Source organism: Phlebotomus papatasi, chromosome 1 (assembly GCF_024763615.1).
Source record: "Phlebotomus papatasi isolate M1 chromosome 1, Ppap_2.1, whole genome shotgun sequence".
Lineage (NCBI taxonomy): Eukaryota > Metazoa > Arthropoda > Insecta > Diptera > Psychodidae > Phlebotomus > Phlebotomus papatasi.
Window position 1 is genome coordinate 5,006,374 of NC_077222.1, and position 71,929 is coordinate 5,078,302.

Consider the following 71,929-nt stretch of genomic DNA (forward strand, 5'->3'; position numbering starts at 1 on the left):
ATAAACCCTGATAAGCTTATGATACATTTGATTCTCCGCAAACAACTTGAGTTACCTGCAAAGAATTTCAAAGACCATATACTTTATCAAGCCTTATCGATTATCTCCAGTTTCTTTTTTTTTCATTCTGTAAGAATTTTTCTTTGGTTTCTATTTTTTCACATTTTGTTTCTTTTGCTTATTTCTTTTTCTTCTTATTTTTTTTGATTTTCTGTGTTATTGTCGTTTCTGCGTGCTTACAATCATTTCGAGATGTGATATATCAAATAATTTGTACAAACTATCTCTATTATTTATTTCTTTTCTTTTTTTTCTTGTTTAATAGAAAAAATGACAAATATACCTTTTTTTTATAAATACGTCCTATTTACTGGGAAATTTTTTCTCATCATTTTTCTTTTTGTCTTCTAAGTCAGCAAGTGTTATTCTAAGTAGTTTAAAATTTTTATCAACTGCCATTCAAAGAAATAAAAAATATCTTTTTTATACAACAATTCATTAATCATGCTTTAAATTGTGTTTGCACAATTTTTCTTATATTCCTAAAAAGACGAAACATTTCTTTAAAAAAAACCAAGTTTTTTTTTCTTTAAAAAAAAACTCCTAATCTCCTACAAAAAAAAAATCATACGAAAAAAAAACATTTTGTACATTATATTACAAATTTAAAAATTATCTTTTAAATCTTTCATTTTTTTATCATCTTTATCAAAGATCCTAATATATATCAAATATATATAAATTATATTTTCCTTCTCTCCTTTCTTTATTTTTTTTTTACTGTTGAGGACCTAAGAAAAATCCTAAATTACTTTTAAGGAAGCCGGAAATTGGAAAAGAAATTGTTAAACTCACCATTTAGATCACTCATCTTCATCTTGGATGGATTTCGATAGACTGGGATAGCAATTGATGAACTCTGGAGTCGTCTTACTTTAGCATCAGATGGCTTAAAGACATTCTGGTGCTGTTGGAAATTCTGCTGGCCACCTAAAAAGAATCCCATGAAGATTTCCATACCACATCCACACACTCATACAGAAAAAAAATAACGCGCTAAAAAAACTATTAATTTGTTAAAAGAAATTTGCGAAAGAAGAGCGCCTCCTCTCTCTCTCATGGGAAATCAACCATTGAAAATACTACTTCTGAGTCTCGCCTCGAATTCCTGTTGCGCATGATGTCCCAGCGGAGTCTCCAGGCCATCCACAAGGGGCGAAATCACCGAGTCCGGCTCGGAACTCGACACACACTGCACCTGAAACAGTAATTTAGATATCTAGGTATCGCACTTTTGAAATAGAATCGACACTGTGAAATCAATTACATGTTTGTAAGGCCGGCTTCAGACCTAAGGTTTAGCCCGGTTCCCGATGATCTCGAAATTCAAAATTGTAATCAATTTTATTGCTTTTTCAAAATTTAATGGATCACTTGCCTATGTTGTCCAATCTTAAGTTATAATTTCCCAAAAAAATCTTTGTTGATAAGAAATTAAAAAAGTTAAGCCATATGGCTAAGCCTCAGGTCTGAAGCCCGTATAATATCCCACTAGAGGGCAGGGTGCCCTGGGTAAGGGATGTCATACTTCAATTAAATTTCTTATGCCTTCGGCACAACTTTTAGATCGGTAGAATTTCATGAAAGCTAAATTCGCGTCCCTATTTTTCTCAAAATATTTGCATAAGTATGTCCCACTCTTTCGGGTTCGAAATTGGACTGAACTAAATTTAATTTGGTATAATTTTCAAAAGAAGAAGAAGAGTGCAAAAGAGAAGGATAGACATATGCTAAACTTTTATGAATGAAAAGGATGTGAATTTCGATTTTATGAAATTTTCCTGATCTAAAAGGTGTGCCGGAGCCATTAACGGATAGAAATTACCAAAACTTTCAAAATTACCAATTCACAATTTTTCTAAATTTGATTAAACCGCTTCTAAATTAAAAGAGAGATAATTTTTTATAAGGGAAATGTACCAGCGATCGTTAGTGTACATTGAATCGGAAGGTCGATGTACACGAATCTTAGATTTTTAATATTTTTTTACAAAAAAAACCGACACATCTTTGTAATTTTCAAATGCTTTTGTTTTAAAAAAAATAATTTTTGAAGAACTAGGAACTTATTTTCTTGAGAATAATACAAGAGGCCAGCGCCTCTTGTGGGATAAAACAGCGCCGAATCTATCAGCCAATTCTTGGCAATTTATTTTGCAGTGAAAATGTATTTTCATAGGATTGCACTATTTAACGCATCTAAAGAAAGTTCATCTCCTTGATTTTCTTGTGCTAGGGTGGAGTAACCACTTATCGTCACTTTTAGGAAAAAGTGAAATTAACTGTATTATAACTTTTGACCCCTTGTTATCAGATAACTCAAATTTGACAAAAAGTTACTTAGATATATTGGTCCTACATTCGTCAAAACAAAAGTCCTACAATACAACGCGGGAGTACATAAAAAACCGATTTTTTACCACTTTTCGCCAGTTTTGTAACCACTTCTCGCCACCCACTTGGAAAGGTTCAAACTCGATTATTTTCGACAATGTTATGAAAAATACACATTCAGCATTTCTTTTTCCTCATGATCAGCTTATTATTATTCACAATAAATGATTTTTCTTCACTTTTATTTGAGAAATCAAATTATTAGACTATTGCAGAAAGTAAACAAAGCAGATTTGACAACTGAGAATCTATAAAGTGAAGTTAGCGTCGCCTGTTGAAAAGCAATGGCGACAAGTGGTGAATAAATTTTATAATATTACCACTTTCCGCCATGGCTCATTTTTACACAAAAATAATATAAAATGAAACATTAACTAATTAAATACACTTTTTATGTATTCGCCGAATGTAATTAATTGCTCAATAGATAAATTATTTATTCAAAATCGTAAATTTTGTCCGATAAAAGTTTCATGACACTTACTATATTTGGTAAGAAATATTGGATTCGATGCACTTGCTTAAAATATTCCCCTAAAAAATGTTTAAACAATTAATTTAAAAACAAAAAATTAGTGTTTTTCGACTCTATAAGTAACAGCAGTAGAGATACAAATAATCTTACGGCTTATTTATTTCACAAATAATGGAAAAATTGCGATTTCAATACAAGTGGCGAAAAGTGGGGCACTGGCGAGAAGTGGTGATTCCACCCTATTGCTGCCGTAAGTGTTCTACCAAACACTTTTCAAAATCATAGTGACTAGGCAATTCTTTTCACCTCGTGAAACATCGGTATTCTTCGTTTTTTTTTTTGTCAAATTTTACCATTTTTACCCTAAATATTTGAAAAATGTTTGGGGGAAATTGGGCATCTTTAAATTAGAGCACCTTCCAAATGGGACTTTTACTCCCTCCTATTTTTAAATAGAACTGGACTTTATATCACTTAGCTACATAAATCTATTGTGGAGCTATATTGCAATATAATATTAAAGCAAATATAAATAAATTGAATAAATAAATCTATCAGTCGAGCAAGGGCACTTTACCTTAATAAGGCTCAGTTCCATTTAAAAATAGGAAAAATGTCCTATTTTAAAGATATTTTAATTCAAAGGTGTTTCAGTTCCCTCCACTCCAGATGGTTATTTTTAATAAAACTAATGCTGGAGGAAAATTACTTTGGAAAAACTCGCCAACGGACAAAAGATTTGTGTTCAGCGGGTCCAAATTGTCAAGAAAAATTGCTTTTTTTTAAGAAATCGTCTGCACTCGTTGTAGGGAACGTCAAAATTCTGTCAAAAATGCATTTTTTGACGAAAATTGCTCTCATTGTTTAGATGTCCTAATGCATAAATTTTTGAAAATAAGTCGATGAAAATTGATATCTCCCGAAGGGCAAATATTTTAAAAACAGAACTCATATTCCATTTTTTTCTGTATTTCTTGATTAAATTCCATAAAATCTTGAACGTTTAACGTTCTGGCAAATTTTGCCCCAGTCTCCACTATATCAGAAAATCAAGTTGTGCATTTTCTATTGCAACTGTGCGATATGTTACATTATTTGTATAACTCAACATTTTCTTCCACAATTTATTTTATTAAAATTCTTTTCAAATAAAATTATCCTGAATATCAGGGACATTTCCAACGATATCCCCTGTATCCCGTGTATATTTTATCAGAATTTAGCTAGTAGGATTCCTCCCCTCCCCTCCCCCAAAAAAAACATTAAAAAGCTCTATAGATAAACCATAAAACGCCACCCAGAGCAGATTGAATCAATAAATGAGTCATGAATGACATTCGAAGAAATATAAATATGAAATTTGACTGTATATACTTTATCTACATTCCATTTGAATTAACAATTATCTAATCGAATTTGTATGCAGAGCGCCCCATTTGAATTCCATTGAAAATCAATTTTTCATGTGCAATTATTTCAGTAGAGTAATGGTGCTATTCCAATGAAAAATGAACATGTTTTTTAGCACTTTACTATTCCCGAGTGCTTTGTGTATTACCGACTTTTTTCTGTGGTTTGAGAACAGTAGACTTGAGAACAGTAAAGTGCTAAAAAAAATCATGTACGTTCTTTCCAAAAATAACAAAGGGAAATCAGTTTTTAGCACTTTACTGTTCTCAAGTGCTTCTCTATTATCGCCTTTTCTGTGTAGGTTGCTGTCACGACTGCTTGGAAGTTTTAGAATACGACACCAGGGAAAAAAGTCAAGACGGGAACCAACAAAAAGAACGTCGATAATGCAGAAGCACTTGAGAGCAGTAAAGTACTAAAAAAAAATCATGTCCATTTCTTCCAAAATGATAAAGGGAAATAGTTTTTTAGCACTTTACTCTTTACTGTTCTCAAGTGCTTTTGCATTATCGACTTTTATTTGTATCACGATTGATTGGAAGTTTTAGAACACGACACTAGGGAAAACAGTCAAGACAGGAACCAACAAAAAAAAGTTGATAATGAAATAGCACTTGAGAACAGTAAAGTATTAAAAAAAAATTATGTCCATTTTTTTACAAAATGATAAAGGGAAATCGTTTTTTGCACTTTATTGTTCTCGAATGCCTCTGTATTATCGCCTTTTCTGCGTTGGGTCCCTCCCGTCACGATTGCTTGGAAGTTTTAGAACACGACACCATGGGGTAAATTCTCTAATTTTCGTGAGTTAGTCACCAGGGACAGACTTACGAAAAACTTGGACCACTTTGTTCTCACTTTCTCATATTTTGTGATTCTGTATGCTTGAGTGAGAAGCTAGTGACACTTTTTCGCGCGAATTCTTGACAGCAGTGTAGAGCAACCTTTTAGTACTGATTTAGTACTCAATTTGCTTCTAATTGTAAAAGAACCCGCACACAAAGAGGAAACTCTTCTGAGTTGTATATGAATACATAGTGTCAATAATAGTTCTTTTCTTTTTAGTCTAGTGTTTCATAAGTTCGCGAGTGAATAAAAATGAAATTTGACAGTGAGTTTCATGTTCATACTGAAATGATTTCACCCGTCTGAAAAATAATTGGATTGAGAGCTCAAGCCCATTAGGGTGAAAAATACGAATTTTTCTTTTAATTGTCATGCCTGTTGGTTTTAAAACCTCTTCCTGAATCTAAAATTTTCACAATTTTTCCCAGAATTATTTTTGAGTCACCGAACCTTCATTCTGTGAGAAGTGTCACGAAAATATCGAGACAAGTATCACAAAAATGGGCTTAGAGAATCACATTTAGTGACAACTTTCGGTACTTTCTCACTTTTAGCACTTCTCACGTTCTCACAAAGTTAGAAAATTTACCCCCAGGGAAAAGTCAAAACGGGAACCAACAGAAAGTTACTTCGGAAATGCAGAAGCACTTGAGGACTGTAAAGTCCTAAAAAAAAATCATGTCCATTTTTTTCAAAATTTTAAGGGAAATTGTGTTTTAGCACTTTACTGTTCTCAAGTGTTTCTGTATTATCGACTGCTCTTTGTGTAAGTTCTTGTCACGACTGCTTGGAAGTTTTAGAACACGACACTAGAGAAAACAGTCTAGACAAGAACCAACAAAAGAAAATTCGATAATACAAAAGCACTTGAGAACAGCAAACTTATAAAAAGCATGTCCATTTTTTATTGGAGAACCACCTTAATTGTGCTATTTAAATGAAAAAAGATGAAGGGAAATCTTTCTCCTCAACTTTTTTTCAGCAGTTTACTGTTCTCAAGTGCTTCTGCATTATCGATTCTTCTTTGTGTTGGTTCTTGTCGATATATCGACTGTTCTTTCTGTTGGTTCCTATCTTGACTGTTTTATCTAGTGTCGTGTTCTAAAACCTCCAAGCAGTCGTAATAGGAACCAACACAAAGAAGATCCGATAATGCAGAAGCACTTGAGAACAGTAAACTGCTAAAAAAAAAGTTGAGAAAAATTTCTCTTTATCATTTTTAGCACGGTGGTATTCCAATAAAAAGTGGACATGTTTCTTTTAGCACTTAACTGTTCTCAAGTGTTTCTGCATTATCGACTGTTCTTTGTGTAGGTTTCTGTCACGACTGTTTGGAGGTTTTAAAACATGACTTTATCCTGAAAAATCTTTTTCCTAAACAGGTTTTTTTTAGCAAATGACTGTCGATAGTGCAGAAGCACTTGAGAACACTAAACTGCGATAAAAAATTTGAAAAAAAAATTCCCTTTATCATTTTTTATCATTTTCAGCACCATTAAAGTGGTATTCCAATAAAAAGTTGACATGTTGTTATTTTAGCACTTAACTGTTCTCAAGCGTTTCTGCATTATCGACTGTTCTCTGTGTAGGTTCCTGTCTTAACTGTTTTCTCTAGGGTTGTGTTCTAAAACCACGAAATAGTCGTGACAAGAACCAAGACGAAGAAGAGTCGATAATGCAGATGCACTTAAGATCGTAATAAAATTTTAGTAATATTTTGAGAACACTCACCATATTGCTGTCACTGTCCACACTCCTCTCGCTGGCCGGTCGATCTGGACTCTGTGGACTGTAAGTTGTGGTGTCTGGTGGTGACGAAGTGCCCTGGATGCCCTGATGCTGCTCCTCAATGTCCATTGATTGCTTCTGAGCCCCATTCTGCGAACCCAGCAGAGTCGTCTGTTGCTGGACAATTGTTGTGTTTTGCTGCACAAAAGTCTGATTTTGACTTGTCTGTGGCACCATTAGGCCCACAGTGCCACCCCCTGGAGTACTATAGATCTGTCCCAGGGGGCTCACTTGACCATTTCCCGACACAATAAATTGCTGTCCTGCCGAATTGGGACTCAGGAAGGCCGTTTTGTTCTGCGGACTCGGAGCTCTCAGGACCATTTGTTGGGTCTGAGTCAGGAGATTCTGAGAGACATTCTGGATCTGCAGAAGGGTCTCTGTTGGTGCTGGGGTCACCACCAGGCCAGCAGGGACGAGCAGTTGTTGCCCTATGAGATTCACTGGCTGAAGGATTGTCTGTCCATTTTGATGGACAATTATTTGCTGCTGGGGCGCTTGAGTTGAGCTCGTGGGAGCCTTTCCGGCTGGGACAATTGTCAACTGTGATAGTTGACTACCGAGATATGGAGCCTGGGGGGTGGTATAGTGAGGGGCTTGACCGATAGTCGATGCTCCGACCATTTGAAGCTGCGGGGAAATTTGGGGGGAAACATTCTGAGGACTGCACATGCTTTTTCTCTTCTTCACCTTCCGTTTGACCTCTGACGGGGACAGCAGAACTGTCCTCTGCTGCCATGCTCCCCCGGAAGTGTCTACAACGCCCCCATCGTGCAGTGCAAAATTCCCCTGAGGTTGCTGAACGACAAAACCACTTGGAAGTGTATTGAGGACCATTGTGCCATTGTTTATCAATTGATTGACACTACCACCATTCTGGATGACCTTCCCTGTGGCCGGTGACAATCCACCGGTATTCATCATATTTGAATTATTGAGAATCACCGATTGAACCTGTCCGGCATTTCCGGAATTCACAATAAATGAATTTCCGGCATTTGAAATGATATTCTGGCCAGTTGGCAAGAGATTCTGTCCACCCTGTATCACTCTCGATGCTTGAGTGACATCCTGCCCATTGACAATTTCAATGTTTCCGGACAGTAAACTGCCTCCATTGAGAATCTGTGGATGGGCATTATTTATCACTAGAGTATTTCCAGGATTTATCATTTGACCAGTCGCCGTGGACACTTTGGGAGCCGTTTGAGCACCCTGACTCGCCGGCATTACCAAAAATTGCCCCGATGATGTCATAATCAATTGATTTGTAGCTTGAATTTGGCCCCCGGCATACCCTTGGGGCTGCTGCATGGCCTGTCCGGGAGCTGAACTAATAAACTGAGGAGCAGTCGTGCACGTTGTCGTGGCAGCTTTTCCAGCCAAAACTGAAGTTATTGTATTTTTAGCCACTGTATGACCCGATGCCACAGCTCTCGGATACAATTCCGGCGAAGAACTACTCGGCATATCATTGCTCGTAGTGATCATTCCAGCCTGAACTGGCTGCCTCAATTCACTCGGTGAATTTTCAGCCCCATAAAATGCCGTACTGGACGATACTGGACTCTCCTGACTTGCTGCACAGATCAACTTGGAAGTCTTCCCAAGACCACCATCTCCCGGATTCTGATGAATCTGTACCATTCCATTGGGCAAATGAGTCACCGTTTGCCCCGGAATTTGCTCACTTATTACAATCTTCTGCCCCGGAATAGTCATCATTTGACCGTCTCCAATCAAATGAGGCACCTGCTGCCTCACAATTCCCTGCCCTCTCACTTTCATCTGTGTACTCTGGGGCTCAGGAACTTCCTCCTGGTCAAACTGACTCAAATCCGGACTGTGCACATTCAAAATCGAACTATGCAAAATAGCTGTTTGATGATCCAAATATCCCGTTGGATCATCCTTAAAATTGGGCCTTTTCTTTGTGCTCGTCGACCCACCACCAGCAACACTTCTCGTGCGCTGCAATCTCTTCTCTTCCTGCCACGGCGGTTGACTATCCCTTTGGGGATGCAACGGAGGTACACGTTCAAATTCCTGCCCAACACTCTTTCGCCACGGTGGCGCTCTCGACAGTGTCAAATTGGACAGTTTACTGTCACCAAATCCCATTCCCCCCTGATAGCTCTTCACATCCACCTCCTGGCGCAATCGTGCCTGATGGAGGCATGCACCGGGTACCCGGGGTACAGTGTCCAATTGACATTGGGATTTGGGGTCAAAGTTAAAATAGAGATCGGGGCGCAAGGGGCAAGGGAGGCCACATTTGCACGTGCCTGGACGCAAGAGATACTCCTTTACTTGCTCAAGCGATTTCAGAGCTTCACCGCTCGGACTGCAAACAAAATTAGATCCATCAGGAATTTGATGGAAGAACATTGCAGGGCAATACACTCGACTCTTCGTTATCCGGCTGACTGGGGGACAAAATGACATTTACAGTAGACTCTCTCAAATTCGGGCATATAGGACCGAAATGTCAGCCGAATTAGACAGAAATTCGGGCGACATGTGCATATAGATATTGAATTTACACACTGATATATATTGTAAATTGCATGAAAATCCCTCAATAATGCAAAATCACATCAAAACTAAGACAAACCATGCCAAATTTGAGCATATTTGATTCATTTGATAATCATAATCAAACTTGAAAAATGACAACAAACTTTTTTCAAATGTAACCGCTGCCCGAATTAAAAAGTAACCCGATATTAAAAGAGCCGAATTTGCGAGAGTCTACTGTAGTTTTTTTTTTGAATGATCAACGGTTTTTCTATTTTGTGCAGTGTGAATTTATTTTCTGTCTGACAAAGAACAAGAGAATATTTTCTTCATGGTGTGCTTATGTTTCATTTTTTATCACAATTATATGTATAAAAAACTTCGATACAAAGATAAAATACTTTAATTCACACTAGATAAACTTCATGTTTAGTAAAAATAATTTTGAATATATCAACCGCCAGTGTTTGGCAGCTGTCATCCGGATAACGAAGTGCCGGATAACGAAGAGCTGAGTGTATAAAATTCCTGATGCATTTTTTTTAAATACCTTTTCCCTTGAAAATTATTTGTTTTCCGAACTAGATTCTCTTTGGAAGCTATTCAAATTTAATCAGTAATCTAATAAGAAAAGAATGGAAGATTCCGAAAATAAATAGAAATTTAGCAATGATCTTTACCAATTATCTCGTACGCCATACCATTTTTCCATAAGCCGAGACACCTTCCCGCCTTCTAAAGAGTAAAGCAATTTTTTATAATTGCTCTTACGAATTTTAACCCAAATGTAAAAATACTTTTCTAACACGGCTTATAATCTTCTTATAAGAAGCTAATAACGTATACCATAAGAAAAAAATCAAAAACTTATTAGGAATGAGGAAAATACTGTGAGGCTTTCTTCTTTGTAAAAAATACTCCTCAAAAATTTATATTTAAATAAAAATATTAAATAGGGTAAGTGTGCCAAATATCAGCATAGTTGCATGCAAGCACCCAAGTCTCAAGTTTGAAATGTAATATTTTTAAAACAAATTGATTTTTTTATTCCTTCTTGGAAAGAAGTAGTGTTGCTTGTAACATTGTAGACATTTTATCGTCTATATTTACTCCAAAATCATTGTTAATACATTTTAAAATTAATACCATTTTTTGTTATTCATTTTTATTCTATTTTTGTTGTAAGGTAAAGTATCTTATGTCGACCACTTAAGGATAGATTTTGTGAGAAAACTTATGAAAAACAGTTGTAATTTGTGTTTTTTGATAGGGTTTTTACCTAAAACTATAGACTAGATCCTTATCTATCTAATTGTGAACTTCATTTAGTCATAATATAATTTTAAATTATAAAAAAATGAAAATGTTTCAAAAATTCGAAGTGTTCCTCTACTCGACCACTTCAATATCAGTGTCCCTCTTCTCGACCGCCTGGGATTCCTCTATTCGACCACCCATTTTTTCTTAAAATTAAACAAATCACAAAACTATAAAGTCACGAATTTACCTTTGGCTTGTTTAACACATCATGAATAGCACTTAAAATTTAGTTAATCATTAAAATAAATAGGGAAATTCACTGAAAAAGCTTCACTTGCTATGATTCGTCGACCGGTCGAATTGAGGAATAATCTATCTGAAGTGCACTTAAATTTTAATACATAAAATTAATCTTTTACTTAGTCATGGTATTAAAATTTTTGCACAAGTAATAAAGATTAGGCCCTCAACTTGCGATTAAACTCAAAATTTGAATTTTCAAGTAATCTCTGAGGGAAATAATTCCTTAAGAAAAAAGTCAAGAATATCAAAAAATATGCCATAATTTAATGAAAAATTTCGAATTTTTATTTAAGAAATACCTTAACGCTCCGTCTTTTTATGATTTTTTCAGGGTTTAATGGTCAATTTCTATGATATTTTGGCTTATTTGAATTAATTATGAATTAATTGACCCTATAATGTTAAACCATTCGCTAAATATTATTGTAAATGTAAATAAATTGAATAAATATTTTAATCGGTCAACTTGAGGGACCCAGGGTGGTCGACTCGACGAGAGGCGGACGACTCGAGGATACCTTACCTTATATTATTTTTTATTATTTTTGTTCTACATTTTTTGTTATTCTTTTTCATTGTATAATCTCTAGGTTTAGAATATGTAAAAACAAAAAATACATGGAAATTCGAGGAACAAAAAAGGTGATTGGAATTGCAAGCTGGCCGGAATTTGGAACACTTACCCTATATAATTTTTTGATATATTATAAAACAATAATTTTTAAAAATCAGTAGGGGAAACCGCGGTACCTTCAGACGACTCAAGCTTTGGAAAACTGAATTTTTTCCATGTTCCCTAATCGATTTTCTCATGGGTCTTTTAAGGAATTTTGAAGCACTTTAAAAGTACAATTTTTAAAATATAAAAGTTTAAAAAAGATTTTATGATTCTTATCAAATTAGTTTAACGTCAAAAATGTATTACAATTACTTTTATAAATATTTTGAATATATTTCAAGTAAGGTAATGAATATTTTAAAGAAAAAAATATCAATAAATGTTCTTAAAAATTTGGAACAATAAAATAATACAAAAATTTCACTTTTTTTTCTTCGAAACTATTTTTGTTAACATTTTTTTAATTCTCATGTTTTTTGATATTTTACAAAATTTTAAAACAAAAATATTTTGATGTTTACTTTATTTACATATTATTTTTATTTATTTTATTTTAAATTTTAATAATCCTTCTCAGACAATTTTAAAATTTTCGCAAAAATCTTACTTTTTGAGAAATTACAGCATTTAAGCCATATAGCTTAGCATTAGGTCTGAAGCTCGTATAACTCAAAAACCTAAATAATAAATAACAAGCAATTTTATCCGTTAGAATTTAGCCCATGACTAAAGCGGTCTTCAGACTAGAGGTTTACCCCAGTACTCGAAGGTTTTAAAACATTAAATAGCGAACAATTTTATTGCTTTTTGAGAACCTAGGTTATTTATTTTTGATAATCCAATCCTAAGTTAATTTTTTATACAAAAAATCGTGATTGATAAGAAATGAGAGCGGTTAAGCCATATGGCTAAACCTTAGGTCGGAAGCCCGTATAACCCTTTGATCTGGTGTCCGTATTAGGCCTTAACGGAGGCAACCAAAATCCCGAACGCCAAAATCCCGGAGGGATGAAATTATATGGAGGATAATTAATAATTGTTGGCTTTATAATGTGTAGAATAATTTTCCAAGACACAGAAAATTTCCCTTTGCCTCCAACAAGCACGGGTGCTTGTTCGTGGGAGTAGCTATGACACTTTTAGAAATTCGGGATTTTGGCGTTTGGGATTTTGATTTTCCGGATTTTGGCGTTCGGGATTTTTGGTGTTCCGGATTTTGGCTTTCCGGATTTTGGCGTTCGGGATTTTGGTTCATTCGAGATTTTGGCGTTCGGGATTTTGGTTTTCCGGATTTTGGCTTCCCGGATTTTGGCTTTCGGGATTTTTGCGTTCAGGATTTTGGCATTCGGGATTTGGCTTTCAGGATTTTGGCTTTCCGGATTATGGCTTTCCGGATTTTGGCTTTCCGGGTTTGACTTTCGGGATTTCGGCTTTCCGGATTTTGGCGTTCGGGATTTTGGTTCATTCGGGATTTTGGCGTTCGGGATTTTGGCTTTCGGGATTTTGGTTCATTCGGGATCTTGGCTTTCTGGATTTTGGCTTCCGGGATTTTGGCGTTCAAGTTTGTTTCATTCGGGATTTTGGCTTTCAGGATTTTGACCGGAACCTAGCCTTAAAATCGATTTCAAACTAGAGGTTTGACCCAGTTCTTCCATCCCTCCTCCGTTTGAGTGCTAACTCATTCTTTTTGATTTTTAAACAGCGGGGAATCTTGGTCCCGACAGCCCACTCGAGCCAGCTCCCGCGGACTCTTTTTGTCAGTTGCCTTTTCCTTTCCTTTTTTGTTTTTTACTTTAATTATTCTTCCCTAAAACCTTGTCCGATAGGAGCTTAGAAATGTCAAGCCATATGGCTAAACCTTAATTCTAATGTTTCTCTTCTTTGAACATTTTCTAGACTAGAAAATAATGAATATTTCACACGAGAAATTCTTTATTATAATTAGCATCTAGTTCGAAACTTCTCTCTAATTCTAATTTATGTCTAAAGACTCTCAAGCCCACATCCTTTAATTTTTTGTCTATGCTTCCAGGGCAGTAAAAAATTCGAAATGGGATTTCTTTTGTGGGGAATTCCTCTGGCTTTTTAAGAGCTCTGACTTTCTATTGAGGATTTATGATGTTCCCTTTTGCGCAATGAACAAAAGGGACAACATCTGTAAATCACCAAGCAGGTAGAAAGAAGGGCTCTCTGGGCGCATTATTTTTGGGCAAAATGCATCAGGGGGAGATCCAAGGGGGAAAGTTGGAATGCCCTTACCTCACATAGATGATGTCGCCGTTTGTGATGAGACGCACCCAAGTTGGCGAGGGATCCTGGGCCTGGGAATGGCAGATCTGACGCTGCAGCAGCTGACCCTTTCCCGAACCACTTCCTCCACTCGCCAGCTGAACTCCTTGGCTCTTCGCCCCTGCGCTAGCTGCAGCCATTCCTGGTCAATGTTCAGGTTTATCTGGGGGGGGCAATTTGGATTGGATTGAGGTACAAATTGAGCAATTTGGAGGATTGTTTTGGGTGTGAAGACCACACAGAGTGGTGGGATAGATTTTATGAGGTCAAAAAACATCCCTGAGGGTCAAACACAAAACTCTCACTTTGACCACAAAACCAATTACGTACGGATGGCCCTTTCTTCGGGTTCCCATCGTAAAGCCATAAAGGCATAAAAATTCCTCATTAGCGCCGAAGAATAAAAACGATAAACAAGGGGATGGTTGGCAATTTTTGCGTGAAGAAAGAAAGGAGAGGCAAAAAAGGAGCAAAAATACCAACCTGCCCGATTCGATGACATAGCGCGTTAGGAAAACATTTTTTCACCCTCAATCACCACAAAAATGAGCATAACTGGAGATTTTTTTGCACTGCACTACACTTTGTCAAACACCAAACTTGCCAATTACACTGGAAAATTGGGAGAAATATTGTGGAAAATCCAGGAAAATCACAATAAACTGGGACAATAACTTTGCAAAACTCTCAAACTCCGTACGGCTGCCATATTGAGTGAAGTTGGCGGTGTTGGTGGGAAAATATGTGTCTGCAGATTCCATTTGGGTGGAATTTAGTGATTTTTTGCTATTTGGCCCAAGAAAAAATGTCACCCAAATCACCCGAATGGCCAGCCCGATGAAATCCGAGTGCGTAAATTGAACATGGCGACGTCTTCTTTGTTGTTGTTGGTGTGAAGGTGGATTTTTCGCTTGAAAATCACCAAAAAACCGTGCAAAAATTACTCAAAGTGCCACCTAAAGTGCCCCCATGTGCACCCCAAAGTGCTACAAGTGATTTAGCATTGGGCATCTATGCCAAAATTGTCCTCCAAAGTGATCTATTTCTTTTTGTCGCACGGAGAAGGGGACCCCACGGAGGTTTCTTAACTATTTTTCACCACATAGAGAATTCCTTAGCCAGAGAGAGGGCTTTTTTTTCCGAGGAGCTTTGCCACTGAGAAAGTGCATGGTATCCAACCTGGAATTTGTGGCCAGGGATCATGGTTGGCCATTGTGAACAAATTCCACGGATTTTGCTGTGAGGCCTGAAAAAAAATGAGGAGAAAAAGTGATTTGTGACGGAAAGAGTGTCAATTTTTTTCACTCAAAGAGATTTTTGATGTTTTCTCAAAGAAAATTGTACAATATTGAGGAATTTCCATGATAAACACGTGGATTGTGTGATTAGGTGTGAATTGATAGTGAATTCAGTGGATAATTGTTTGTGGATTTGGCTGAAAATCCACCATTTGGAATTCTTAACCTTCTTTCGTGACGTTTCTTCCGGACCCATATCGGAGAAGTCTCACGGATTGGTGAATTCGTCAGCAAAATCTTCTTGGGGCAAAATCCCCTCAATCTAGAAAGAGGCTCCTAAGGAATAACATTGGGGCTCAAAGTGAAAAAGTGCAAGAAAAAGAAAATTTTTCAGTGAATCTTTTTTTTTTAAATCAACAAGGCGAAATTTTTGCACAGTCGAGGTGCCTAATTTTAGAATATTCTCTTGTGGAGTAGTGTGTGGTGTTGTGAGGAGGAGCCGAGGGACAGGCAACAAGTGAGGAAGCTCATCCAGGGACAATTGAAGCATCCATACGGTTCAGCTGAAATGGATGGATATTCCAATAAGATTCCTGTGACACAAGGTGACAAGGTTAGTGGCTTTTCCAGAATTTCCCATTCTCTTGGCACAATCTCCTCTCGAAAAACTATGTGGAATGTGTCAAGAAGGAGCATATTTTAATTTATCATCCATCCACCAACAAAAGATTATCTCTTTTGCAAGAGAGTGAGAGGGAATCTCTTTTAAAAACCATTCTCTTTTTTTCTCAACTTCTGCGCTTTTTTTATACTTTAAATCTTCTTTCAAAAAAAAAAAAAAGATTACAAGACAACCCAGTCAATACCAACAAATCTCTGTGACTGTGGACTCTTTCACTGTGAAAAAAAGACAAATAAATGCGACAAAAAGTCTGCGAAAATGTCAAACATGCACAAAATTATTTTATATCAACACTCTCTCATCAAGAAGAAAACCCATTGAGGATAAGGACAAGGGATATCAACAGACAGATGTTCTAGAATCCTTGACTTTCAACGGCAATGATTGATTAATTGACTATTTAGCATGAGTCAGAGGCTCAGATGACTTTCCATGAAATTCTCAATTAGGTATTCTTAAATTAGCAGAATATTGGGTTGTTTATGTAATTAGATTCATATCGAAATGGAAAATATTTGTGACGACACAATTTTTCAGAAGATTGTCATGGAGGTATTATTGTGATTCAAATTATAATCGGATTACAGGGTGCTACTGCTAAATTTACAATTTTGAACTAAAACTCGAGGCATTAAGGTGCCTCATAACATGAGAACGAGGGAATTTCGAAAAAACGTAATCTCTGAATCGAGAAACCTTCCACTTTGGTTCGTTCCTGAGATAAATTTTCTCTACGCATTGCTATAATCCCCCCAAGAGTGTCTTGGCTAAAAAAGAAAATAATTTTTGAAGTAAAAAAATAAATAAATTTAAATATTGATAATATTCTTAACCCTCTAACGGTGTTTTCTTTAATATGCGAAAAAAGCTCTGAAACTATGTTTCCTAGGATAATTATGATCCAATAAAGTCGAAAAAACCATACATTCTTCATTATCTTTTTTAGTTTAGGCGCTAGGTGAGAAAATATAAAAATTTTTTGAAACTCTTATTACTTCTAAAATTCACATTTTTAGTTTTTTCAATTTTTTTAAATAAAATATACAAAGTAGAATGACATATCTTTCAGTAAAACATAAATTTATTTTAGTCAGATAACTTTAAATCGGTAATTTTATGGAAATTAGAAATGAGTTTTTTTGCATAAATATTTTTTGTTGCTTTTTCTCTGACCTGTCACACAAAACTGGGAATAGCAACAAAACGAAGAATCAAAATAAGTTCAAACTTTCAAGAGATGTTTATAATACTATTACCGAGGACACTATAGCATTTTTAAATAAATAAAAACTTTATTGTCGCTGTAAATGTGATTTTTGTGAAGACCGCCTGGAGGCGGTCTTACCCGTTAGAGGGTTAACGATAACCTGAAACAGATTAGGAGATGGAGAACTTATCCTTTATAAGGTAAATCAATTGCGATCAAAATCAAAAAATAAGGCATTTTAGAGGTATCGGAGCAGGATGTCTTCTATGGCAAAAATGTAGTCTTAAGTCTGCAAGAGAGTACATTAATATTTAGTTTATATGATTTTTCAAAGTTGCTTTCTTAGGCTATTTTTGAGAAATTTTAGTTAGATTTTGTTTTTCTGACCCTAAGGATTTTTTACATAATATTCAAGTTGAAGCACAACTTCTTACCTTTCCAACGGATGTCCACTTATTAAGTTCTGTACATTAGAACCGGAGAAATAATTTATAATATGAGACAAAACAGCAAAAACAAAAAAAATTAATTAAAGAAAATTGTGACGTATAGGAGCAAAACCAAAAACAGATTCTTGATCAGGAGACTCGACTCTACCAAACGTAAGGGAAAGTACTCTCCCTTCGAACGTTCATGCCTTCGAATAATGTGAATTTTCTTTAAGTTTTCCTAAGAAACTTAAACATTTTTATGAAATATTAGTTAGCTTATTATCAATTATTGATAACTATGTGATAATCATGTATAAATCTCTTAAGAAAAGTAGAAAAAATTCACATTATTTAAAGGCATGAAAGTTCGAAGGGAGAGTACTTTCTCCTACCATGTGAGATCCGTGTGCCAAAAAAAAGTTGTCAATCTGTTGCATAGTGTAATAGTTCTAGATTTTGAGTATTGACGACACTTGTCACCGATTGAGCATGATAGATTAGATCCATTAGATCGGTGAAGACCATCCTTGAGGTAGAGTACTCGGTCTATGATGCAAGTGTCCCGGGTTCGAATCCCCTTTAGGTCACCAGGAATTTTTTTCTGGCGTTAAAGGTGTTCGGATTGCATCCACTGAGCTTTACTGCATTTGATTCCACGGGGCATGGACTAACAACCCCATCCCTGTATATGAGAAAATAATAATGGATGTCTCGAAACTTCCCTTGTAGGAAGGCCTAGTTCCTCTATGGAACGTTGTACCACCATTATTATTATTATTTGACGCTTGTCACCGATTGAGCATGGTAGATTAGATCGGTGAAGATCATCCTTAACTCTTTCGTCTCTTTTGGGACTGTAGTACCCAAAGCAGCATAAGAATGTTCTGTGAAAAGCAATGTTTTTTTAATTATTCAAAACTGATAAAAATCCTATTCTTGTCGATGATTACAAACAATAAGGATGTCCAAATGTAAAATATTTTTTGTAGGACCTCAATTAATTCCTGAGCTTAGATATTTTTGATTAAAAAATGGTGAAACTGGATTGCAGCTTATGCTGCGGTCCGGAAAGAGTTAAGATCAGGGGTTGGGTTTCGAAATCACCTGCTCCTACGATATTAATTTTTATATGAAAAATGCCATAACTTGACAACACTTTCCTGAATAGAAATAGCATACATATAGGTATATAGTAGAGTAGTCTAATGTCTAGCGCATAATAACTTTTGTTTTGTAAAAATGTTTTCGAAATTGCCTATAAGAGTAAATGAGATGACTAAATAGATCTCACTCACTCTCACTGGAAGCTCCAAAAACAACAAATGAAGCTTGTTCTTACAATTATTTCATTTATATCCACAATTGTTTTGTCTATCCAAATTATATCATTTTAAAACCCTTTTCCTTTAGAAATATGTGAAAAAATCGTATAACAATGTAGCCCCACCCACAGCTCAAAGTAGCCCCACCTCCTCCTAATGTCTTTATTAAAAACATTAAGAAATATTCTGTGTTCTCAATAGAAGTTGTGACAAGTTCCCATTTAGAGCAGATTCTTAATCAGTTTTTTTATCCTAATTAAATAAATTTTGATATTCAATTAACACGTGAGGTATTTTTTAGTAAAATATGGAACACCTAATGATATTCTGAGTAGTTTCTGTGTCGACATATTCGAACGTACTTACGTAGACAAAACCGCGAACTGCAACCTTCTACGCGCCGAAAGATAGACTAAGCCACATCAGAGTAAAGCTTAGTGAATGACTTTAATTTCTAAATGATAGTTTATTAGAATCTCCCCGCTTAAATGATCTCTGAAAATCTCTTCGTTTATTTAATTTAAATTAGTAAAAACGTAAGCAAAAAATCCTGAGGTGAAATGCTTTCAGTTGATACACTCACCTTTTCGGTCTTAGAGTCTCATCACAATAACTTTTGTTATGTATACATGTTTTCGAATATGCCAAGGAGAGTGAATGAGATGACTAGATTTAGATCTTTTTCACTCATTCTTAATGTTCAATAATATGTTTACATAACAAAATTTGTTGTGCACTGGGCATCAATCGCATCAATCTCAATAAATATAAAAAAGCAATTTAATAAGCTTGCTTTGTTTCTAAAATTGTTATTGTTGTTCCAGATATAAAATTCTTAAACATTTTACTATGAAAGCGTTTTATCTTTTTCTTATCCTTACCGTTCTTTCATTTACTGTCTCTCTTAAGGAATAATATTTTCTGATAATAATAATAATAAATAATATCGAAGCTCGTATTCTTATTTCGCTTCATTTATTCAGTTTCAACAAAGTAATACAGGAGGAAGAATCTTATAATTTTGAATATGATAAAGTCGGTTATATATTTTAACAAACATTTATCTGAAATTTTAGGAATGCGAATGATTTCGAAGAAAAAACGCATGATGGCTAATTTGACTCAACGTTGCAAATTTTATTATACCCACTGGCACTGAAATAAAATGTTATGACTTTTTAACAACATTTTAATCCCTTATAATCACAAGATTAAAAAATAATCTGAGCAAAAAGTTGTATATGAACAAAAATGTAGCTAATAAAATTCTCTATCAAACCCATAAATCAGATTGTTAAGGACAGTTTTAGTTTTCGAGATATTCTTGATCAAAGTTGCTACAAATTTCGATTTTTACATGTTTTCTGACATTTATGGGACTACAGCGCCCCTGGTGTCGGTTGTACGAACTTCATCTGCTCAGAGGATTTATCGGGCATCTAAAGGAGAACAACTTATTCCTTAGTGAGAAATAAATCGGTTCAGCAGATTCGGAGATATCGGCACCCAAGTATCAAAAAACGGAAAAAACCGTTTCTCGTAAATACCAGGCGCAAAATCCAAATGAAATCAAAATGATAAGTATTTTCGTAAATCATTTGACCCTAGCAATAGAAAAAATAGCATGAGAACCCAGGGACAAAATCATCGTTGCACAGTGTAATTAATTACAAAATAGATAGCGGCTTCGTATTCAAAGAATCCGAATAATTTAAGAAACTATCACCTGTGCGTAAATTTTGAAAAATAGGTAACAATTGATATATTCTTCAAGGAAAATATTTTGAAAATAGGGCTAAAAATTTCGATATTTTTTATTTTCTAAATTTCATGTTTGAATTCTAAGAAACTTACGACATTAAAGAAGGTCTATGGAGGCTATCTATGGAAAAAAATTTTAAGCCGCTATTTATCTTGGAAGATATTGAATTTTGAAATTTTCCATTTATGACTTCTTGCCCCAGTCTCCCCTATACTTCAGTCTAAATTTATTAAATTCAGCAACAGATGTATAATTTAATGGACTAGCTAATTCTTCCTATACTATTCTATACAAAATATGACAAAGTCTTTGTGAAAAAGGTTAAAGAAGAAATTTGTGAGCAAATTAAATTTTATTTGGTTATTTAAATCATAAATGCAAAATATTTTCGAAGAGACAGATTTTCTTTAAAAAAAAAAACCACATAAAATTGTGTGTTGAAATTAGAAGCACTAAATCATCATCTCTGCATGGAATAAATACCATCGATGAACCATAAAAGCTCTGAGAGAGTTGTAAAATTTCGTGACACTTCCTTGGTTGCTCTCTGTTCCATCTGATTGCAATTCTGTGGTCGTGCATTGTAAAATTTTGGGAGGATCTTTTCTTGGGTTTCCAAAAAGACAAAACACACGATACTCGTGCTGAAACCAGACGGAGAAGTGAGAAAAATTCCACACTTTTTTTTGTGATTTATGATGAAACATTTAAAAAAAATTATTTTATCGACATTGTAGCACAGTTTTTTTTTCCTTCTTCTTTTAAACATCTACACTGTCAAAGAAGAACCATCTGCAGCAGAGGCAAAAAGAAGGAAGAAAAAAAAAGTCGCAAGAATAGAAAATAAATAAACAGAAACAGTGGGCAATTTGCAAACAAACAAATCATCTTAATAAATAAATATAGCAAAAGATGGGAGAATCTTTTCGGGGGTTGCAAACTGATATGGGATTATTTAACATAATGCTACGTTTTTTTTTATCTGCTGGTAAATATTTTAGGAATTTCACATAGAGCATTTTTTTTGTTGCTCATTGGCTATCATTGCGAATGTGTAATTTTTCAACACAATTTTTTTCTTCTTCTGTTTACTCGCACATTGTGTGGATAATTTTGTGCAAATTTTTTCTCGTGGTGTTTGCACGAAAAGGAACACAGAAAAAAAAAATAATAAAAAAAAAGAAAAATGTGTGTATAAAAGTTAGCAAAATATATAAATGTAAAATTTATTGAAAATGTGAGAGAGTGAGAGAAATTCCTCGGGATTTTTTGGCAAAATCACAAAGAAAAGAATTTTTCTCACATATTTCTTCAACCTCACACATTTTCTTTTTTTTCTTTTTTTTGAGTTAATGAAGAGATGAAAAATCCTCTAAAATTTCACCTCTCTCATGGAATTTTTTTTTGCGGTTCACCCCGCGAAATTCTTTGCCGGAAAGATAATTTTGAAAAGGCGAGAAAAATACACTGAGAAAAAAATAAGTTTGGCGGAAAGGAGGGAAAAAGCATGTATGACAATGTATGAGAAATATGCTAAAAATTTCTCTCTTATTGAATACACTTTTTCTCTTTTTAGTCGACTTTGTAGAATAGTGGGTGAATGAGAAGGCAATAGGCGAATAATTCCTAAAATATTTCACACACACATTATTCATTCACACACTATTTTTTTTCTGTATTCGCGGTTTTGCCATCTTACTTGATTTTAATCACTATTGATTCTTTTTTATGTTCTTTTTCTTAATTGACAAAATACAAGTAAATGATTTTTTTGTCCACAGAAAAAAAACAGAAAGAAATATTTTGAATTTAAAAAGTAGTAGGGGAAGGCTTTCAGGCTTCGGACAGACTCTGGCTTCGAACACTTCGTGTTTATCCCATATTCCTTTAATGCAGGGGTGAGCAAGAACCGGTTTAAACCGAATAAACGTCAAAATAACGTCAAAGGTAGCGTTTTGACCATTGACGTACAGTTTTCATTTGACGTTTGTTCGGTTTCAAACGGACCTTGCTCACCTCTGCTTTAATGAGTCTGATCTAATAGCAATATATTTGAATAGCCAGTCTTAAGTCACACATTTCCTGAAACTTTATGTCGGATTCATTAAAAAAAACATGGGGAAAAATGTAACGGTCGAAACCTGAATCCTAAATACCTTCCCCTATAACAAAAACGTGACACAATTCAAACTTGAAAAAAAAAATCATTTCTTTGGTTCTATGGAACTGATTTTAGTATACACAAAGGACTCAAAGCAAAACTAAACGGCCTTTAACTCTTTAACACTAAACCTACCAAGACTCGGTCAAATTAACCGGTTTAAAATTAGCACATAAGGTAAATGTTCCAGCGATCGTCAGTGTTCCTCGGATCGGAAGGCTGTCCCGCGTATCGGATCCCCAAAATAAAATGAATTTTTGAAAATTATTCGCTGCATTATAGCAATTATCTTTAGCAAGATGCATTACGTTAGGTCATATTTAATTTACAAAACTAAATTTCTCTTCGAGTTTCCAAGAAAATTGTTATTATTTGCCTCATTTATTAAATATCTGTGTCAGAGTCTTAGCCAGTTTACCACCATTCACTACTTTCTTAAAATTTTACAGGAGAATTTGGCAGTCAGAATATTAGGAATTATACTTTATTAAAGTAATTTAGAAACCTGTGTAGATCATAAAATTAGACCTCAGTCATTATAATTTCATAATCAATGAATTTTATTAATTATCTCAGCAGAAAATATTGAAAATAAATTATTTTTTCGCTACAAGTACACTTTCTTCCCTCTGTTCCTCGTATCGACGCATTTTTTTTCCTGGAAATTGCGCTCAGCGAGCTCAAATGTCATTCGCACGACTATTTTTGGTTATGTTTTTGCCGTGAGAGAATCCTAGTGAGTTTCAAAAGATCCAATAATTTTAGAAGTTTCTTGTGAATACAAAGTGAAAAAATGCCAAAAAAGTTACAATATTCAAAGGAAGCTTTGCGGAAAGCATTGGATGCAATGAAGGCAGGGGAATCCGCATCGAAAGTGTCTGCCCATTACGGAGTGCCCAGAAGCACTTTGAGCGATAAGTTTTCCGGCAAACAGCCAGAAGAAAAATACGCTGGTGCACCTGTATTGAGTAAAGACGAGGAATCTAAGCTGGCACAGTGGATTATAAAACGAGCTGAAACCGGGTTTCCGGTCGTCAAATCAGAGCTGCAAGATACAGTTAGCATCTGGGTGAAAAACAAAAATCTTCAGACGCCATTCAGTAACAACCTTCCTGGAAGGAAGTGGTTTAATGGTTTTTTAAGGAGAAACCCAGAAGTGTCTGTGCGAATTGTACAGAATTTGAGTGAAAGACGAGCAAAAATCACAAGAGAGAACTTGGATTCATGGTTTATGGAGGTCCAGGAATATCTTACGGAGAGGGGGCTCTTGGACATTGGACCTAATCGCATTTTTAATTGCGATGAGACGGGTTTTGAAATGTCCCCAAAGGGAGTGAAAGGCTTGGCGAAGAAAGGAGCCAAATCAGTCCACTCGGTGTCATATGCAAACGATCATGAAAATATCACATGTTTGTTTATGGTATCCGCTGATGGAGATATGGCGCCCCCCCTGGTGATTTTCGCATACAAAAGAGTGCCTGGACATCTGGCAAAGACGGTTCCAAACGGTTGGGCGATTGGCCGCTCAGACAAAGGGTGGATGACGGGAGAGTGCTTCTTCGAATACGTCGCCAACACCTTTTACCCATGGTTAGTCAAAAACGAAGTCCCGCTTCCCGTGATTTTGTATGTGGATGGACACAAATCTCATCTCACTCTCCCACTGAGTGAGTTTTGCTCCAGTCATGGAATTGAGGTGAATTCTAAAGTTTTTATTAATTTTAAATCAAATTTTTACCAAACTAAAATTATTGTTTTTTAGATTATTGTGCTGTACCCCAATTCCACACATATTATTCAACCCCTGGATGCTGGGTACTTCTCCCCGTTGAAGGCGGCATGGGCCAAAGAACGTGGGCGATGGCAATTGTCTCACCCGAGGGAGAGATTCAGCCGTCAAAATTTCACTCCGACTTTGGAGAAAGCTATTAGATCTCTTAGAAATAGGGAAATTCTAAGAAATGGTTTCCGCCATTGCGGCCTATTTCCCTTCAATCATCAAGCAATTGACACAGATAAAATTGTAGCAGGACCTTCCACGGTCAAACAAAGAATCATTGAATCTCCTGCCAAAAATCTTGAAACAATTTGTCCGATTTTAAGAGCTCTGAAGGAACTCATTCCAGAGGACGTTTTGAAGCAATTCCAAGAATATGAATTTGAGGAATGGAAAGGAGCACCTGAATACAGGTATTTATTTTCGGAATGGCAGAAGTTCAAGTATGAACTGGAATCAGTTCCTAAGATCGGAAACTCTCTGAATGTGGCGGAAACTCAAATTAATCAGAACGACGAATTCTCACATTCAGTGGAAGCTTCCTTGGAGCCGGTGCAAGGTGTCCTAGAACCGGTGGAAAGCGTCCTTATTGAGCCAGTGGAAATTATCATACAGCCAGTGGAAAGTGTCCCGGACACAATGGAAGAAGTCATGGTGCCAGTGGAAGGTGTCTTGGATCCGTTGGAAGTCGTCCTGGAGCCGACAGAAGGCTTCCTAGAGCCGTCGGAGTGCTTCGTTCAGCCCGCAGAAACCCTCGTGGAGCCGTCAGAAGGAGTCCTGAAGCCGGTAGAAGGCGTGCTGGATCGGGCAGAAGATGTTCTGCAATCGGGGGAAGTTGCTTTGGAGCCGACGGAAATATTTCAACATTCGATTGAAATCCAACCCATTAAAATTGAGAACGTTTTCGATGATGTTTTATTTTGGCCAAAGCCAATAATCGATAAAAGCAAGGATGGAAAGACCAGGAAAAAGGAAAAACTTCCTATATCAGTGACGTCTGAAAAGTGGCAGGAGTATCATAGGCGAAAAGAAACAGAAAAACTAATATTAGAAGAAGAAAAACAAAAAAAGCGAGAGGAAAGGCTAAGAAAGAAGTTTGAAAAAGAACTGGGTGAAAAAGACAAGAAACAAAAACAGGAAGAAAGAAAATTGAAGAGGAAGCTGGAGGCCGATAAAAAAATAAACTCGAAAAAAAATCGCAAAATTTGAAGTTCAAAAAATATTGTACTAAACTAATTAAACTCGAAAATATAGAGAAATGAAATAAATAGCAAAATTTATTTAAAAAAAATAAGACCAAATTCATTTAAAATTGTCAATATTTTTTGTCTGCCGATCCGTGGTACACCCCCTTCCGATCCGTGGAACACTGGATTAAGTCCCTTCCGATCCGTGGAACACAATGCATTCTCGCAATTACACCTATCTTTTTTTAATTCTAGTAAATGGTCAAACTGCAAATAGTCAGATATAGTTAAATGGAATACTAATACACCAATTGGCACATACAAGAATATCAAATAGTCTTTTGAGGCTTATATTTTCAACTAAATATGGAACACCTCTTTTAACATTCCGATCCGTGGTACACTTCCCTTATTTAAACGGTACAATGTCACTATCAAACTTTATGAGTTCTTTAAATATGCATGTAATAGGGTAAGTGTGCCAAATTTCGGCATAAGTTGCATATAAGCACCGAAGTCCTAAGTTTGAAATGCAATGTTTTTAATTCATATTGATATTTTTTGTTACTTCCTTTTCGGGAGGGTTGTGTGGAACCTTGAAAACTAGTTTATCATCTTTGTTTTCTTTAAATCACTTTAGAAACACAAGTGATCTGTCACATTTTTTGTAAGACTCTTTCCACACTGAGTTTCTACAACGTAGGGTAAGTGTGCCAAATTCCGGCCAGTTTGCAATTTCAGCCACCTTTTTTGTTCCTCGAATTTCCGAGTTTTTGCAACGCAATTTAAATTCAAATTATACCTAAAATTTAACGGTCTTTGTGTTAATACATCCTAAAATTAATAAATATTTAAAAGCAAAATGAATTCATTGACCCCAATAGGGATAAGCGGTTGAAAATGAATGAATGAATGAATGAATTCATTGACTATTCGAAGATTACATACATAATTTTAATTGATTTATTTGCATGGCCGAAATTACACTCAAAGTGGTCTAAATTAGAAGGTGGCCGAAATTTGGCACACTTCCCCTATAATTTTTCATTGTTTAAAATTTAATCTTTTGCTCTTTTCCAATACAAATTTGTTGAGTATCCTACCCTAACACGGTCCGGTTTTACCGAAAAACGACCGAAAACGACCAAAAACGGTCGGTAGGTTTAGTGTTAAGGACGATTGGGTCACCCGTGACCAATAGAGAAAACAATTTTTCCTGACTATCTGAAGTTATTTCTTTCTAATGTTTGCATGTTATCGTAGAGTAGTAGAATATTACAATAGTTGTGAATATGAGAGAATCACCCCTAACCAAACAAGCGGTGGAAACAAGTAGATGAAAGTTTCAGCTAGGCAGTGATGTGCATATTTTTGTGTCCAGTGTAATGTTTTCTGGGAAAATGAAGCCTACATAGGTGTGCAAAATGTTGTACGCAGCTGAGCAAACCAGGGCAGCTTCGTAATAATCGACACTAAATTTTCATTTTCGTGTAGAGGAAAATCCAAGGATTTCCAGGAATTTTGTGAGGCGAGATTATGAATTTAATAAGAGATTTTTTTGACATAGTACTTTAACTGATTTGGTTTGTGTGGTATTCAGTAAAAAAATCTTAAATCTTGGACATAATTTCCGTACAAAGCAGCACAACCTACCCCAACGTAATATCTTTCATTAGAGATAAAATTATGATTCATTGGTATTGGCAGAAAAATTACTTAAACTTTTGAGCTATTTTTGTCCCTAGGGGGAAGTGGGACACCTTTGAAATTGGGATTTTTTCCTATGTTTAAATGGAACTGAGCCATATCATAATGTAATTTAGCTTCTCAATCTGTTTGTGCACCTAAATTATATCACGATAAGGCTCAATTTTATTTAAGAATAGGTGAAAAATCCCAATTTCAAAGGTGCCCCACATTCAAAGGTGCCCCACTTCCCCCTATCGTTTATAGAGGTACAAAATACACCATATCAGATTCTATTGGTTTTTTCAAGGTTTCAAATTCGGGATTTGGTTATCGGGATTATGGTTTTCCGGATTTTGGTTTTCGGGATTTTGACCGGGACCCATCAATAATACCTCTTGCCATTGAATCTCTAGTTCAGTAGAGGAAAATGGGGCACCTTTGAATTAGAGTACTTTTGAAATTGAATATTTTTCTTCTGTTTTTGAAAAGAATCGAAGTCTATAATGTAAATTAGCTTCAACATTGATTTGTCTAGCTAAATTATATTATGATAAAATCCAGTTCTCTTTAAAAATACTTGAAAAAAAGTCTTATTTCAAAGGTGTCCCAATTCAAAAGTGCTCTACTTCTCTCTATCTTGAGTTTGAGTAAGCTAATTGATCGTTATTAAATAGACTTTTCATAGAATTTAGGGGAAAACCTTATTTCCGATATTATCAATTTAGAATAGTAAACAATGAATTGATATAAATAGTTATAGACAACTAAATAGCTAATTTGTATTGTCCTTGTTAAAATCCTAACTCGGAAAGTTAGTCTTGCGTAAGATTTTTAAATTTTTAGATCCTTTTATTTTTGGATTTTTGGTTGACATTTGGGTTCTAGTTTTTCTGTATTTTACAAATCTTTGGACTACACCTTGTATTAAATTCTTAAAGTGTAAAAGGGTAGTTTTAAACAGTGTCATAGGGGTAGTTTCTTTTTAAAAATATTTTGTTTTTAACTTCTTGTATAATATTATATTATGAATTGTAAAGTGAGATAGTAAGTATTCAAGTAAATTTTAATTAAAAACAATTTTTTTAGTAAAAAAAATAATAAAAAATTATCTAGTTCGAAAAAATTCAATAGATGATCTTTTTTTGCATGTCTAATTGACGTGTGCGAATGAATAAGATAGATAAGCGATATGTTTGTGTGGGAATGAAATGGTGAGAGGATTAAAGAAACATTAAAATATTTTGTGTGATCAAAGGAAAAGCGTGTAAGAAAGAGTGAAAGAGAAAGATATGGGGAATTGGGGAGATGGTTTTGAGGTAAGGTGAAGATCTTTAATGTAAAAAAGTCTCGTGCGCACATTTTGTCTCACTTTCTCATTGGAATCTCTTTTGGTATTTCACCTCTCACGCATTTGGCATTCCAAATGGAATTTTGAAAATTTCACCAACTATCTCTCTTACACCTTTACGATCATCTACATTCCTATTTGATCCAAATGTGTCTTTCTCTCTCTCACTCCCCCTCACACTTTTATACACAAACACATTGACATATGCATGGACAATAATATTAAAAAAAATACCACAAATACATTGTTGAAGAAACACACGCAAATAAATATAATATAAATTCCATCGCTTTAAGGTCTTTCCTTCATATTTTTTTTCGTTTTATTTGCAACACTATCCATCTCATTCTGTCAAATTCTTTTAATTCTCGTTTTTTTTTCTATCTCATCTTTTCCTTCAACACTATTTCTTGTGACTCCTTTTGAGATTTATTGAAATATTTTCGGTGTGAATATACATTTTTTTTCTAATCTAGTCGTGACTCACACTCAAAGGAAAAGCCGAAAAATAAACATACACACATGTAAGGTGTGAGAGAGATGGCAAACTTCTCAATAATCAATATTTTAAAATGGAAAATTGCTACAGAAACTGGATTTTCTTTCTCATGCAAACACTTTTCACTATGCATGCCCTCTAAAATAGTGCTTTTCTCTCTCTCTCTCACTCTGTGAAAAATTTTCTCCCTCGCGTGCTGACATATGGCAAACACATGGTCTCGATGGTGTTCAAATATTTGATGGAATTTCATGCTGCACACACACGAAAAAAAAACAACAAAGACTCGCATTTTCAATTGAGGAAAATCTACTCTAAATGATTAGCGAGAAATGCGTAGAGTCGGGAGAGAGAGAGTGATTCAGTGTGTGGAATTTCACGGTGATCTCCCAGCTTATAGAGAAAATGCACGGAAAAGTGCTATTTGGATTATTTAATACAAAAATTGTAATAAAATAATAATAAAAAAATACATTTTTGCCCAATAGAGCACATCAATCGAAAACTGGCAATAAAATAAGCAAAATAAGACTACTTTTTCAAAAGCATGCGTTTCATGTTTTCAGAAAACTTGAGAGATTTCAAATAAACGCATTATTTTAGGGAATTTACCGTTCAAGAACTTAGTTGAAAATCACTTTCCTCTATCTCAAAGGGAAATGTATTTTAACTGCTCGAATTTCACAGAGAGAGCAGTATTTAGACATATACAGTAGGTGCCAAAAGTTTGTTGCCTCATGTACGGAAAAGTACTCTCCCTTCGAACGTTCATGCCTTCGAATAATATCAATTTCTTTTGTTTGTCGTAAGAGATTTACACTAAATTATCACGGAATTATCAAAAATTGATGATAAGCCAACTAATTCTAATAGAAATGTCCAAGTCTCTTAGGAAAACTAAAAGAAAATTCACATCATTCAAAGGCGTGAATGTTCGAAGGGAGAGTACTTTCCCCTATGTTCGGGAGACCAGGTGGAAAAAAGCAATAGAAAAAAATACTTTTTAATTTTTTTTTTGCAAATTACTAGCCTGTAATCTGCAGATCCTACTTGTGTATTTCAATATAAATAATTCATTTTACTTTATATAAAAAAAATTGTTTTCCTAAAGTTGTTCATTTTTCATGTGTCAAAAGTTTGTTGCCTCATATGAAAAGTTACTCAAAATGGTCCAATATGTGCAAAAAGCATCATGTCATCCAGTTATATTTTGAATTTAAATCATTTGAGAGACAAATGGTAGAATTTTGTTTGTTTTGAATTTGTGAATTTGTTTTGAAATACATAGATAAGGGCTACGCATTACAGACTACTGATTTGCAAAAAGAAAAATTTTGAAAAGTAATTTTTTCTATTGTTCGTTTCACCTGAGGGCAAATTTTTGAAACTCTTACTCGCACCCATTAGCTTTTTAGTGGCCGAGAGAAGTCGACTCGCATACCCCGCAGATTCTTGAGTACGTGTAACGATTACTTTATGTTATAAAGAATTCGTTACAGAAGGATTTGAATCTGCGGAGTGAGTGAGTGAGTGGATTTCTCTCGGCCACTAAAGAGCTGACGGGTGCGAGGACGAGTGATAAAAATTGGCCCTCTGGTTTCCCGAACATACATGAGGCAACAAACTTTTGACACCGACTGTATATATGCCCTCGATCCAGGGGGTTGTATTTTGGTAGAATTTTGGAAATCTGAAGTTTCGAGTCTTTTGGCGTCACACTGTTCATCTGTCCATCCAGCTGTTGCCACCTTTAGGGACCAAACGGTTAGAGATAGCGACATGGGACCTTCCGGACCCCCTATAAGTCAACCCAAGAATCGGTAACATGCCCTTCCCCATCTCCCACCCTACCCCTCAAAAACCTTGTTTTTCGGATTGCTCGAAAACCCGTGGTGTGATTTTTTTTATTTTTGGATATATTTAGATTATAAAGAGATTATTCTGGCAAACATTTCGTCCTTTTACGAAAATACCGTAGAGCCATACCTGATAACTGTTTTTCAATGTCAAAGGTTAAAAACGCTCAAGAAAGCGTATTTCTCTTCCGGATGGTATCATGTTTGGACTCGTTTGTAAAGGTCTTGGAATTTCCGATAAAATTGAACTGGTTCCAATCAGTTTTGAACCGGTTTATTACAGTTATTAATAATTTTTATTCGATATTAGTCTTAAGGTGTATTTTGGGAAATGTTTTGAGTGATTTATATATCGGTTCAAATCGGTTGTTAACTGTTAATGAACCGGTTATTAGCCGTAAAGTAATTTTCGTCAACAAATATTAATTCTTTTTCTCTTAAAACAATTTGGGAGGGCTTTTGAGTTATTTATGAATCGGTTTACATCATAGGACAACCGGTAAACAGTAAAGATGGGAATGTATTTTCGAGGTATAGTTATAGTTTTGTATAAGTTTACAAAACTCAAGCACCATGGGACGTTCATCACATGAAACTCCCATACTCTGAAGATATCAGATGATCTTCTGTCCTCCTGAGTAACTTAATAATGAACGATCTTGTATAGTTCGAAGTTACAAAAATTAGATTTACGTGAAATATCTGCTAGCTTCTATATAAAGGCCGTACATTTTTGCAAAGTTCACTTGTGTAGCTAATATTTTAAATTCTCTTTTGATTATTTTGATGTTTTTTATATTTATTTACAAACTTTTATTTATTTTATTTCCAATATATATTTTTGTTTATAGTTTTTGTTGCATATCTTTTACTTATTTTTGTTTCAACATCCATTGCCTTCGCTTTCATTTCTGAAGATCTGAACAGGATTTATAGTACATAGTAATATTACTCATTTTTTTATTCGCTATTGTAAACAATATAAAAGGGACAGATAATCCTAACCGGCTTATGTAGGTGAGATTCTTAACGTGAGCTAACTCGGAGTGCATGCAAATTCGATTTGGAGCTGAAGTTGGGAGACGCCATTCAGTTATCTTGAATCAAATTCGTGAAATTATACAAATTTTGTATTTAAACCAAAATATCAAGGATTTGGATGAACTGACAGAAAAGTGTTATATGGGTGAAATGTAGACCAGAATGTTCTCTATAATTTTGCCGTAGAACTTGAACTCATCGATTACTCAGAAGCCAAGATAAGCGAGGTTTTTTGTTTCTTAACTCGTTTTTTCGACCAGATCGCCCCAAGTGTTCATTTGGTGAACTTCAACTATATCAAAGAATTGTTGTATTTTGCGGGACTTTCCATTTAAAACCATATTTTAAGTGTCTTGGTGGAGTAGATGCAGTCAAATTGGCATCTGAGTGATTTCAAAGCGTTATTATTGGAAAAATCAATTTTTTCACACTTAAACGGCAAAATCGGAGTGATAGCGTAGTCTGAGTGGAAAATGATGTATGGACGAAATGTAGAGACAAATGTGCTCTACAATTATGTTGAAGTAATCATCAAAATCGGTTCAGCGACAGTCGAGATAATTGAGGTTATGTGATATTGAAATTGGTTTTTTGACTGTGGCGCCCCTGGAGTTGGTCCCACGAAGTTCAAATATTCTAGAAAGTTGTAGCATTTGGTGAGATCTTTCGTTTAAGCCCTCATTCATCAAAATCGGTCACATAGAACCGGAGAAATGATTTTTTGAATTTCGTGAACTTTGACCCCTCATATCTCCGGTTCTATTGAAACCACAGCGCACATACGCACCATTTTGGAAACGTCCTAGACTGGACTACAACATACTAAAATTTCATTAACTTGCACAATGCCGTTTTTGAGAAAAGTGACTTTGAATTTCGATGAATTTTGACGCTATTACAGCGCCACCTGTGGTGACTTTTTGAACTTCCATCTGAAAGTGCTCATTAAGACGAAACCAAAAAGGTAAAATTTAGGTCGCTATGTTAATTAGAACCGGAGATAGAGGCCGGTCAATGTTCGAACTTTGACCCCTTATAGCTCGGGTCAGGGGTTATGGATCGACTTAAGGTTTTTTTTGTTTGATAGGTATAATCAACGGCTACAACATACTAAAATTTCAGCCCGATGCACAATGGAATTTTTGAGTTATTTAACTTATAAGATTTAAAAATTTTCTTTTTAATAATAGCGCCCCTAGCGGTGGTTTTATGAACTTGTGATGTTAGAAGGGGAAGTGGCATTTCACGAGAGCTTTCCAAAAAGCCCTCACTTTTTAAAATCTGACAATTAGAACCGAAGTTATGGCCATTTTAAGAAATTTTTTTTGGACCCTTATAGCTCGGGTCAGGGGGGTCGGGGGACCTTGAGTTTGGTATTGATGGAAAGCTCTAAGGCCCAGCTATAACATACTAAAATTTGAGCCCGCTCGATGCCATAGGGGCGGAGCTATTGAGAAAACAAAAAAAGGGGGGTCTTCAAAATGGCGGAAGGAGGGGAGGGGGGTGGGGGGTCAATGCACCAAGTTGCAATTTTCACCCGATATATAACCTTTACCGAAAACCGCAAGTCGATATCTTTTTTAGTTTAGGAGCTATTAAGCTCCAAAGAGCGGCCGGCCGGCCGGCCGGGAACGTAAATTAGCCACATATATATTCGTGATCAGGAAGTGCTGAAACACGTTTTGGCCAAGTTTGAGGTCGATCGGACGACATGAAATTTTGTTAGGATTATAGTAGGTGAGATTGTTAAGAATCTCACCTAATATATAATAAGATGGGAAAGTAGCGACTTTTTATCGGAAAATTGTCAGAAAAATTAGTTTTAGGAATTCTCTAAAAACAGAAGCATACGAGGCATATTTTGAAATTTAAGAATGTAGGAAAATAAATTGGTTTATTGGTTGTTAAGACATAGAAGACGATGAAAATATACAAGAAGAGTGCGAGAAGTAATAAATATTAAAAAATAGGGTGGATGCAAAGAAAAAAAAAGAGAAGGAAGACAGGTGCAGGAATTCCATTACAAAACAATTTTACTAATGTCTCTCCTAGTATATTATTTTTTTTCTCCTTCTTCTCTGAAATTTTGTATATCTGTTTTTCTCTATATCTCATTTTCTCCCTCTTTTTCTTTCTTGCAGTTCCCATTGAGACAACGAAGAAGACGATCAACTTGGCCTCCGGGTGATTACTGAAGGATTCTCCTCTGTCTCTCTCAAAAGACGAAGGAAAAAAAAAGTGGCTCATTTGGAATTTGAGCAATTTGCATCGCGAGGGAAGATTTTAATGTGGAATTTTTTGATAAGGAAACGGTGCAGAAAATATTTGAGATATTTGTGTGTGTTTAATACTTTCTCAATTAATTTAATTAAACCAGTGATTAGTGGACATTTTTGTTGTTAGTATAAGAAGGTTCGAAAAGGAAGTTATTTTAAACAATTATATTTCTCAAAGTGCCTTTGGAATTAATACAACATTTTTTTTTTGTACAATAATATTAATTGGTAAAAGTGTTGGGTGAAAAGGGGAAAAAATTGAAAGAAAAGTCCCAAGTAGGATATCTTTTTTGTGATATGATATGACAAACTACAACAATAGGAATGAATTCATCCGGCGGAAAGACACCGTCATCGGCGCGATTGTCGGAATATGCGACAAATGCACTGGAGCAAATAAGGAAAGATCTATGCAAATTTGTGCATATCACCAATGGATCGCAGGTAAGAACATTGAAGAACTTAAAAAAAATATATAATCTTTTTCAGTTAAATCTATAGATACCTATTTAAGATTTTCGAAAAGCTCTTGTAATTTGACTAACTTTTAATAGATAAATTCGCTTAGAGTCAATCCTAATTCTTTTTCAAAATCAAAAGAAATAGCAATGCATCCAAATTTTGGGGAATTTTTGCATTCACGAGATAGAGCTCCTCGTGAAATATCTTTTTCCAAGATCTTTCAATGTACACCGGTTTATTACCGATTAAATTGATTCAGAAAGCATAAAACTATTCTGAAATAGTACAAAATTGGTTAAGAAATGTGCTCGAAGGAAAATGAATATTCAAGAAAAAAGTCAATTACGGTTACTATTTGGTTACTATCAGTATTTGGAACAGATACAATCGGGTAAGAAGTTTCAAGACCTTTCCAAAAAACTCAAATTTAAATAAATCAGTTGAAAAATGAGACCTCCAGAGTGTATGAATTTCGCAATTTAATAATTCAAAATGGCGTATTTTGCAGTCATAGACGAAATGTTTGCTTGGGGCTGGGCTACCTTCAGATCATATGCGAAATTAATTAAAAAAGATCGGGCCAATGTTGAGCAAAGACAAAAAGCATGGTTTTGGAGAGGATGGAGAAGAGTAGGGGAAGAGAAAAAACTTCTAGAGATGTTTTTTTTATTAGGGTACACAGTAGATCGGAAGTTGATATCTCTTATCGTTTAAGCTCCAGAGCGGTGATAAGTTGAAAAAAAAGCGAATTGTACCTACTGCTCTCTCGTTGAGTTCGAGCAGTAAAGTTTGTAAAAATCTGAAGAACGTATTTCTTAACCGATTAAGAAAAGCTTAGAAAGATTGAAAAGGGCTTTAAATCTCTGTATAGATAAAGTCTGAATCGGTTCTAAATAGTTATAGAACGATAATAAGTTGCCAATTTTTGGCAAATTTTAGAATCCTTAATGGATTATAAAATTCAAAATTTTAAATTCTAAATGGAAAGGACAAATAACTTTTCCCTCTTTACACTTAGAAGACAAGTCAAGAAAAATCAAGAAGATAAGACTTCTTAAATAAATTGAATTGAATTATAAAGCTTGCGATCGTAAAAAGCATGGGTACTTTCTCCTAAACTTAATATTTTCAAGTGTTTTTGAATTTGATATTATTTGGAAAAAAAAGTAAGATATCGAAAATAATCTAACCCGAAACAAGAAATGCCGTAGATGACGTCCCGAAACCGTTTTAAAAATTGAGCTGTGCGTGATTTTTAGCGCATTTACCGTTTTGTGATGGAGCTGTGCGTGATTTTAAGCGCATTCACCGTTTTATGATTGAACTGTGCGTGTTTTCAGCGCAATCCTAACCGTTTTATACTTCATCTGTGCGTATTTTGACCAGAATTTTAACGAAATTAATTTAATTTTAATGACATAACATTCTGAATTTGAAGAAAAATATGAGTATTGGTCGATTTATATAGCCAGATATTAGTGGACTATACAATAGCTAGTCTACTTTCATATATTTATCAGTGAATCAAATTTTTAATTAAATAAAACTCAGTTTTTCTAATAATTTTGAAGATATTTTTAGACAAGAGTAAATTTGAGATTATTTTTATGAGAAAATGTTTCAAGAATATATTTAACGAATTATACTCCTGAACAAGTCTAAGAATTCATAATACAAAATAATATTGTCGCTTTATTAAATTTCAGAAAATATAGTTTTGGTAGAAGTCTTATCGTGGTTAAAAAGGAATTCGAAAAATTATCTTGCTATCTTTATCCCGAGAATAAGCGTATTTTCGCGCCAGAAAAAATTTAGGGAAATGACGTTATGCACCTAGAGGTGATTGCGTTTGATTAAGTCTAAAAAGTCTAAAATTTATAAAAAGGACTTTTTGGTTTTTACCCGGAGTTCTTCAGGAAATTGTCAGAATATTCAAAAATTTTACCTCAAAGAAATTTAAGTTTTTTTTTAATAAACATATTGTTCTTCAATTTTGCGCTTCACAAAACAGTATATTCTAATGTGTAATTCAACAATGGTTTCACAAAATGATATCCAATATTAGGCAAACATGCATAATTGTATGAGCATAATAGCATAATCCCGTAAGGTGCGTAATTCTTGGATCTAGTATAAATATTATTTGTCTTTGTCTTATTAAGGGGATATGAGAAAAATATGAAGTGTTCGAAGCTAGAGTATGTGCGAAGTATGAAAGACTTCCCTTAATGTGAAATCAATTTTGAGAGCATGACATGGAAACTCCAAGTTCCAGCATTTTGCAAAGTCTGGGACTCATTGCCACCCTTTTTTTTGCTTATATACTTATTTCATGTACCAACTTCTCTTGGTCGTACTTGTGAATTTATGAAAGAGAAATATAATCTGGAGTTACAGAAAAGTATAATCTCCAAGATCAGAATCATTAGTGTAAGAGAGAAAGAGAGAAATTTAAATAATTGCACATTTCTTGCTACTGTAAAAGGTGTTTTTGCCATAAGAAAGATGATAGAGAAGAGATGAGAGGAGGATAAAAAAAAACGAACAGAGATTCTTTCCACAGATTAAAAGCCATTATATCCCTCAAGTCTCATTTCAAAGTATCAATAAGACGAAGATAAAATGTAATCAATTGACATTGAGAGATCATATATGAAGATCGCGATCTGTTTTTTTGTTGTCGTTGTTATTTTGTGCCTGTTACTGTGGAAAAATATTGATGATTATGTTCTTGGATCTTTTATGGATAGCTTTCATTTTTGCTCTCTTTGGTCGCTCTAGATGACAACAGATGGATCAGCTACACCGCAATTGGGCCAACAGGTGGCAAATCATCAAAATTTGGCCGAACGAGAAAGAGACATTCTCATGTGTCAACAATTGACTAATTTAATTAATGCCGGCTACAGTGAGGTGAGTGTACTTTGCGCAATTTATGCAGATTTTTTGGGGAATTACAAACTTTTTCCACATGCCTTTTCTTTTGACATTTGCAACAAAAGTTTCAAGTGATTTCTGTCAATATTATACAAAAACCCCAATTAAAAAAAAAGAAAGAAAGAATTTTTGTTGAGTATTTACGTCCGATTAAAAAAGTTAACTCGAAGACCTCTTGCTGACTGGCTTCTGGAGTCTTACTCTCTTTGATACTTTAGATTGTTTGTTGGTATGGAATGTGAAATGGCGCCATGGACTATCAACTTTTCTACCTTGACAACTACCTATAATATTTACAGATATAATAATATGCTTTACATGCGACACTGCTCACCATCGGATGTGTGATCAGGAGGATAGGTTTTAATAGAAGAAGAAGAAGAAGAAAAAATAAAAGGGAAGGTATTTTAATATCCAAGTCAACGGTGAGATGACAAGAGAATAAAAAATAAAAGACACAGGCTTTAAATAAATAATTTTCTTCAATACGATCATGCGAAACCTTCAAGAGTGAGATAAATGCGTGCTTTTTCACAGTTCAGGTGGAATATGCACGGATATTAGGTGAAATTCTCAATATTCTCAACTCTTGCGATCGTGAAGAAATTCCATTTCCTCCGATTGGGCTTAAAATTTACCAAAGGGATTCTCGCAAATCCTTTACGAGCCAAAATTAGTGAATCTAGAACTCGACAAAAAGGATTTTATAAAGTGATTCGTGCTACCGAGACAGATGTCTAAAAATACCCTAAAGCCAATGTCCGCGGCAACTCCACTGGATTTCCAGCAGTCTTTTCTACCATGTCCGCGGATTTTACCGCTAAAAAGCCCAGTGGGCTTCCGAAGAGGAATTTTACTCTAAATTTCTGTATAGGACCGTCTAATAAGAAATGTCCTCGAGTTTCCATGGACTTTTCCGACGAATGTTTTCACGTCTTTTCCTGTGGATTATTAGCGGTATAATCGACAGTCAGTCCCTTTAAAAATTCGGAAAATGCTATTTATTTCCACGAAATTCTCTGCGGAATTTTCCATGCAACAGCCTTAATGGCTTCCATGGTTTAATATTGCGGAATTCCATAACTTTTCCAGTGGATTTTTTTCATATTTTTCTTCAAAATAATTCCTAAAATTGATTAAAAATGGCGTGGAATTTTCATAGAAAATTTCTACAAAGAAAAAAATAACCAGAAATAAATGGAGCAAAAGTGTCAATTAGCATCTTGGAACTTGGAGAGTATTCATCTATCAAACAAACATTCAGTTGTTCTACTTTTGAGTTGAAAGTATAGCTACCATATCGTATACTTGAGTATGTCTAGCTTGCAAGAATTATAGCGTTAGGGTGAAAAACAAGTGCGGAATTTTAGCGTTTACTTCCATGGATTCTTAGTGGGAAATGGAGAGTAAGTTATAGGGTAAGTGTGCCAAATTTCAGCATAGTTGCATGCAAGCATCAAAGTCTCAAGTTTGAAATGTAATATTTTAAATACAAATTGATTTTTTTAAATTCTTTCTTCTGAAAGAGTGTTGCTTGGAACCTTGTAAAGAGCCTACCGTCTTTATTTACTCTAAAATCATCCTCAAGTTCCTTGCCATTCATCAAGTTCCTTGCCCTTCGAGAATTCTTTTAATGTCTTTTTCACGTCATTTCGTTTGTCGAAGCTACATTTTTTGTTATTCTTTTGCATTGTATAATCTCTAGAGTATGTAAAGTCTAAAAGTTCATGGAAATTCGAGGAACAAAAAAGGTGGCCGAAATTGCAAGCTGGCCGGAATTTGGCACACTTACCCTACTCAGAATATTCAAAGGAAATTTTGAATCAATTTCCAGGGAATGCTCTTAGATATGTTGCAAGAAAATACCTCAGATTTTTTTTAAGGAAATCCACGCGAAAAAAACATAACTTCGCAAAATTCCAAGCGGAATATTAGCATTTATTTCCAAGGAAACTCACGAGGAAAAATAGACGATAAATTCCATGGATTTTTCTGTTGCTGTGAAACTTCGCGGCCTATCGGCTACAGGGTATCTGTAACAAGAGTAGATTGCCGAGTTTAAACATTACACCCGTATCTATATAAAAATTCAAGTATTGCTCACGTGAATTATATGCTAAAAGCGAAAAATTGTATTTTTCTTAAGAATTCCAGAGCAAGAGCTAGATGGAAGATTTCACAGAATATGGGATACTATTAACAGAATATTGCATAAATTTTGAAACTACAAGGTGTTGGGATTGAAGGGGGGCTAGAATTAAACGTACCAAATCAAAATGTTAATAAAAATCTTCAATTAGTCTACGTAAATTTTAATAAACCTCACTTCTAATAGATTTATCATTATAAGTATAAAAATCTTTATGAATGAAAACTCACACTTGATACCATTTTAAGGTTGTTTTCTGACATGTCAGATTGATTTATCTCTTTTTCTCCAATGATTGATACGCATCCGTCATATTTTCTTTTCTAATTTTAACTTTAAGGACAATTACAATTAAAGACTTAATAAGTACTTGTTCAGAACTTATTTTATGCACTTGGGCAAAACATAGGCAATGCCTTTCCACTCTTTTCTGCTAGATGTCACTCATTTCGTCCAAAAAATTCCTTTATTATGGACTTTTTAAGCACTTATTAAGGACGTAATTTATGCACTTGCTCAGAGCTCTTAATTAAGAATACAGGCAATGCTCTTATTATAGCATTGCACTAGTAACAGATTCCCCTGATTCCCTTGTGTTAACTGGAAGTTGCATATGTGTTGCTCACAAGAATTATAACCTTAAGATGAAAAATCATCTTATCCTGTCAAATGAAACATAATATCACTGAAATATGTAATATCTCGTCTTCTAATGCATCAATTTCGATTAGCTTTTTGTATAATAATAATAATAATAATAATAATAATAATGTTGGCACAACATTCCATGAAGGAACAAGGCCTTCCCGCAAGGGGATTTCTAGACACGCATTATTATTTTTTCTTGTACGGGATGAGGTTGTCAATCACATGCCCGTGGAATCAAGTGCAGTGAAGCTCACTGGATGCAATCCGAACACCTTCTACGCCAGAAAAAAATCATGGTGACCTAAGGGGGATTCGAACCCGGGACACTTGGATCATAGAGCAAGTGCTGTACCACTTGACCCATTGAGTGCTTTTTGTATAATAGGGAAGTATAATTAGGCCTTCATTTTGTGCTCTAAGAAAACTTTTAATTAGCTTGTAAATTATACTTCATATCGCTGAAAAGGATTGAAGAGATGGTACGAAACTTCCATCATACGAAATACGAAGTACAAAACCTTTCTCCATAAAAATTTGACTTGTCATAAGTCAATCTTTCTTATAATTCCTCCGCTTTGTGATGCATCGCGAGACGAAAAGAAGAAGTGATCGTCATTGAAAGGACAAGAGAGAAATTTTGCAATGGTATTTTTTCTTTCTTTTTTGGTGAGCGAAAGAAAAATACAGAAGAAAAGAAGCTCACAAAATGCGAAAAGACAATAAACAAATGAGCCAAGACGGTCAATCCCTTGTTCTGTGGTCCACCACAAGATCAACTTCGTCCTTCACATAAGTAAAGGCCTCTCTTTCAAAGTGTGTCTCCCGTGTGATCTTGCAATTCTTCACGCGAAAACAGAAAATAAAGAAGAAAACAAAAAAAAAGTTACAGAAAAATGTGCGCGCAATTCCATAATGGTAAGGGGCCGGGTGAGGATTGGGATGAGGAAGGGTGGAGGTAGAGCCAGAGCGTAAGAATTTATAAAATAATGCAACAAAAATAGTTTGTGGTGGAAGAAGGGAAGGAATAAAAGAGAGTGAGAGAGAAAAAGACAAGATAAAAAAGAACCAAGGTGAAATAGTGAAATAAAAGGCAAAAGAGATGAGAAAACACAAGGAGAGGAGAAAAAGGCACACATTGAGCCACATTATAAAATGCTGAATGAAAGGAGGAAGGGGCGAGGAAAGGTGCGAGGATGGAGAGAATTTCTTCAATGTGTCGGGCAAGAGAGAACCGAGAGAAGTTCTTGCTGGGACGACGATCCCAAATGGATATGAAACTCTTAGGAGGATTGTGAGGAATTCTCTCTTGGTTGAGAAAACTGGTTGGATCCCGCGCGAGTAACGATGGCACAGAGAACCATGTTCAAGAAGGGTAAAAAAAAAGAATTTAAAAAAAAAGTAGATGAAAAAAGAGCGCGCGCAAAAGATTCTTGTAAGAGAGACCTCAGTTTGTTGTCTGTGTTGTATAGGGTAAGTGTGCCAAATTCCGGCCAGCTTGCAATTTCGGCCACCTTTTTTGTTCCTCGAATTTCCATGAACTTTTAGATTTTACGTACTCTAGAGATTATACAATGCAAAAGAATAACAAAAAATGTAGCTTCGACAAACGAAATGACGTGAAAAAGACATTGAAAGAATTCCCGAAGGGCAAGGAACTATGTGAATGAAGGTGGCCGAAATAGGGCACCAAAGCTATGTCTATATTTTTATTCATTTTAAAATGTATTAAGAATGATTTTAGAGTAAATCAAGACGGTAAACTCTTTACAAGGTTCCAAGCAACACTCTTTCAGAAGAAAGAATAAAAAACATCAATTTGAATTTAAAATATTACATTTCAAACTTGAGACTTCGACGCTTGCATGCAACTGTGCCGAAATTGGACACACTTACCCTACTTCTTTTTTTTATTGCTTTGGGTGTGAGATTGCACTAAAAGGCATCTCAAAGGCAATTATACTGGAGCGTCTCTCTGGGGAGATACTTCATCCTTCTCCAGAGAGTAAGAGAGAGTTCCATGCAGAATCTTCGTGAGGGGGAGGGAAATCATGAGAAGGTGGAAAAAAAATACGTCTTAATAGCGCGCAAATAGAGAAAACATGATGAAGATCACAAGAGAAACGCCTGAGGGGAATTGAAGGGAAGTTGTGAAGAATTTCAAGAATTCACATTCTTCACACTACATTCGTCCAGGGAAGAAATATCACAAAAGTGTTGTGGGTTTGTGCAGAAAATCCTTGGGAGCTTAGGCGTTGATCACAGTAATCAAGTCTTCGTCCTTCAAAGGGTATGAAAAGAGTAGATTGTGCATATTTACAATTATTTCCAGAACCTTTAACTTTGACACAACTCAGATTGCACATTAAGTACTTATTAAGTACTTAAATAAGTACTTAACTCAATGACTTAGTTTTAAGGAGTTGTAGAACATCCAACTATTAACTTAAAAAATATATGAAAATGAGACTAACGTCAGCGTTTTCTGGAGAACAGCGAAAATAATATGGCATGACTCAGCCTTAACCCTAGAACCAAGGAATACTAAGTACTTAATTAAGTCCTTTCAACTAATCACTTTTTAAGGCGTTACCTTCCCCATTCAAATATTTTCCATTTATCCTCTGGATGCGTCCATACATTCAGAGGGCGATTCAAGATCGCGATATGGCTTACAGGGAGTGGAGGAGCTCCGGTCAGCCTTCTCACTGGTCAGATTTTAAAGTTCTTCGTAACAAAGTGAATACTTTCATTCGTGATGCGAAGACTAATTACTATCACTGTCAGATGAACCCATCTCAGGAACCTGCGGTGTTATGGCGTAACTTGGGCCGTTTTGGTCTAAAAAGGACTCCACATTCAGCTGATGCTGATCGAAATACGCTCAACTCACTTTTCTGTTCAACCACTCCGTGTCAAGATTGCCCGTCCTCTTTTTAAAAGTTACTCCTTCTGACTCCGCTTCTTTTTGAACCGATTCTAATCTTCTGCGGTTGGGGTTGATGGAATCTCTCTCGATTTCAACTATTTGCTTCTTCCAGTCATACTTCCATGTCTGACGGATCTTTTTAATTTTGCCATCACATCTTCTTCTTTCCCACTTTCCTGGAAGAGAGCTGTGGTGGTACCCATCCCTAAGGTGTCTGCGCCCACTACTGTTTGTGACTTTAGGCCAATTAGTATCCTGCCCGCGCTGTCGAAGCCTCCCGAGATTATCCTTTTGGATCAGATGACTGCACATCTGGAGCGTAATAACCTCCTGTGTGAATTTCAGTCTGGTTTTCGAAGAATCACAGTGCGAGTGACCTTCAATATTGAAGCCAATTTCTTACTTTCACATACAAATGCGTATGGGAATTTTTCTGCACTCGTGACCGTTACACGATATATGTCAAAATTAAGGTGAGCCTTGTGTACAAGACTCTGAGCCTTGTAAAGAGGAATAAATATACTATATGTCTGTCTAAATGCGGTCTTGTTCTGAGAAGTGTAAGCTGAGTTTCTGATCAATTTGTGAATTGGCTTCAAACAGCTCCATATAAAAAAAAAACACTTCGCCGGGGGTTAGTCTAGTCTCTTTGGACTTCTCTAAGGCTTTTGACAGTATTTCACATTCTCTGCTCTCTGTAATAAACTTCGGGGACTCTTCGGTTTCTCTACAGTATCCGTCCGTCTTATACAATCCTACCGTGCATCTCGATCTCGAATTGTAAGGTCTAATAATAATAATAATATAATAATGCTGGCACAACATTCGATGAAGGAACAAGGCCTTCCCCCAAGGGGATTTCTAGACATGCATTATTATTTTTTCTTGTACGGGATGAGGTTGTCAGTCCCATGCCCGTGGAATTAAGTGCAGTGAAGCTCACTGGATGCAATCCGAACACCTTTAACGCCAGAAAAATTCCTGGTGACCTAAAGGGGATTCGAACCCGGGACACTTGCATCATAGAGCGAGTGCTCTACCACTTGACCCATTGAGTGCCCAATTGTAAGGTCTGCAGGGGAATTTTGTAACGATATGAAAATGTCATATGACAAATTTTCGTTGCAAGGATCTCTATGAAGCTCTTAGCAAGTGGTATGAATCTGATTTTCAATTAATTTTCCGTATTTCCACGTAAAGTTCTCAAATATATCATATGACATTGTCACACTGTTACAGAATTCCCCTGCTTGATCAATCAATCTCATATGCCATTTATCTTACTCACGGAGTCCCCCAAGGAACCATTTTGGCATGTATCCTTTTCTCTCTTTTCATAAATGATCTTCCGGGGGTTCTCAGATATTGTGGGTACCATTTGTATGCAGACGATCTTCAGATTTATTGCTCTGGAGATCCGTTAAATTCATTTGACGCGTTCAATGCTGTGAATGGTGATTTGGAGAAGATCTCTCAGTGGGCCGACAACAATGGTCTGGTCCTGAATGCCAGAAAGTCGCAAGCACTACTAGTGCACTCGAGATGAAGAAACCCAATCTCCTTTCTACTTTTCTTTTCGGATGATGAAATTCCACTCTCTTCCCCAAGGTGAAAAATCTAGGTGTCATCTTTAATGATACACTTACTTTGTTGGATCACGTAGGTGATATTTGCCGTAAGGTTTTCCTTACGTTGCAAACTTTGCGACGATACCAAACTTTTACGCCCCGAGAAACCAGATTGCTTTTGGTTAGAGCACTTATTGTGCTATTTTTCACCAATGCGTGTGAGTTCTTCAGAATACATGCTGAGGTCCAAAGTCGTCTGAGACTTGTATTTAATTCATGTTTGCGCTATGTCTTCGAACTTTGCAAATATGATCACGTGTCCGGATATGTTGATTCCATTCTAGGTTTCCACTGCCCGGTTATCTAGGATTCTTTCAACTGGTAAGCCGCGGTACGTCGCAGAGCTTATGAATCATCTTCCAGGTCTTCGTATCTCCGTGTGCCTGGTTCACGAAGTCGTAGTTTGTACAACTCCATATATTTGTGGATAGTGTCATTCTTTGGAACGCTTCGCCAAGGGAGCGAAAGAGGGAGATTACCTTGAGTCATCTGGCTTTCATTAACAACTCGTCCTTACTTATTGTATAGGGCCAACATTTGTTCAGAGGACAGTTTGTCCTAAACATTACAAAATAAATTGAATTGAATTTTCACACTATTCACCATGAACTGTGATTCTTGCCACATACCAAAATACTCCTGGAAGCAGTATTTTAAAAACTCCTCTCCCTATTGGTATTCATGTCTTACTAACGCATATGCATAGCCCTCCTGAAGTATAGTGCTTAAGTGTAAAAATGACATTTAAGGCAATATTCTGCAACTTTCGACACAAAACGAATAGTTTTGACTATAGGAGGCCCAAGGGCGTATTGTGGTGTATTTAAAAGAGAAACGAGGTCATAAAATTGTAGTGATCGAAAAGGAAATCGAACCTGTGACCCCTGCATCATAGAGCAGGTACTCTACTACTTGAGTTCTACTTAAGTATTCCTCTTGCTATTCCTTCTTATTTTTGTTTCTTATGCTATCAAGAATGAACTTGGGACATTCAAGAGAAAACAGAGGAAAAACATGTCGTCGTCGAGGAAGGGTTCCTAAAATTGAAAAATGCGTATGACTGATTTGCATGCCTTTCTTTTTACCTAGGAACAAGCTCTGAATGCTCTGAAGCAGGCTTCTGGACGTCCAGATGGACTATTGTTTGCTGCCACGAAGCCAACATCGTCCCCGGAGTCCCCTATTAATGGCCACAGTGCACCAGCACCGTCCAAAGTACCAGCTCCATTGGCCACGAAGCTCATGCGAAAGCACAGCATCGAACGCGAACTTTCGCAGTCGCTTCAGTACAATCGCAATAGTCCTGCTTTGGATTCAGGAGCTGGAAGCTCCAGGTCAGACAGTCCTCACTCCCATCAGCAGATCATAACGGTGAGCAGCCGAGCGAGCACAGGACAATACTCCCCATCCCCATGTCCCTCGAGCTTCAGCGATGCTCCTCCTCTGCCACCACCCAGATGCTCCTCGACACCTCCAACTCCTCCTCCTGTTCCCGTCACCAACTTCCAGCAACTGTTCAAACGAATGTCCCCAGCGGCCAATCCAACACAGAGGACAGTTCCTCTGCCGAGTCAGAGTCCAGCCAGGGGGACATCGCCAGTTAGTGCAGTGGGGACGCATCCGAGGCAACCGATGATTGTACAGAATGGGCCACAGGCACAGCAGCAACTGTCGCAGCAGATGCAAGCGTTGAGTTTGTATCAGAGTGGAGGAAATTCAGGGGAACCACCACCGCCGTATCCGATTATCTCGGGTGGGGCTCCACCTCCTCCACCCAGCTATACAGCTTCGATTCAGAGTCGCCAGAGTCCTACACAGTCCAGCACAACGACGGACTACCGCAAGAGCCCAAGTTCTGGCATCTACTCAGCCACATCGGCGGGTTCTCCTAGTCCCATAACGGTTTCCCAGGCGGCAACACCTCCTCACCGGCCAGTTCCACTGCCGGCTTGGGGGGCGCGTCAGACAAAAACCCAACCGCCTATCATTATGCAATCGGTCAAGTCGACTCAGGTGCAGAAGCCTGTTCTGCAGACAGCCATTGCTCCTGCTGTTCCGGCCAGTCCCTGCATTGCAACGACCGTAGCACCTCCTTCGTATGCATCCAGTATTCATCAGAAATCTCAGGCTCCATCTCCTGTCACTGCTGCCTCTCCCAAACCACCAGTCTCGTCCCCATCCACACCTCCGGCTGTCAATGGCAACGTTACACCGCAGCCAACGGTACCAACGACGGAGCCACCTAGCTATGCTAGTACGATTCAGGCTTTCCTTACGGCCCAGCAGACACGGAATCTGCCTCCGCCACCACCCTACTCCACTGCCAACACCAACTCAAGAGCACAGAATGGAAATTCTCCAGCAGAGTCGCCCAGCGGTCTCAAGAATGGGAATCTCGCAACGACACCGCCTCTGCCACCCATGGCATCCTCCAGTGTGGCCAAAGTCAATGGAATCGACAAGAAAAGTGGATCAACGGCCTCCTCGACGCAGGGAAGGTCCAAATGCGGCACTGGTGAGTCTATTTTTCCATCTTAAATATTGATTTATTGATGAGTTAGCAAAGCTGCAAATCCCGGGATCCTAAAATCCTAGGATCCTAAAGATCTTTAGGCTCCGAAAATCCCGGAACCCGAAGATCCTGAAGATCTTACGGCTATGAAGATCCCGGAATTCCGCATGGTTCATCGGTGTTCCGATAACCGGGTTCCTAAAATCCTAGGATCAGGATCCTAAAGATCTTGAAGCCCCGAAAATCCCGGAACCCTAAGATCCTAAAGATCTCAAGGCTATGAAAATCCAGGGATTCCTCATGGTTCATCGGTATCCTGAAAACCGGGATCCTAAAATCCTCGGATCAGGATCCTAAAGATTTTGAAGCCCCGAAAAGCCCGGAACCCGAAGATTCTGAGGATCTTAGGGCTATGAAAATCCCGGAATTCCGCATGGTTCTTCGGTATACCGAAAACCGGGATCCATAAAGCCTAGGATCAGGATCCTAAAGATCTTGAGACCCTGAAAATCCCGGAACCCGGAGATCCTGAAGATCGTGAAGATCTTAAGGATATGAAAATCCCGGAATTTCGCATAGTTCAACGTTATCCCGAAAACCGGGATCCTAAAGATCTTGAGCCCCGAAAATCCCGGAATCCCGAAGATCCTAAACATCTTAGGGCCCTGAAAATCCCGGTATTCCGCATGGTTCTTGGTATCGGTGTCCCGAAAATCGGAATCCTAAAATCCGTGGATCCTAAAGATCTTGAAGCCCCGAAAATCCCGAAGATCCTGGAGATCTTAGTGATCTGAAAATCCCGGTATTCCGCATGGTTCTTGGTATCGGTGTTCCTAGAAACGGACCCCTAAAATTCTAGGATCCTGAAGATTTTGAGGCCCCGAAAATCCCAAAGATCCTGGAGACCTTACTGATCTGAAAATCCCGGAATTCCGCATGGTTCTTGGTATCGGTATCCCGAAAACCAGAAAAACCCTAGATTTTCAGGATCCTAAGATTCCGAAATTGGAGATTAGTGAAAATTAGTGAAATGTTTAAATCCCGGGATCCAGAGTTTTGCAAAATCCCGGATTTTTGGAAGCCATATATGACCCAAAATAATCGGTATCTGCAAAGAAGGGCTTATATAGCAAAATCTCTCTATCGAATCTCGAGACCGTCCAGCTGAATTCCTATTTTATTTTAAATTAAAAATTTTTTTTTTTAATAATTTTCTTTTGCAAATCTCACTGAAGTCCTTTAAATTAAAAAAAAATATGGAATTTTTGACAATATAACATAGTACTACGATTGCTTCCCATTTTTAGAGCGGTTATTGATGTCGTGTCCTGAAAACTCTGGATCAAATCTCAGTTCAGGCGAATTGTTCTTCGTTTTTTTTGCAATATTTTCATGATTTTCATGGCGTTTTTTATGAAGGTATTTATTTTAAATAAAAATTTCGAGAAAAAATTAACTAAACACAATTGGAAAAGCTAGTCACCAACGCTGAGACGGCGGTGGATGCATAGTATGAGTAGGAACATGTACTGTTGAATAAATACAATTTTTATTGTTAATCTCTATCGCTGCTGAGTTCGGGAATGCATTTTTGAAGAGGAAAAAAATGGAAATTAAGTGAGATTTGAAACCGAGTTTTTTCAGCGCTAAATTTTTTTAATTCCCCTCAACCATTTAAGGACGATTGGGTCACCGGTGATCCGAAAATGATTTTTTTCCTACGGCCTTCTAAAGTTGCGTTTTGCTCTAAAAGTCAGAAAAAGTGATTTTTTCTGACCCCCGATTTTTGACATTCTCGTCCTTAAATGGTTCTTCATAGTAATTTTTTGTGAAGTTATCCATTATAAATTTGACTTTTCGATGTTGCTACCGGTAAAATCTTGGTAATTGACTCAAAATATTTGAATGTAGGTGAAAGTGGTCCTATCAAGAAACTCTCCCCAATTCCCGTACGAAAAAATGTGTCAAAGGAGAAAGAGGCTGAGCGGAAGGAGTTCCGGATACGACACTATTCCCCTCAGGCCTTTAAATTTTTCATGGAGCAGCACATTGAGAATGTGCTGAAGTCCTATAAGGCTAGGATATACAGGCGAAATCAGCTGGAACGTGAGATGCTGAAGATGGGACTAACAACGCAGAGTCAGACTCAGATGCGAAAGATGTTGTGCCAGAAGGAGTCAAACTACATACGGTTGAAACGTGCCAAAATGGACAAGACAATGTTCCTCAAACTCAAAGAGATTGGGGTTGGGGCCTTTGGGGAAGTGAGTCTGGTGCGGAAAATTGACACCACGAATCACTTGTACGCCATGAAGACACTTCGGAAGGCAGATGTGCTCAAGAGGAATCAAGTGGCTCACGTGAAAGCTGAACGGGATATCCTGGCGGAGGCGGACAATGATTGGGTCGTTAAGCTGTATTATAGCTTTCAGGATGAGGACAATCTCTACTTTGTCATGGACTATATACCAGGTATCTTCGGAACTTTACGAGGATCGAGGAAAAGAAATTGTAATTTTTTTTGTATCTTTAGGTGGTGACTTGATGTCTCTGCTCATCAAGAAGGAGATCTTCGAGGAACCCCTGGCGAGATTCTATATTGCAGAACTAACCTGTGCCGTGGAGAGTGTCCATAAAATGGGATTCATCCACAGGTAAGATTTTTGTAATTTTCCATCTGACATTTTTAATTGAATCTTGGGAATGTTGTTCTTGCAGGGACATCAAACCGGACAATATTCTCATTGATAGGGATGGTCACATTAAACTGACAGATTTTGGACTTTGCACGGGTTTCCGGTGGACGCATGATTCCAAGTATTATCAGAAAAATGGTAAGCTTGACGCACAGTGTTCCCGTGATTTGAATCTTCGTGATCAGGTGCATTTATTTTATTTTTTTCAAAAGGGGAACATGCGAGGCAGGATTCAATGGAGCCTTGGGAGGAGAATGGTGAAGTAACGAGACCTTCAGTGCTTGAACGGTAAGTCTTGTCTATTCTCAGTGAAAATTCCCCTTTGTCCCGAAGGACGAAACTAAAGACTTCCCAAAGCACAGAAAATTTCCCTTTGCCCCAAAGGACGAAACTAAAAACTTCCCAAAACACAGAAAATTTCCTTTTGTCCCAAAGGACGGAACTAAAAACTTCCCAAAACACAGAAAATTTCCCTTTGCCCTAAAGGACGAAACTAAAGCCTTCCCAAAGCACAAGAAATTTCCCTTTTCCCCAAAGGACGAAACCTAAAACTTCCCAAAACACAGAAAATTTCCCTTTGCCACAAAGGACGAAACTAAAAACTTCCCAAAACACAGAAAATTTCCTTTTGTCCCAAAGGACAAAACTAAAAACTTCCCAAAACACAGAAAATTTCCCTTTGCCCCAAAGGCGATACTGATAACTTCCCCAATCACAGAAAATTTCCCTTTACCCTTTACCCTTTACCCTTTACTGATAATAATTAGACCTTGAAGTTCGATTTTAAACTCAAACCCGAGGCGCATAGTGCCCTTGACCTTCTAAAACTGTAATTTTATTGGTTGATATGCTTATGTTAAATGTATGGCAGACGAAATGTTCAACTTTTGTAGAAAATGTTAAAAAGACGAAATGTAAAATACGAAAATTCCGTAAACTAGTATGGAACCGAACTATAATCAAAGACACAAACCTCGATTATATCTTTTATGGTTTAAATAAGTTCTCTGCAAATAGGGCTAGTAATGTGAGTAAGGTCCCCTTTTTGAGTTATTTATTTATTTTGTTTTTGTAAATGGCTTTATCAGAATTTTTCAACGTCGGATTGTGATCAAAATAAACTTTAAGGCTCTGAAGTGAGTCGAAATCCACCCGGAAATAGTTGTTGTCTTGGCTTATCGAAAAGGCTATTACCCGAAAAAGGCCTTGATCACAACGACTGACCTGAAAAGTGTCTTGGATGTTTCCACTCGAAAAAAATATATTTACAAGAATTATTCAAATATGTTATTCTTAAAAAGGTATAAAGATTGAGTCTTGATACCTTCGTAGGTTCCTGAAGTACATCCTGTTCGAATTTCGAAGTGGTCAAGTGTCAAAATATGTTGGTCTTCACTTTGTTGTGAGGAAAAACACAAAGCAACGACATTTATTGTGTCTATCCCATTATTTAATCACTCCATAACTCTTTTGCCAGCTTTTTCGTGTGATATTTGATAAAATTTTCCCCACCTTGTTCGAAAATTTGATATGAAAATTCGAAATTGAATTTGAATTCTTCGAACATCAACGACTTTTTGTACAAATAAAGTTCCATTTACCTTTTATCCAAGACACTATTGGAGAATCATAATCTTCTTGTGTTTGCACCCACTTCAAAGTTTCAGGTTAGCGAAAGTTACCCTCGTTTCCGATAGAAAAGTGGATGCTGCTCGAAAAATGTCCCTTTTCTCTCGATGAGAATCGCATCATGTCCCTTGCACGATTCGAGATTTGAGTGAATAGAGTGGGATATTTTGAAATTGAATCTATATGGCTCATCACTATTGCTGACCCAATCCCAGTCTCTTCGTCCCTCTCTGAAATTCATCTCATTTCATTCTCATTCATTCTCATTCTCTGAAAAGGACTATTCAATCAAATGATTTTTTGTAGTCGAGACACAAACTTTCATTCGACTATCTAAACGAAACCTTTTTCGGAACGAAATCTGCAGATAAGTAAGCTCCTGTAGGTATACTGCACACAAATTGAAGTATTCAGGAGAATTACTAAACTATCTCTTTTCTGTGACCCTTAATAAATTTATTAAGAGTCCTTTGGGAAAAAAATAAAGCCTAGGACAGTTAGCGGATGATCAGCGGTTTGATGAAACAATCTGACCCAGCAAGCAGAGTTAGCTGAAAGAAGCAGCGTTTTTAGAATAAATCGGGTCCACGATAAAATTGTTCACAAGAATAATGCTATAAAAATGAAATCTACATAATATAAAAAAGAGAAAAATATTTTTTTGAAACTTTAATTCATTGTAGATTTATTAGATATATTAGTTTTTTTATTCAAGTATTTGATTGGTGAAATCTCGAATCTTCTTCTTGAGTCCTCCCATCAAGGTCTGTACAAGATCATCACCGCGGTTCTTAGTTGTTTCATTCCATTTTTTCTTGAAGTCCTAGATGTTCTCGACGCGTTTAGCTTTCTTCTTCAGATCGTATTTGATAATAGCCCAATATGTTTTAATTGGACGGAGATTTGGAGTGTTTGGCGGATTCATCTCCTTGGGTGCATAATGAACGTCGTTCTCCTCGTACCATTCTTTGGGTGCTTTTGAGTAATGGCAGGACGCCAACTCTGGCCAGAAGATCGGGGTATGTCATGGCATCTGTACAGAGGCAAGAGGCGTTTTTGGAGGCACTCCGTGATGTAAATTGAGGAGTTCATGTTGCCCTGCATGAAGAACGCCTTGCTCTAACGTCCACATGAGCAGATCGCCATCCAAACCATGTATTTTTTTTTGGAAACTTTATAATTTTTGTACCTGTACTTTTTCTTACATCCTGTGCGAGACTTTTGCGGTGTAATATTGCTATCCTGGTAATTGTTTGAAGTCTCCTTTTACATATGTTTCAACATCCATCAAGATGCACCCGGTAAAGCCAGACATCATCTTATAGTGCAGCCTTCGAGCTCGTGTTTTAGCTGACTGACTTTGTGCATCCGTGCGATGAGGGGCTGTTTGGGCCTTAAAAGTCTTCAGTCCATTCCTCTGTTTGATTTTGTGCACAAGACTGGGAGAACATTTAAGTTTTTTAGCCATATCTCTCACAGATGCCGAAGGATTGTTCTTGTAGCTCATAATCGCCTTTTTCTCCAAATCTCGATCTCTAATACCCCGATTTTTTCACATACAGGTTTCAGGGCAGTAGTTTTACTGTCGAGGAATCGAAGAATCACCCTCCGGACGGTCTGGTGTGAGGTATTTGTGAGTTTTCCAAGGTCCGCGGAATTGATTCCAGGATTTTTTAGATACGTGTACACGATCAGTTCCCTTCTCTTTTTCATTATTATTTCTTATCTCAGTGAAAAATGAACAGAATTTGATGAGAATTTCACCAAAAGAAAGGTAAAAACATGTGTTACAATGTTTACATACAACGAAAATGCGGAGCTAGTGACATCTGTCATAAAAATATCAAATCATTTGGAACAATTTTGTAGTGGACACGCTTTATTTTTGCTGAGTCGATCAGCTGACCGCTCAGCAGTTTTCGAATAAAAAGTGCTAACCAATTATATGGAAATGGCACTGACTGGCGAGTGTCGTTTTTTCTGTACTCTCCAAAGGTCAAAATTTAAAATTTATAAACATGATTTTTATTATAGCACCTCATATCTAAACCAAAGCAATTTTTTTCGAGTCAACTAAAAAACATCCTTTTGTTGAAGATGAAAAGGATCAAATTCCATGAACTGAGCATAATTTTGACTTTCAGACGACAACGAGCCCATCAACGGGGCTTAGCACATTCCCTAGTCGGTACGCCAAATTACATCGCCCCGGAAGTGCTCGAGAGGAGCGGCTACACTCAGCTTTGCGACTGGTGGAGCGTAGGTGTTATCCTCTATGAGATGCTCGTGGGTCAACCACCCTTTTTGGCCAACACTCCCGGAGAGACGCAGCACAAGGTGAGTTTCCTCTTTCGCTTCGGACGGACGTTTCTTTTTGCAGGTAGAGTCTGTGATTGATTTGTGGTTTGATGTCCTTAGGTGATAAATTGGGAGACAACCCTGCATATTCCGCCTCAGGCAAAGTTGTCTCGTGAGGCGACAGACATGATACTGAAATTGTGTTCATCGCCCGATCGGAGATTGGGCAAAAATGCTGATGAAGTTAAAGCTCATCCCTTCTTCAAGTCCATTGATTTTAGTAAGAATTTGAGGGAACAACCTGCTCCCTATATTCCCAAAATTGAACATCCCACGGACACATCCAACTTTGATCCAGTTGATCCGGGAAAATTGAGGAATTCCTCATTGGATTCGGGGAGAAGTGATGAATTTTCTGATACAGGGAAACCCTTTCATGGTTTCTTTGAATTCACTTTCCGGAGATTCTTCGATGACAATAACACCAAAATTGCTGTGGATGGGAATGATGATCTGGGACCGGTTTACGTATGACTATATCTCTTTCCTTTTCACATAAACTTTCTGTATTAAAAAAAAGAATTTTTTTTTTGCTTAATTTGGGGGCGCTTCCGGAAATTTTGGGAGAGCGCTGATTGAAAAAAGGGTTGGGCTACGTAAAAAAATCGGAATTGGTGCTACTTTTTTTTTTAATTTTTCTTCTATCTATTTTTTATTCTTTACTTTAGGGAGAGAGATCAACAGAAAAAAACTTGTATGCGTAGTAATTTTTTTTAATTAATTATTCTATTTAAGATTAGGTGAGAGGAAAGATTATGAAATGTGCGGGGGAAAAAACGTGATAGGAAAATAAATTGCCTAACTTTTCTAAAAAGGGATTGAATTGAGTGCCTTTTTTTAGCCAGCTGGCTGGCCCAATGTTGAATTGAGGGTGAAATAAGGGAGAACTGCCGCGGAAGGGCAATAAAGTGAATGAACAAAATAATTATTTAAATGAAAAAAAAGAGAGAAAATCTAACTATAAAAATAGTTGTTTTTTAAAGTTAAAAAAAATCCATCTGACGAGATAGTCCAAGTCAGTTTGGAGATAAAAAAATCTTATATTTGTAAAAGTTTCTATACAATAATTATTATACTATATATTTTTTCTTTAATTGTAATGTAATTTATTATCTAGTAAAGCTGAGAAATGAATCGATGAAATTAATTGAGCAAAAAAAGTGTATTAAAAAAAAGTTAGGAGAGTTTTTAATCTTATTCTATTTCTATGTTGTAGAGAAAAAAAAGAGAAAATTTTTCTTTTTCGATACAAAACATTACATTAACATTGTATATTCTATTGAATGTGTATATAAATTTTTAAAATTAGAATTTAATATATTAAAAGTAATTTTTAAAGGAAAGCTCCAGTCTTTTATTAATTCTATTCAATTCAATTCAAAATAGGATACACCGGCTTCTGGACAAGAATAGCCCTCTGCAATTAAATTGGGTAAGTCAGGAAGCTTCTGTATCAAAACCCTTAAGAGAAATCCAGAAGGACCAAAATGCTGAACGTGGCTCTATCCAAAGTCAATGCAGTGTTATGATTGACTCTAAGGAGAGCCGCAACAGTACTGTGATTCTTGCTTAAGAATCGGTCAAGAGTTGAACTTTGGACAAAGGGAACACGGATTTTGACCTGGACTTATCCTCCTTTATTACTACACAAACGACGTTACGGAACTTGTCTGAGGAAGGAGCCATAAAGTTCCGAAACGTCGTTTGTGTAGTAATAAAGGAGGATAAGTCCAGGTCAGAATCCGTGTTCCCTTTGTCCAATGTACTGTGATTCTTACGAAAACCAGACTGAAATTCCCATAGATTATAGCGGTCCAAATGTACAGACATCTGGTCCAGTAGGATGATCGCAAGAGGCTTCAAAAAAGCGGTCAAAACACTTATTGCTCCAAAATCCTAGGTAGACGCGGAAGTAGCCGAAGTGATTGCGAATACGGTAGGTAAAGTAGGTGAATACGGATGAAATTTACAGATATTCCCTCAACTCCAATCGCAGAAGACTTAACCCCAGAATCTTTGCTTAAAAAAAACAACTTGTGAAGTAACACACTGAAAATTAAATTCCGGAACCACAACCTCTGAAAGAGTAGAACAAGGGCAATCGCGGCAAGGATGCACGGAACAAGAAAAAGTAGTTAGGCTCATCCGGACCAGCTTCAGCTAAACACGAGGTCTTTTTTAAGTGACGGATTCAACTATTGATGGTAGTAGTCAGACTTATAAGTTTTCACCTTATTACGCAGGATCTTAAAGGACCAATGAGAAAGCTGACCAGACATTTTCCACTCCGTATAAGCCCTATCGTAAGGGACGTGCGGCTCAAAAGACCATTTTCAATAAATTGATCAACAGCTAATCCATAGTAATGCTGGGAGCACAACACCTCAGTACATCAGCTTTTTGTGGATTTCCGACAGGCCTATGACACGATCGATAGAGGGGCTCCCTGGAATGCCATGTGGGAGTCAGGCTGTCCCCCATAGCTGATAAGTTTAGTGAGGATTACCATTTCTAATTCAATGTGCCAAGTGAAGGCGGTGGGATAGAAGTCGGAAAGTTTCAGAGTGGATTCTGGCTTAAGGCAAGAGGATGGACTCTCCCCGACCCTCTTCAATCTCGCCTTGGAGTATGCAGTGAGGAAATCCGAGTATAATGAGAGGTTATGCATTTATTATAATTTATAAATCCTCGCAGATGTTGGCCTATGTGGACGACATCAATATCATGGACCGCTCCACACTCGCAATAAAGGAGACCTTCGTCGAAGTAACCGCAGCAGCAGAGGATGGGACTCATTCAGGATTAACGAAAGTAAAACGAGGTACAGTAAAGTTCCTCAAATTTGAGCATTTGGGCAGTATAGTTGAAATTTCTCACTCCTCGAATTTGAACGTAAAAAACGTAACGGAATTCATGTAAAATTCACTTTTCCTAAATTAAGGAAAATAACTTTAGAGAATTACAGTGCCCGCTTCGTTATCCGGATGATTGGGAGACAATTATGACAAATGTCCGCTTCGTAACCCGAATAGATTTTTTGAATTTGTTCAACGTCTCGAAAATATAATACAAGTTTTTTTTGTAGAATTAGAATAAAGGTTTTAGAGAAGATTAAAAAGACTTAGAGAATTCTATGCTATTATACTTCATTTATTAAACAAAAACTTCACAAGATAATTCATTTTCATTGCTGAACACACTTGCATACATGACCTCAAAATTATTTTGATTGTAACCGTCGATAACTTGTCCGGATTAGAGAGCGGGCACTGTATATCAATTATTTTATTGTTTAAATAAACGGAATTTGTTAAGAAAATTAATATAATACAACAATATTGAGTTCAAATTTGAGAAACTCGACTGTACATGGTCACTGGGCGATACAGCATCCAGATCCTGTCAGAAGTCAGAATATCACTTTGGACGAGTGGAATTTTGTTGTGAATGACTTCAAACCTCGGATCGGTACTGAACTGACGACGGGTAATGAAGTCGGAATAGAGGTTAATGAAAAACTGCGCGGTGGAGAGTAGAAGTTACTTTGTACTCTCGTCGATATTTCAATCAAGGAACGTCTCGCGGCCAACAAAGATCAAAATACAGTAGATCTCGCTCAATCGGCTCTTTTTCAATCGGGCGAAAAATTTTGTTGACAATTTTCACATTTAATTATGAAGCTAATTTTCTCAAATTTACTGTAGTTCTTCCTATTTTATCGTGATTTTTATAATTGAGCGCTTTTTGTGGAATTTACAAAGGCTATGACGCCCAAATCTATCGATAAACCGGATGACATTTTGCCCCAAATGCCCAATTGAGAGAGAGTCTACTGCGTATACAGAACCACTACTGAAGCTAGTCATAACGTATGGTTTGGAAACAGTACCGTTGTTCTGCACAGAGAGAAAGCTGCTGATCTTTGAGAAACGGGTCGTACGACGAATCTACGGGCCTTTACATGAGGAAACTGCAGGGAATTCCGAATAAGAATGAACCACGAACTGGAGGAGCTTTTTGGAGAGGCCGACATTGTGGCCTCTATTTGGGCGAGAAGATTGAGCTGGCTCGGTCACATTTATTGAATGCCAGAAGAGAGAATGCCCAGGAAACTATGAGTGAAAGCCGGAGGGGTCAAGGAGGATGGGGCGTTCCCTAACGAGATGGAAAAACATAATGAACGATGTCCTGAAAACCCTGGGGGTGTTGCGACGCCGGCGGTCGCTGGCTTTGGATCCTTTGGATCGTGTGGACTAGAGATGTATTCTGCGAGAGGCCTTCTCTCGTAAAAGGACGTAAGTGGATTGTTAAAAGGAAGTAAGCCAATCCATAGTAGCGACCGCTTGAAGAAGGGAGTTCGCGTCAACTCGCTTAAATTCTCTAAATTTTGTGTGCTTAAATTCTGTGGGGCAATGCAAATTAACAAATTATTTAATTGGGGAATGGACCGGCTTGTGAACAAATAAACTGGGGTGGACTCCAAACTATCTGCGAGGAGCTATTCCTAAACACGTCTGCACTGCACGACGGTCCGCCAAGAAGAGGAGAGAGAAAGTTCTCCCTTTCTACTTGCATGCCTATTCGTTAGTCCTACAAGATACTTGCTTGACAGTCGTCTTCACCCTCAGAGGTTCTGATTCTGATCCTGAGAAGGAGACTATTATCTCGAAAGAGCGGAATTTTGCCAAAGTAGAGCCTTTGTTGCTTATGGCGGGTTTATTGCTTTTACGAACGATTCATCTTGTCACGTATACAGCCTACGTTTAGTTTAGAAAGTCTTGATTACATTCTTGGTCGCATCCACTGTTTCCAGTGCCAGCAATTTGATCATTTCCGGACTTCCTGTAAAAACGTGGTGTGGTGGCTGTATTTGTACGATGTTCAGAAGTTTTAGTCTGAGACAATATCAAGGATATATGTAAAATTTTTTATCGAATCTGTTTGTCCATTCCAATTTATCCATCTCTTCAATTAACGGTCGAGATTCAAATGTTCCCGGATAAGAAATTGTAGGTTTTGCCGTGAGTGGCGCTGTACGCCAAAAACGTGTAGTGTGCGTTGAAACAAAAGTTTTGCTGCATCTTTCCTGGCCAAAATGACCTTCCGGGAGCGTCTGTTGAAGAAGAAAATCCGTCGTCGTGAACAAAAGTACAAGGAGTTCAGGAAGAAGAAGCAAAATGACCCTGAGGAAAGCGAAGAAGGTAAGAAATCTACAGAGATTTTGAAATGTCAAAGAAGCTGAGGGTATTTGCTCTTCCAGAAGTCCCTGAACAGGAGGAATCCACTCCGAAGGTGAAGAAATCCAAGAAGAAGCCATCGCCAATGAAATTCCACGTGGAAGGTAGGATGAAATCCTAAAAATTCCTTGAGAAAATCAATCTATCGTGACATAACCTCAAACAATTCTCACGTGTGTTTTGTTTACACTTTTACAGAAAATCCAGAAGAAATTGTGGAAAATCCTGGCAAGAAGAAAAAGAAGCGGAAAGCAGAAGTCGCGGAAAATGGAGGTAAGTGATCAGAGAATTTGTCAGTGTTAAAATTTCGTGATGACCAAAGGCGAATTTGATGGGAATTCCTTGAGAAAGTTGAGTTCCCGGAATGAAATGTGTCTCGATTCTGAAGCTTCCTGACCAGTTTATTTGCACAATAATTTGCGGGATATGTATAAATAAAGTGTTTTTGGGTATTGTGTCCGTTTGTCAGAGTCTTCATCCGAGGTAACAGTCGAGAAACAAGTAAAGAAGCAAAAGAAAGTGAAAAATGAAACGGTAGAGGAATCTGTAGAAAATAGTGAGCAGGAAATAGATAAAGCCCCAGAATCCACCCCTCAGATTGTCCTAGAGGACACAAATTTTAGTTCCCTGGAGAAGCACGTTTCCCAGGGCACTCTAAAAGCCGTTGAGGATATGGGCTTCACAAAGATGACAGAGATCCAGGCAAAATCCATTCCCCCTTTGCTCCTGGGACGCCACCTAATAGGATCAGCCAAGACAGGTTCTGGCAAGACCCTGGCATTTTTAATTCCAGTCGTTGAATTGATGCACAAATTGAATTTCAAGCCAAGGAATGGAACTGGAGCGATTATAATCTCTCCCACTCGCGAGCTCTGCATGCAGATCTTTGGAGTTCTCACTGAACTCATGGCGAATCATTCCCAGACCTATGGGCTGATAATGGGAGGTGCCAATCGGAAAGTGGAAGCTGAAAAACTCTCCATGGGAATTAATATAATTGTAGCTACTCCGGGAAGGCTTCTGGATCACCTCCAGAATACCCCAGATTTCCTCTACAAGAACCTCACGTGCCTGGTTATCGACGAAGTGGACAGGATCCTGGAAATAGGCTTTGAAATTGAGCTCAAGCAGATTATCTCAATGTTGCCCAAGAATCGGCAAACGATGCTCTTTTCAGCCACTCAAACGGAGAAAACGGATGCCCTCTACAAATTAGCCCTCAAAGGAAATCCCGTCTACGTAGGAGTTGACGATGAAAAGGAAGTAGCCACAGTCTCTGGACTCAATCAAGGTTACGTTGTCTGTCCGTCAGAAAAGAGATTCCTCATGCTGTTCACCTTCCTGAAGAAGAACAGGAAGAAGAAGGTGATGGTATTCTTCAGTTCCTGCATGTCTGTGAGATTCCATCATGATCTGCTGAACTACATCGATCTCCCGGTCAGCTGCATCCATGGGAAGCAGAAGCAGGCCAAAAGAACATCCACATTCTTCCAATTCTGCAATGCCGAGCAGGGAACTCTGCTGTGCACAAATGTAGCTGCCAGAGGACTGGATATCCCCGCTGTGGACTGGATTGTTCAGTTTGATCCTCCAGATGATCCCAAGGAATACATCCACAGAGTGGGCAGAACAGCACGTGGCCTGGGCGGATCAGGGCATGCGGTTTTGCTTCTGAGGCCGGAAGAACTTCAATTCCTCAATTACTTGAAAGAGGCCAAAGTGCCACTCAATGAGTTCGATTTTGCCTGGAACAAAATCGCAGATGTTCAGCTTCAGGTGAGTCCTTTACTTTATCCTTCATATTTTTTTAAACCTTTAACGACGAGACACTTTACGGACTGAAAATCAACAATAAAAATTAAACTGAGAAACATAATCAATAATAAGTCTTACATCTAACCTTGGAAAGTCCAACAGAGACTGATTCGGCGTATTTTGCGCTTCTATGGACGATAAGGACAAAAATAGCCCAAAAATTTAAGTAATTTTTCTGACAATAACAATGAATAATATTTTTCGCTTTAATGAAAAATATTACGTATGAGTATTGTAGTTTTTATTACCAAAAGGATTTTGCTTAAAAAAAATTGGAAGTATAAAAAATAAATAGAATCAATTTTGAATTTGAGAATTTAAAAATTCGTCATTTTTGAGCTTAAATATTTACTACATAGCAAATAGCTAAATACTTGCAAAAAATATTGTACATCCCCTCAACCTTCTACTTTACAATTATGTACAGACATAAGAAAAACAATAACTTTAGGTAGTCAAGAAAAATTATTTTCTTCATGGGACAACGGTGTTCCAATCGTCCTTAAAGGGTTAGATTCCTATTTCCATGCCATTTCCTATGTTTCCCATATGTTTCTAACCGAAAAAACTTTTGAGTTTATTAGCTGTTTTCTGTCATTGTAGAATGAATTAGCAAAAAATACTAATACAAAATAAAAGCCAATTTAATAACGAAGAGGCAACCGAAAACCCTAAATTGGCAACCTACGTAGTTTTGGAGATATCTCGTGAAATGTGTACGAAAACAGGGATAAAATTACACTAAAACCAGTCGCATTTTTCAGAGCCAATGTCACCCCCTGTCTATTTCCATGAACTATAAAAAAAAAACATAAAAAATGAAGATTAAAAAAAAAATGAGTGGCAAAGTACTTTCGCATCATTTACCGTTTATCGGTACTTAACCGATTTAAACCGATTTGTAAATCACTCAAAAAATCCCCCAAAATAATTTTAAGGGTAATAAAATTGATTTTCTTGAGAAAAATTACTTATCGGTTCATTTACGGTTCATTTCCGATTCAGAACTGATTTAAACCTATCTGTAAAATTACTCAAAACATTGCCCAAAATACACATCAAGAGTAATATAATTGAATTTCGAATAGAAATTAGTTTTCGGTTATGAAACGGGTCATTACCGGTTCCAAACCGATTGGAACCGGTTTAGTTTTATAGGAAATTCCAAGACCTTTCCAACGAGCCGAAGCATGACCCCATTCGCTTGATAAATGCGCTCTCTGGAGCCTTTTTTTAGCTTTTGGACTTGAAAAACCGAAATGTCCTCCTGGATAATGTCTAAAAAAATATCCAAAAATGGTGAATTAAAACCACATGACACATTTTCAAGCAGTATCCCAAACAAAACGGTTTTGGAGGGGAAGGCGAAGCGTAAAGGGGAAATCAGGGGCATCGATTCTTGAGAGAGAAATGATATATGATATGATATGATGAGATGATAAATAGCTTGCCAAGTTTCTAAACAATCCTTCTGAAAAGAGAGTAACAAAAAAAGTCAATTAGTATTGAAAATATCGCACTTCAAACTTGGAACATTGATGCTTATGAGCACCCTGTACAAAATAATGAGCCCTTACCCTATATACTGCTGTCTCTGTGGAATTCGAGCAGTAAAAATAGTGAAATATACTGTGTGCAAAATTGAAGATTCTTTTACATAAAATATTTCTTGTAATTTAACCAACCTTTTCAGATCACGCATAAAATTCAATTATTCTTAATTTAATTTTAAATTTTACTATAAAAAAAATTTTTTTTGGATACAAAATTAGTGTTCAAGAAAATATTTGTTTCCTAATTTTTACAGGATTTCTTGAGTAAAAATAAAATTTTGTGTTCAAGGATTAAAATTCTACATAGTCAAAAATATCCTTAGCTATTTTCTAATGTCCACCGATGATGACAGCCGGATGGACGAATAAACACACGTTGTGACACAAATCCTTTCAGAAATCGCGTGATATGTGATAAATTTAGGTTTCCGGTTTCTCTCAAAATTTCTTTGGGCGAAATTTTGAGAGGTTAAAAAATACTACGATTATCCTGTGAAAATGGGAAAGTTCATTTTTAACCTAGGAGTGCTGGGAGTTGAGTTTTACAACCATTATTAGTAAGAATAAGTTGATAAATTCTATGTGATTTCCAAAAAACGAAATGATAATCGTTGTAAAATTCAAGTTTCTGTAGAGAAGTGCCCTTTTTTGCTGCAGGTAATCGTTTGAAAAAATACTACGATAATTGTGTTATTCTCAACATAATCTTAGCAATTTCCTTAACTACGAAATATTACTATGATGATCATCTGTAATAAAAATAACAGTATTATCTTAGTAATATTACTTACGATTATCCTAGCAAAAAAGCTATTTTCTCAAGAGTTGAGTTTTACAAAGATTATCGTTTGAAGTTAGTTTATTATAGTAAAAATATTTTGAAATATTCTTGTTTCATTCAAAAAAATATACTTTAATCAATTTAATATTCAACCAAAAAACAACATCAAAGGATAATCGTTGTAAAATCCATCTTTCATCTGTAAAATGAATTTTTTACTGCGATAATCGTTGGATAATAATGATCGTCTGTAATAAGAACAACAGTGTTATCGTGGTAATATTCCTGACGATTATCCCAGCAAAAAGCTATTTTTTTCAAGAGTTGAATTTTACAACGATTATCGTGTGAAGTTAGTTTATTATAATAAAAATATTTTGAAATATTCTTATTTCATTCCAAAAAAATATACTTTAATCATTTTAATATTCAACCACAAAACAACTTCAAAGGATAATCGTTGTAATATTTATCTTTCATCTATAAAATGAACTTTTTACTACGATAATTGTTGGATAATAATGATCGTCTGTAATAAGAACAATAGTATTATTGTGGTAATATTCCTGACGATTGTCCTAAAAAAAAGCTATTTTTTAAGAGTTGAATTTTACAAAGATTATAGTTTGAAGTTAATTTATTTAAGTAAAAATATTTTGAAATATTCTTGTTTCATTTCCAAAAAATATACTTTAATCATTTTAATATTCAACAAAAAAGCATCTTCAATGGATAATCGTAGTAAAATTTATTTTTCATCTGTAAAATGAACTTTACTACGATAATTGTTGGATAATAATGATCGTCTGTAATAAGAACAACAGTATTATCGTGGTAATATTCCTGATGATTATCCTAGAAAAAAGCTATTTTTTCAAGAGTTGAATTTTACAACGATTATCGTTTGAAGTTAAAATATTAAAAAAAATATTCTAGTTTAATTCAGAAAAAATGCTTTGATCATTTTAATATTGAACCAAAAAGAAAAACAATTTCAAATGATAATCGTTGCAAAATACATCTTTCATCTGTTAAATTATATTTTTACTACGATTATCCTTCAAAATATTACAACGACAATCATGCATATTACTCCCCTTACACAAGATAATTATAGTAACTGGTTTCGCGGTGAAAGATTACTACGATTATCGTTGTATTTTTGTGAATTCACATGAGAAAAGTTCGACTTATTCTTCTAAAACATAAAATGTAGGATATTTCTTAGTTAATTTATTTTATTAAGTTATTACTTGATCAAAGTATCCCAGCTTTGCAGAATGCTCGCAAACGTGAATCTGATCAACGGGTTCATTAAAAAAAACATTACCGGTTCATTACCGATTTATAGTCAGGAATTCAAAGACCTTTCCAATTTATTCAAACTTGTCCAAATCGGTTGAGAATTATACGCTTATTCGATCTGTTTAATCTTTAATCTTGAAAAATTGAGTAATAAAATAAATGGTTGAATCGAAGTTGCTAATCTCACAGTGAATACACCGCATGAGAAAATGTTTTCGCCTTGTCGAATGGGTTTTCTGGCACTGTGCCCAGGGTAAGAGAAGGTGTTTGTGTATGTTCTGCAGCCGACCGGATAGAGTCACCCAATTCTGGTGTCTTCCGTTTGACGGATGACTTATTTAAAATAGACACTGTCTCTTACTTAGATACTACTCTCACACCTGGGTAAAAAAACACTAAATTCTGCCCACGAGAGTAAGTGAGAGAGATTAAAAAAAATGTCCTCAAGAATAATATCACGGTGATTGGGATGACTTCAGTTGTGCTGACCAGATGTTTTTCCAGGAGCTCACAGTGATTGAATCACTTGCTGCACATTGCGAAGAAAAATGCGGAGGTGGGTCAAGTTGTCGGCAACTTCTTGCCATCCGTGCTCCGAGTGCTTTTCATGGCAATTCTGGGGGCGTTTTTTGATGTCGTCATCCACGTGTATGAAAAACTCTCTTTCCTGGGCGACCATCTGATGAGATTTCACGGCAATTTATCGCTCTTGACTGTCGAATGGGATTATTTTTCTCCCAAAAAATGTTTCTCCACCGTTGAAATTCAATATTTCATCCCGAATATTTCTTGTCCAAATTGCAGCTTGAACATTTGATTGGGAAGAACTATCATCTGAATCAGGCGGCTAAGGAAGCCTTCAAGGCATACGTGAGGGCATACGATGCACACCAGCTGAAGACAGTGTTCGATGTCTCAACGCTGGACTTGAAAGGTGTTGCAAAGAGCTTTGGTTTCCTAACACCGCCTTTTGTGGATTTGAGTGAGTACCAGACTTCTCTTTTTCTTTTTTGCTAGAAAAATGGAGCTCTTTATTTTCCAGATGGGTGAAAAATTTAGTGAAAATACTGATTTTTTTCTTGCATTGATTATTTCTTTGATTTTCCAGGGAGATTTTATTTTAAAAAGCCACAAATTTTCATATTTAAACCCATTGTTTTCCTATTAATCTATTATTATCCCTCTATTTCCGCTAATTTATTGCCAATCCCATAAATTTATCAATTATCCATCAATGGAGTGGATTTATCGAAAAGATCACCTCGCATTGCAATCCCACGCAAAACATGATCACTTCTGTCTGACCAAAAGATCCAAGTTCTAGAAGGAAAGCAATGACAATGGAAAATTCGCAGACTGCTATTTAGAACTCATAAGTCTTTTTTTACAATTTTTTAAAGAAATTTTCTGACTAGGACAGAATAAACATAATTCAAATTACAAAAGGAATTCAATTCAACGAATTTGAACCGATTTGAGGTATTTCAGCGATTTTTTAATGAGTCACAATAATTCCCGATTTGAGACCTTGATTCGATATATTTTATTAAAAACAAAATAACTGAAGGAAAACCGTTAAATATTCGAAATTACGAGTATTTCGAAATCTTCGAAATGTACCCATTGATCCCAAACAGAAGTAGATTTTGGTTCTCCAATAGTGTCTTGGATAAAAGGTAAATGGAACTCTATTTGCACAAAAAGTCGTTGAAGTTCGAAGAATTCAAATTCAATTTCGAATTTTCATACTAAATTTTCGAACAAGTTGGGAAAAATTTATCAAATATCACACTAAAAAGCTGGCAAAAGGGTTACTCAGTGATTATGGAGTAATTAAGTAATGGGACAAGAACAGCAAGCGTCGTTGTTCTGCTTTTGTCCTCACAACAATGTGAAGACCGTCACATTTTGACACTTGAGCACTTCGAAATTCGAACAGGATGTAACTTCCGCCACCTTACGAAAGTATTAAGAAGTAAGAAAGTCTCTTTTTTGGATCTTCAAATAGATTTTCGAATTTTTCAAGTTCTACTTCTCTATGGAAAGATTGGCTTTGTTCAATTTCGAAGAGAAAAGCGTACTCCAAAGCCCAAGCTAAACCTTTTCGAAAATCGACTGGAAGGACTGGAAGTCTAAAATGCAAGTTGTAGTATTTGCCGCTTGTCCGCTAGCTGTTCTTCCATTTTGAATTTTCAGCATAAGGTTTGTGTCTAGGAAAATCTGTTCTCATGATTCATTTCTAAGATTAAATCTCCCTACGATCTGTTTCCTCCCTATGTGTGACTTGGCTAAAATAGAAAATCAAGGAAAAAAAAATTAAAAAAAAAGTTATAGGAAAGATTTTTTTTTAAATGTGTTTGGAAGAAAGAAAAAGAAAAGCAGAGGCAATAGAGTACTTATCCTCTGTACAAAATACGCTTCACTGAAGGATTTCGTATTACCGTTTTCACTAAATTAAGAAATTATATATCTTAGACTTTTTTCTCATAATATCTTTGCTTATTGGCTGATTCTAAAGAGCACGGATTCCAATATAAAACTATTTTTGAAGGGATTTTATGCATCAAATCATTGGCAAAATTGATGCTAAATGAAGCCCAATGGAGATTTCTTATTCGAAAAGGAGATTTCGAATTACAATACCCTTGTTTAAATGAATCTGCTTTATCTGTTTAAATAATCAATGCACATTTTGCATTGATTATTAATTTTTTAATTGAAATACCAAGAATTCGTGAAAAAGTTCATAAAATATCATAAATATTGAAAATAGTAGAAGTTGGTAAATGTTCGAATAGCTTTGGCTTGGCGTTATTCCAGAATTTATGTCTTTGAAAATTTCTTTTCAATTTTTTTACTTAGGGTAGTTGTATTAAGTCTAGTTCTATTGGTTCAATAATAAATCAAAAACAAAAAAATGTTAAATTATTATTATTAAACTTTTAAGGCTTTGTTGAAAACGTCAAAATATTCAGAAAAATATAAAAGTAAAAAATATTGAAAATACAAATATTTTATCAAAATGTCAGGTTTGGAACTTTGATAGATTTTCGAAAAGAATTTCGAAAATTTATCGAAATAAGCAGGGTAAGTGTACCAAATTCCGGCCAGCTTGCAATTTCAGCCACTTCTTTTGTTCCTCAAATTTCCATGAATTTTTAGTTTTTGCGTACTCTAGGAATTATACAATGCAAAAATTAAAAAAAAAAACAAATAATCTCGCTTCGATGAACGAGGCGATGTGAAAAAGATTGGAAGAATTCCGGAAGGGCAAGGAACCATAAAAAACAAGGTGGCCGAAATGTACCACCAAAGCTGTGTCTATATTTTTATTCATTTTAAAATGTATTAAGAATGATTTTAGAGAAAACAAAGACGATAAACTATCTACAAGGTTCCAAGCAACGCTCCTCAACGGCGTTATCACACTTGCACATTAAAATTTTAATGTGATTCACATTAATTGTCGCTTGTGAGCGTCCAAATATTTTATTAGTGTCTTTGAGTCACTTAATATTTGGGGTTTTTCTATATATTGATAAAAAAGTGAACTGGCTTGCAAAAATAAGTTTAAATTTACCTAAGGCATAAATATTTTTCACATTAAAAAATTAAAGAGAAAATCGCATTAATTTTTCGCATTAATGCTATAAATCAATTTATATCAAATTTTGCGGGCCAAGTCTACCTTCTTATGAACAAATAGATCAAATTTTGAATATAAAATGATTCAAACACACAAATTACACATTTGGACTCTCACCAGCGACAATTAATGTGAATCATATTAAAATTTTAATGTGCAAGTGTGATAACACAGTAAAAAGAAGTAACAAGAAATTGAATTTGTATTAAATGCAAGCAAAATTTTCAGCAATTTCGATTGAAATCTTAGAAAAATATTCATGTTTATTTTACTGCAAGGCTTCCTAGTATAATAGTTTTCGAACTTAGGATTGTTTCTAGGCGTTCTACGTTCACATGCGTACGAATTCGTAAGTTATTCATGTGACAAATTCACGGCGTGTAGATAGTCTTTTGGAAGCGTTTTGTGAAGCTTCACATAAAAAGTCATGTGAAACACTTACAGCCTCTAAGAATTTACATGATAGCTTTTTTAAATGCTACACAATACGCTTATTAAAGACGATCTGAGAACGGTAAATTTCTTTGGTGAATAAAGGTGCTATTCCAATGAAAAATGAACATGTTGTTTTTAGCACTTTACTGTTCTCAAGTGCATCTGCATTATTGACTTTCTTTGTGTTGGTTCCTATCAAAACTGTTTGGTGGTAATAGTACCATAACTCGCCATTTCAGAGTTCATACCCTGGACTAATGATTTCCAATGAAAAATTAATACGGGAAATCTTTCTTCGGAACATTTCAGCTGAGGTGCATTATTTTAGCACATGACTGTTCTCAAGTGATTCTGCATTACCGAATTCTCTCTGTGTTGGTTTCTGTCTCGACTGCCGAACCACCACACAGTCGTGGCAGGAACCTACGTAAGAAAAGTCGATAATGCAGAAGCACTTGAGAACAGTCATGTACTAAAAAAAAATATTGAGGAATTAGCAGCAGTTAAAGTAAATTTCCATCCTCTTCTTTCGTTTGATGACGGGAGGGGGTCATTGAAGGCCCTACGTCGATATCTCCAGCCGTTTAGTTTCTGAAGTTATTAAGAAACGGTAGAAACTCCTATTCTTGGAGGGTTCGAGCAATAAAATAAGGAAATATCACAGATTAATTTTTGCAATGAAGAGAACTCCATATTTCTTGCAAATTTATTATTTTTGGAAACAGCGTGAGTCACGGAAAAAAAATGTTTTTTGGATGCTTTTTGCAGACATCAACATCAAGAGACAGAGACCCGAGAAGAGAACTGGAGGAGGTGGCTACGGCGCACTAAAAGCAATGAATGCCAGCCAGAAGAAGACCAAGAAGGTGTACAGAGAGGCTGAGGGTCAGAAGACAAGAGGATGATGATCAGGGAATTGATCCTCAGGAGAATGGATTTGAGAAAAATGAAGAAGTAAAATAAAAAAAAAATAAAAGAAATTCTTCTATTTATAAAAGATGATGGAATCATCGAATGCCTTTTTCGTCACTTGAATCTCTTTTGGGCTGTAATGTGGCTTTCTGGTTATTCGCCTTAATTAGCAAATAATGACTGTGGGATCCCACACTCTGCAAGAACAGCTAAATATTTTGGATTTGGTGAGGGAGAGAAGTTTCTGTGACGAGATATTGCTCAAAAATCGTGTATTTTTCTATATGGAAAGTTGACGCTGTAAAAGTTGCCCTTTTTCGTCAACAACGCCTCTTCAATGACCATATTTTTTTCACCATTCCATCTCTGGGGAACTTGGAGAGCAATATTTTTTATCTAATTATTAGTTTTTTTTTGTTGTGTCTCCCAAAAGCCCACACAATTCTAATTGATATTCCATTGAGAAATGTTACCAATTGATTTGTTGATGAAATTTTAGGTGAATTTCACTCTCGAAGGGGGGGCACGATGGGTCAGATGAGGAGTTGGAGAGAGTGATTTGGGAATGAAGATGAGATGCAGGCAGGAAAAACACCTGGGATGATGGAAAACATGGTAAAAAATCATGATATTCATTGATAAATCGATTGGTGATGAATGAAATGCAATTTCGTGTGGGTTTTCCGCCGACCACGCATTTTAGGCTGCACAGATATCTTTTATTGGTCGATTTCCCCTTCGATTGTGCCTGAAATACCAATAAATTCCTCAGGTTTCTTATCATCTGAAGGGAATTTGATAAGGCACGTGAGTTTTGATTGGTGATTTTGGCGCCAAACGATTGCTAATCGGTTTTATCAAAGTGGGATAAGTAGGGGAAAAAAGGTTGGATAATGGAAAGAAGAGGGGAAAAAGTGAGATAAAAAAGTTAGAGGGGCATCTAGGCGGCCATTTTACTTGATCAGTTTCGATCAGTTTCTCCGTGACTTTCCTCAAGTGTAGATCGCGCACGGAATTTTTTGGCCAGGACTTTTTTTTGTCATTTGAATTCCATTGTACATCCAAATCCTCACCATCTGCTCGAAAAAAGTCATCGTGCAGAGGCACAGTGCAGTGAAAAGTGTTGTAAAAGTCGTGAGCAAGGTGCATTTTTAGCGAGATTTCGCATTACCAATTGATTTGTCAAAAAAAAACGGAGCATTTTTCCGGATGATTTTTCACACATTTCCGGGGACTAAATACCAATAGACTCTCAAGTGATTTGAACATAGGGAACTGGGGAAGAATCTCAAGAAGTTTTCCAGGGTGATATTTGTGGGAATTTAGCCTGTTTTTCTTGTCTGAAGCCAGCCATTTGAAAGACCACACACACACATCCAACCATCATCCCAAGAGAAGAGATCTCTCCCAAAAAGAAGTCCGGGAAAGATCTTCCGACAGTCACAAAACATTTTTTGGTGGATCGCAATAGAGATCATTGAGAAAAAGACAAAGGGATCTTGAATCTGCAATATTATCCCCCCAAGGAAGTCTGTCTCCCAAGAGGGAAGAACATCCAGCACAATATCTCAGCAAAAGAGAAGAAAAATTGACACAATGAATACTGATAACAACAATACGCAGCAGAGCACCCAGAGCATAGCTGATTACTTGGCACAGCTGCTCAAAGACAGAAAACAATTGGCAGCCTTCCCGAATGTCTTCAATCATGTGGAGCGTCTTCTGGACGAAGGTAAGTCTCATGCATTCCCTCTCATGCCTCCCAGTATGGTCCATTTTTGGGTCACCAAAATTTTGATGGAGAAAGATGCCACCAGACACTCTCAAAACGACAAAAAAATCCAGATAAACTCCTTAAAAAAA

The 71,929-nt window shown here is 36.5% G+C and overlaps 4 protein-coding genes across 10 annotated transcripts in view; 3 read left to right on the forward strand and 1 right to left on the reverse strand.

Annotated features, from left to right (window-relative positions):
* Nucleotides 1-270: 270 nt before the first annotated feature.
* Nucleotides 271-14,676, reverse strand: LOC129798497 (mucin-4). 3 transcript variants are annotated; one of them, XM_055841673.1, is made up of 6 exons: nt 14,445-14,676; nt 13,932-14,124; nt 6,917-9,317; nt 1,147-1,258; nt 856-990; nt 271-791 (listed from the first exon to the last, which is right to left on the reverse strand). In XM_055841673.1, the coding sequence occupies exons 2-6, from the start codon at nt 14,099-14,101 to the stop codon at nt 778-780; spliced, it is 2,832 nt and encodes a 943-aa protein (XP_055697648.1). In that variant the 5' UTR covers nt 14,102-14,124; nt 14,445-14,676; the 3' UTR covers nt 271-777. The 3 variants fall into 3 exon arrangements, with proteins under 3 accessions (XP_055697648.1, XP_055697647.1, XP_055697649.1); XM_055841672.1 differs by having other exon boundaries at nt 271-803; XM_055841674.1 differs by having other exon boundaries at nt 762-990; nt 1,160-1,258.
* A 123-nt stretch (nt 14,677-14,799) lies between these two features.
* Nucleotides 14,800-55,725, forward strand: LOC129798496 (serine/threonine-protein kinase Warts). The gene is made up of 10 exons (XM_055841671.1): nt 14,800-15,812; nt 34,303-34,881; nt 37,681-37,812; nt 46,277-47,702; nt 49,611-50,171; nt 50,233-50,353; nt 50,418-50,533; nt 50,608-50,683; nt 54,169-54,361; nt 54,443-55,725. Exons 2-10 carry the CDS (start codon nt 34,762-34,764, stop codon nt 54,854-54,856), a joined length of 3,159 nt encoding a protein of 1,052 aa, XP_055697646.1. The 5' UTR covers nt 14,800-15,812; nt 34,303-34,761; the 3' UTR covers nt 54,857-55,725.
* A 3,659-nt stretch (nt 55,726-59,384) lies between these two features.
* LOC129798503 (probable ATP-dependent RNA helicase pitchoune) lies at nt 59,385-70,151 on the forward strand. Of its 2 annotated transcripts, none has more exons than XM_055841688.1 (6): nt 59,385-59,583; nt 59,643-59,723; nt 59,818-59,892; nt 60,089-61,395; nt 65,878-66,055; nt 69,923-70,151. In XM_055841688.1, exons 1-6 carry the CDS (start codon nt 59,478-59,480, stop codon nt 70,057-70,059), a joined length of 1,884 nt encoding a protein of 627 aa, XP_055697663.1. In that variant the 5' UTR covers nt 59,385-59,477; the 3' UTR covers nt 70,060-70,151. The 2 variants fall into 2 exon arrangements, with proteins under 2 accessions (XP_055697663.1, XP_055697664.1); XM_055841689.1 differs by having other exon boundaries at nt 59,401-59,583; nt 59,646-59,723.
* An 883-nt stretch (nt 70,152-71,034) lies between these two features.
* Nucleotides 71,035-71,929, forward strand: part of LOC129798513 (protein held out wings) — an 82,291-nt gene continuing 81,396 nt past the window's right edge. For 3 of the 4 annotated variants that reach the window (XM_055841712.1, XM_055841709.1, XM_055841710.1), the window contains exon 1: nt 71,041-71,798. In XM_055841712.1, the coding sequence (XP_055697687.1) occupies nt 71,663-71,798 (136 nt within the window). In that variant the 5' untranslated portion in view covers nt 71,041-71,662. Of the gene's footprint in view, nt 71,799-71,929 lie in introns of all 4 variants that reach the window. The other variant, XM_055841711.1, reaches the window with a different exon arrangement.

Coding starts and splice junctions, on each gene's coding strand:
- LOC129798497 (XM_055841672.1), bottom strand. CDS start 14,101: ATGGCTGCAGCTAGCGCAGGGGCGAAGAGCCAAGGAGTTCAGCTGGCG. Junction 1,259..6,916: donor TGGACAGTGACAGCAATATG/GTGAGTGTTCTC, acceptor TTACTGTTTCAG/GTGCAGTGTGTGTCGAGTTC. Junction 991..1,146: donor ATTCGAGGCGAGACTCAGAA/GTAGTATTTTCA, acceptor GATTCTTTTTAG/GTGGCCAGCAGAATTTCCAA.
- LOC129798496 (XM_055841671.1), top strand. CDS start 34,762: ATGAATTCATCCGGCGGAAAGACACCGTCATCGGCGCGATTGTCGGAA. Junction 50,684..54,168: donor AGACCTTCAGTGCTTGAACG/GTAAGTCTTGTC, acceptor TTTGACTTTCAG/ACGACAACGAGCCCATCAAC. Junction 54,362..54,442: donor CCGGAGAGACGCAGCACAAG/GTGAGTTTCCTC, acceptor TGATGTCCTTAG/GTGATAAATTGGGAGACAAC.
- LOC129798503 (XM_055841688.1), top strand. CDS start 59,478: ATGACCTTCCGGGAGCGTCTGTTGAAGAAGAAAATCCGTCGTCGTGAA. Junction 59,724..59,817: donor AATGAAATTCCACGTGGAAG/GTAGGATGAAAT, acceptor ACACTTTTACAG/AAAATCCAGAAGAAATTGTG. Junction 66,056..69,922: donor ACCGCCTTTTGTGGATTTGA/GTGAGTACCAGA, acceptor TGCTTTTTGCAG/ACATCAACATCAAGAGACAG.